The sequence below is a fragment of the Eulemur rufifrons genome, chromosome 20 (assembly GCF_041146395.1).
Source record: "Eulemur rufifrons isolate Redbay chromosome 20, OSU_ERuf_1, whole genome shotgun sequence".
Classification (NCBI taxonomy): domain Eukaryota; kingdom Metazoa; phylum Chordata; class Mammalia; order Primates; family Lemuridae; genus Eulemur; species Eulemur rufifrons.
Window position 1 is genome coordinate 5,009,932 of NC_091002.1, and position 70,649 is coordinate 5,080,580.

The window sequence follows — 70,649 nt, forward strand, 5'->3', positions numbered from 1 at the left end:
GGCCAAAGCCTTTTGGGACACAGCCCTTCTCAAGCCCCTGGCCCCTCCCCTCCCCCGCCGGCCGCCCTCGCTCAGTCCTGGGGGGTCCCCTACCCAGTGGCTCCTTTCAGGCTCCAGACTTCTCCACGAGGGCGGCCGCGGGGGTCACCCCGTTGACCATTTACAGACATTACAAGCTGGACTCCCAAACTCACATTCCACTCCCGCACCCCCGGCCGCACCGCGCTCCACCCGGGCGTCTGACGTACCTAGCATCAAAGGTGCGCCCCAGCGCGCCCCCACTCCGCGCTGCCCTTCCAGCGTGCCCCTGCCGCTTCCCGCACCAGGCCAGTTCCCCTCCTGCTTACATCGCACCCCCGCTGCAGCGCGGACCCCAAAGGGCGCGAAAGCCACGGCCACAGCTCCTAGATCCAGAGTGAGCCCGCGCCACCGCCGGCGCTCACTCTCCCCGCGGGACTGGTTCCTGGAAAGGACGCACGAGCCAGACGGCCCCGAGGACGAGCCAGTCTCGGGGCGGTCCCAGTCGGCCCCCGCACCCCCGACCACGCCCAGGCCGCACGCCGCCTCCCTGCGTCCGCCCGGGCACCCGGGCCGACGTCCACGCTCTGTGCCCCGCGCCCCGCGCGACCCTCTTCTCAGTCCCGCCCCGTCGCTCCCCTGACCACGCCCTCCTGACCCCGCCCTGAAGACTCCGTCCCCCAGCCCTCCCGCCTCGCCGCGTCCGTGGGCCGAGCCCTGCTCGGACGCGCCTGCGCCCTCTGACCACACCCCGCCCCGCCCCGCCCTCCGGGCCCCGCCCCCGGCCCCGGCCGCCGGGTGGGAGCCGAGCCGCACAACGCGCATGCTCCAAGCGCGGCGCCCCCGACTCGGTGCTCGGCTCGGCTCGGGCATTTCCGCCTCTTTGTTTTAAACTCCGGACGGGTTTTTTTCTCCTCCTCTTGGGGGGGACCTGGAGGGAGCGGCGCCCCCTCCCCCTCCCGGCGCGGCCCCCGCGTGCGCCCCGCTCGCCCGCAGCCCGAGACCTCAGGTCAGTGAGTCCGCCCCGCCCGGCCTGGGCCCGCGGCGCCCGCTCCTCAGGCCGCGGCCTCGGCCCGTGTCCGGCCTGAAAGGCTCCGAACCCGGGGCCCGCGTCCCGGGCGTCCCTGTCGGCCTGGCCGGAGGAGCCCGGAACGGCTTGGCAGGCCCCTAGGAGGGCCGGACCCCGGGAGGGCTGGACCCTGGGAAGGGTCACCGAGGAGGGCCAGGTCCCAGACCTGACTGGACTTAGGAGGGGCTGGACCCTGGAAGGGCTGAATCTTGGGAAGGATCACCCAGGAGGACCAGGACCCCAGACCGGGCAGGTCCCTGGGAGGGCTGAACCCCGGGAAGGGTCACCCAGGAGAGCCGGGCCCCTACACCGTGCTGGACCCTGGGAGGGCCAGTCATAAGGAGAGTCAGCCGCTGGGACTGGGCAGGACCCACAGAGTGTCAGGACCCCAAGACAGGTCATCCAGGAGGGTCCAACCCCAGGACAGGTCACCAAGAATTGCTGGGACACCAGGAAGGGTCACCAAGGAGGGTTGGGCCTGGGCACCTGACAGGACCCAGAGAATGCCAGGACTCCAGGTCACCTAGGAGGGTCCAACTTGAGACAGGTTACAGAGGGCCAGGACCCTGGGACCATCACTATGGAGGGCCAGTCCGTGGGAAGATCAGGACTCTAGGACAAGCCCACTGGGGAGGACAAGGACTCTGGGACAGTCCTTTGAGCACTTTTGGGACCCTGAGACATCCCCTCCTGCCCGGGAGGCTGGGACACTATGACTGTACTGCAAGGAGGGCTCCAGGATGAACAGGACCCCAGATAGGTCACTTAGGGTCAGGATACTGGGTCTGGACCCTGAAGGAGGCTAGGCTCTCATGGAGGACCCTGATAAGAGATGAAGCTTCCACACAGGTCCCAGGGAGAGCTGGGACTCCTGAACAAGTCACTGAGAACTGTGTAGACCCCAGGACTAGACTTACGGGGTGCTGGAGCCCTGGGGTGGGATCCAGAGGTGCCCTGAATCTGCTCTCCCCCTCAACTGGACCTACCCTCTGTGAAGGCTCAGGCATCTGGGATCCTGGTCACCTGAGCCCCACGGGTTCAAAACACTCTCTTTCCATGAGGCCTCTGAGCACCTTAATGTCATAAGTTTTTGGGCCAACCCCATAGGCCTTCGTATTTTCAGCAGGTACTGCCCTGGCTGGCACCTGGGGGCTCATCCTTCTGGCTCCGGGGACTCAAGGGTTTTAGGGGGTTCCCGGTGCACACTGGCTCCACGCCTCAGGCTAGCACTATGCCCACTCCCCACCTTTCAGCCCCTCCTCCAGGGCTGCTGTCCTCTCCTTGCCTTGACCCTGTGGCCAGTGTCCAGCACCTTCAACCCCTCCTCTCCCCACTCAAGGTTACATGAGTGCACCCTGCATCGTGAGTGTAGAGGTGTTTTCAGTGTCCAGGAGATCCCAAGGGCTGGCAGGAGAAGGAATCCAAACGGGGAGTGTGGGCGCCTTCAAGTGTTTTGGGGGCAGTTGGCCCAGGGCAGCAAAGTCAGAGCAGGCAATGCTGCACCTTCTCGACTCCAGGAAAAGAAGGTGTTAAAGGATGCTGGGGGTGGGAGGTGTCTTTGTTTCTCTGAAACCTTTGAATCAGCCTTTCATCTGGAACTTGTCGGTGTTTTCATTTGGAAGTGGTCATGAAAAAGCAGGGTGCAGTGTTTATGCTGCATGAGACATTGAGGAGCTGGTGGTATGTGCTGCTCTGTGACTAGGAAGGGCTGCAGAGTGTGCCCAGAGACCTTGTCTGGTGTGTTTCCAGAGCATGTGAGTCCGGCTCCCTAACTGGCCGCCCGGCCGTCAGCGAGCAGTAGGTGTCTGTGGGAAGAATGAGTGACGCATGAACAAGTGGATGGAAGTGGGATATACATGGAGAAGGGTCAGCTTGGGTCAGGCTTGCAAACTCATCCAGAAGTTGGGCAGTAGAAGGAGGGTAAATCTGAAACTCTGAGCTATGTGGACTCCCAAGAGATGCTCAAATTGGTTAGCTCAGTATTTCCTTTTGGGCCACAACTTCACTTCTTGGTTACTTAGGAGAAAACCACTTTAGGTTTTCAGTTTAACATTTCAAAGAATGGAGTATCAATGAAATTGTGTCCCTGAATGGTCTAGCTTAGAAACTTTTATTTGCCAAATACAACCACACTTGGGAGCTTTTTACTCAACACTTACTTTGTTCTTTTGACATATCCTTTACTATTTCTAAAACTTACTTTGCTTTGTGAAATTCTGTAAAAGACTTGCAAAACTGAATATTCAGGTTCAGTTAGGCTGTTTATTTTCCTGTTATTGCATTTTTAAAGTTGTGATAGTGCTGAGTGGTTGTGTTATTTGTATATTGCTGTGTAACAAATTACCCCAAAACTTAGTGCCTTAAAGCAACAATCAGTTATTATCTTATAGTTTCTGTGGCTCAGCTGGGTCCTTTTGCCCAGGTTCTTACAGCTGGGGCTGTGTCTCATCTGGAGGCTCGACCCGGGAGGACCTGCATCCTGGCTGCAGACGGCAGTTCCTTTCTGTGTGGGCCTCTCTGTGGGCAGCCCAGCAAGAGAGTGACAGAGCAAGAGGGACAGGAAGGAAGTCATAGGCTTCACGACCGCATCTTATAAGTGACATTCTGTCACTTTTGCCAAATTCTCTGTCAGAAGTGAGTCACTAGGCCCCATGCACACTTGTGGGAAAGGCATCCCACAGGGTGAGCACACCAGGCAGCAGTGGGTTCACCGGGGCCTTGGTAAAGCTGCCCAGCACTGTAGTATTATGAGTATTTGTAGTATTATGTAGTATTATGAGAGCCTGGCATTTGTCAGGTTTTGGGTAGCGTGGGGCCTGTGCCCGAGAAACATCCGGCAAGTAGACAGCAGTTGTATGTAGAGCAGCATGTGAAACGTGAGGCTGTAACAGTCCAGCTTCTCTGGTTGGTGTAGACCCCTCTGATGTCACTGCAATGATTGAGATTGTCGTGATTCATGGACCCCTACACATGAGGCAGACAAATTACAAATAGGATTCTTAGGAATGACCTTGTAATTTAAAATACTAGGAGCGAACCATGAGGCCCCCCATGTCAGACCACAGGGTGTGTGTCAGTGGTGGCAGATTCTTTGATAGCTTCAAGTGCAAGGATTTTAGCTGTTCCCAGAGTCTCATCGTTTTATTCCTGCCAGAGATTTTGCTCCAGGAATTACAAACCAACCTTTGTAAGTTTTTCTTAACCATTTGAATATGAGAGACAAATATCTTTACCTGTTACTTTGGACCTTGTGCACTTATCTGTGTTTTCTTCAAAATGCTGTGTAAGATGTGAGATCCTAAAACTGGTTGGATATTTGTCCCTCGTGAGGACCTGCTGCTAGCAAGACTCCTACTCCCCAGCCTCCACTGCAGGGGGCCTGGACCCAGACACTCCCTCTGACTCTGGCCTGGGGCTAGCACAGGGCTGTGATGGGTGCCCATCCTGGGCAGGACCACGTTGCTGCTGGGGTAAGGTGGGGCCTTGGCCATTGGCTGGAATTGTCTGTTTGGATTGTTTGATTTGGATTGTAAAGCAAGGTTTGTTTTGGTCTGTACTATCACTTTCTAATTTATTAAATGGCACAATTTGTTATTTCATTTGCAGCCTTATTTGGTTAATGATTAGAATCGAATTTAAAGTTAAAAATGTAATTTATCTTTTATTGTTGAGCTGTGGTGAGGTTTAGGGACAGTTTCCTACTGTTTGTCTATTTTTTTAATATACCCTTATGATATTTGCTGTCAATATTGCAAAAATGCTACACAATTCATTGTGCTTCAAAAATTGTAACTATTATTCCTTTTTCCCTGGTTAGAGACAGGGTCTCATTCTGTCATTCAGGCTGCAGTGCAGTGGCACAACCTCGAACTCCTGGGCTCAAACGATCCTTCTCCCTCAGTCTCTCAAGTAGCAGGGACTACAGACGTGCTAACACATCTGGCTAGTTTTTCTGTTTTTTGTAGAGACGGGGGTCTTGCTATGTTGCTCAGCTAGTCTTGAACTCCTGGCCTCAAGCCATCCTTCTTCTTCAGCCTCCCAAAGTGCTAGGATTGCAGGCATGAACCACTGTGCCTGGCCTATTATTCCTTAATTCCATAAGTTGATAAGTTTATGATTAAATTTTAAAAATGTGAGGCCTTTAAAAATAATAACAAAACTACAGTCAGGTCTACCAAAATTAGAAAACATTAGCTGGATGTGGTGGTGTGCACTTGTAGTCCGAGCTACTCAGGAGGCTGAGGCAGGAGGATTGCTTGAGCCCAGGAGTTTGAGGTCGCTGTGAGCTAGGCTGACACCACTATATTCTACCTGGGGTGACAGCGAGACTCTAATCTCAAAAACAAAAACAAAATAATCATCTTTCCTGATCTTTGACATTGCTCCCTACACAACTGAATTATACAAAAGCCAAAATAACAAAGAACAATAATAAATGTTGCTGAGATGCATTTTTGTAGAATTATCAGCTAACTTAAGCAAAACTCCCATTGATAGTCAATTATACTCACTAGAAAGTATAATCCTATCAACCCATTGTTTGGTTGATTTGCTTTTTTGAAAAAAACCTCTAATATTTAGGTACGTTTAGAGAGTGGAAGTTAATTGGATTTTTTTTGCAAATTCATTGTTATTTGTTGGACTTTGCTACATTAACAGCAAATTCCAGATATTCAGTAAGAAATGCAAACAGTGGAAATCTGTGCACAGACCTCCTTGAAGCCCTCTGCTAACCTATGGGTCTCATAGGCCTGGGCCCTGTGGGTCTCAGGAGGCCTGTGAGTCCCATGTGGGTCTTGGGAGGCTGTTGGTCCTGTATGGATCTTGGGGGGGGCCTGTGGGTCTGGGGGGCCCATGTGTCCTGCATGGGTCTCGGGGGACCCTTGGGTCCTGCATGGGTCTGGGGGCCTGTGGGTCCTATGTGGGTCTTGGGGGGCCCATGGGTCTCAGGAGGGGCTGTAGGTCTTGTGTGGGGGTCTTGGGGGGCTGTGGGTCATGCGTGGTTCTTGGTGAGCCCTGTGCATTTTGTAGAAGCCCGTGGGGGCTGTGGGGGCCTGTGACTCCTCTCTGGGTCTTGCCAAGAGCTCCATCTCCTGGTTCTCGATTAGGGCCTGGCTAGGTGCTCAGCAGACAGTAACTGAAAGCTCGTCTTTGCTGATGCCTTTTGCTGCCCTGTTCTGAAGTGTTGTATATATCAACTTGTTTGATTCTTAAAGCCACCCCAGGATTGCTCTCCCATCACCCCTCTCTGCCTGACAGGGAAATGGAGGAACAGGGCACAGTCACATTTAGAAAGTAAGAGGCAGGGATGGGTTAGCCTTTCTTCTTCTTTTTTTAATTTCGAATTACTTTTACTTTTTTATTCACATTTTTATTAAGAAAAAATCACAATAGAGAAAAACTGAAAGAATTGTACAATGACCATCTGCTATGGTTTGAATGTTTTTGTCCCCCTAGAATTCATACCTTGGAACCCGAACCCCCAAGGTGAAGGTATTGGGAGGTGGCACCTTTGGGAGACCGCCCTGGTGACTGGGATTAGTGCCCTTGTAAAAGAGGCACCAGAGAGCTCCCTCACCCCTTCTGCCCTGTGAGGACACAGTGAGAGGGTGCCATCTATGAGGAAACGGGACCTCTACAGACCCCTAAACTGCCAGCACCTTGATGTTGGACTCCCCGGACTGCAGAACTGAGAAATAAATTATGTAGTTTATAAGTCACCGAGTTAAAGGTATTTCTTTTTTTTTTTTTTTTTTTTTTTTGGTTGAGACAGAGTCTCACTTTGTTGCCCAGGCTAGAGTGAGTGCCGTGGCGTCAGCTTAGCTCACAGCAACCTCAGACTCCTCGGCTTAAGCGATCCTACTGCCTCAGCCTCCTGAGTAGCTGGGACTACAGGCATGCGCCACTATGCCCGGCTAATTTTTTCTATATAGATTTTTAGTTGTCCATATAATGTCTTTCTATTTTTAGTAGAGACGGGGTCTCGCTCAGGCTGGTCTCGAACTCCTGACCTTGAGCAATCCACCCGCCTCGGCCTCCCAGAGTGCTAGGATTACAGGCGTGAGCCACCGCGCCCGGCCTAGGTATTTCTTTTATAGCAGCCCGAACAGACTAGGAAGACACCCTTATGCCCTCTCCCAGATCCACACTTTCTTGTTTTGCCATATTTGCTTCATCTCTCTCTCCCTAAATACATATTTACTGTCACCGAATCATCTGAGAGTAGTTGCAGACTGGGTTATGCCCTTAGGTAATTTAGAGCATGCCCCCTAAGAATAAGGATGGTCCCCCACACAACTGCACTCCCATTGTGACACCCGAGAAAGTGGACACTTACCTCACCTTAGCTAGTTTCCAGGCGGTTTTCAGTTCTCTCGAGAATGTATCCCTGTTTTCCTTGAACTAGAGACAGTGCGGTCCTGCCTTATAAGTCACGTTCTTCCTGACGATACATAGCCAGGTCTTGGCTTCCTATTGGAGATCACGACCCCCAGACCACGTAGGTCCCTATGGCATTACTGAGGAGGTAACACTGAGGAAAGGTTTGATGGGGGTGAGGGAGGGACATTTCTGGACAGAGAGTATAGTAAGTGTAAAGGCGTAGATGCTAGGCCTTAGAATGTTCTAGAGCTAGTAAGGGGTCCAGGTGACAAGAGCAGAGTGAGGGATATAACAAGGTAATGGCGGAGCCTGGTCGCCTGGGAATTTGATGGACATGAGGTTTGGCTTCTGAGACTTCCGTGTCTGCTCAGACTTGTCTTTTCAGGGGCCTCTCTGGGTGCTGTGTCGAGAGGTTAAGTGAGGCCCAGTGGGGCATAGTTGAATGGAGTTGGCACGAGGGTATGGGTGCTGGGTGTCCTTCAAGGTACAGCCGGCCTGATTTCTTAGAGGGACCTGGCCTGAGGGAGGAGCAGGAGACCCTGAGGTGCTTAGGGCCACTGTTCCTGGAGGTAAGGAGGTGGGCAGAGGAGCAGGCTTGGTCAGAAAGTCCAGATGCAAATGCCTGGCTGTCCAACCAACATGCAGGTAGTTGGATGTCTAAATTTGGAGTTCAAGGGAGTGTTGAGCTGGGGGTATGTGGAGGGGAAAATGTGGAGTGGGAGGCCAGATGGGATTGCCCAGGGGACAAGGGACTTGGGACAAGATTGTCGAAGTTCCCACTGGTCACCCTGGTGTCCCTTGGTCACCAGAGCACCTACAGGTGTGCAGGGTTTGGATGTGGTGGGCGTTTCTGGTGGAGACGCTTTGAGGCTGGTTGTCACACTTACCCAGGGTCTCACCTTAGTGACTATATCTCAGGTCACCAAGTTATACCCAAATATTTGTATAAACACTTAATTTAAGAAATGAAAGTTGGGGTCAGACACAGTGACTCACGCCTATAATCCTAGCATTATGGGAGGCCGAGGTGGGAGGATTGCTTGAGCTCAGGAGTTCGAGATCAGCCTGAAAGAGCAAGACCCCATCTCTACTAAAAATAGAAAAATTAGCCAGGCATTGTGGTGTGCACCTGTAGTCCCAGCTACTTGGGAGGCTGAGGCAGGAGGATCACTTGAGCCCAGGAGTTTGAGGTTGCTGTGAGCTAGGCGGATGCCATGGCACTACTCAGGGCAACAGAGTGAGACTCTGTATCAAAAAAAAGAAGAAAAATGAAAGTTGAGCAGAAGCTCATCAGTACAGCGTGTCTGATCTTGTCCTCTTCAGTGTGAATTGCCACCTGTTTGTTCCTTTGGCTTGTGTCTGTTGGCTCCTTCATTGCCAGGTGCTAGGGCAGGGCTGGCTCTGGCTGGTGGCAGGAGGCCTGCTGAGCAGTGAGTCTGAGCAGAGGTGGAAGGTAGGGGCAGCCAGAGGGAGTCCTCAGAGCCATCTGAGAGCTCGGCAGTGGGACACTGCTGACATGGGGGATGTGAGGGATGGCTTTGCTGGTGGGAGTCGGGGAAGAGGCTGCAGTGGGGATTCTTACTGTCTTTGGACCATGATCCCTTTTGAGAATTAAATTCAAAGCGCTGTTATGTTGTTATTTCATTGTTTTTCATTTTCCTAAAAATTTCATGGTGACATATCCACATAGAAAACTATTTAAAGTTTCTTTTTCCTTCTAACTTGACTTATTTTTAGTGTCCCGGCTGGGAAAAGCAGGGGCATTCATGACGTGGTTCTGTATCTGCACAAGGTTGGTGAGGGTCCTCAGTGCCTGGGCCACCATCCTGCCAGGCCTGGCTGTCGGGCCATGAGTGGGTCTGCACGTGTCCCTCCCTGACTGCCGTGTGCAGGCCTTAGCATGTCGTGTGTCATCAGCGCAACAGGCGGTGCTGCAGCTGTTGGGGAATCTGTTGAGCAGCCGCTATGGCCGGTGCTGGGTTCCATCGGCGGACAGACAAGCAAGGAGTTTACGTTGTGGGGAAGGCGGTGCCCATGAGAGTTTAGTGGGTGCTCGGTGCTGAGGCAGAGCTTCGAGGGGCAGGAGGGCAGAGGTGGTCCAGGCAGGGGGTCTTAGGGTCAGGGGTGGCCATGTGGAAAGGCAACAGGGCCAGGCAGAGAGAAAGAGATCAAGCAAGATGCAAAGTCGCCTGCTTAGGCTTTGTCCCTATACTGTCACCATGATGGGTACCACCCATAGGGAAAGGACCCCAGCCCGGCTCCTCCGGCCGGCAGAGGCGGTGTGGGGGTTGTTACATGGAGGAGAGGTGATTGGAACGTGGATGTTGTCCTCGATTGTAGCTGAGGTATCACAGACTATGTCTGTGACAAGAGGGCGTCAGTGGGGACATGGAGCTAATTTCAGGAGTTTGGTAATTTTTGTGTGAAAATGAGTAAGACTAGGTTTTGCAGAGTACTTGAATAAAGGTGGAAATTATCTCTGGTTCGTTGGTTGGACAGTACGCAGTTTCTGAGCAGCGGCTCTGGCGTGATGTCCAGCGGTGAGGACGCGGACTCGGCCCTGCTGCCAGAGCATGCTGGCAGTGAGGGAGGTACACTGGATGCACCACACACACACGCACATGTGTGACACAGGGTGGAGAAGTTTCTGGAACATGCCCTTGGGGAATAGGAGGATGACAGTGTCTGGAGTGAGGGATGGGCTTCACACCCCCAGGGAAGGAGGAACCGAGGGTCTTTGAAAGTGCGACTGTGTGAGTGTAGTTTTGTGGGCATGGCCGGGAAAGACAGTGCGTCTAGACAGTGTTGGGGCCACGTACAGGGGAGTCAGGCCTCGGTCACTTCTCCCGGGTCATGTTGCAGGAAAGGGTCCTGAGATGGGCGTTTCAGTGCCGATTCCATAGACTCTCTGCAGGGGCTGCTGGCAGGGGAACGTGGTGGGCCCATGGCCAGACCAGGAGTAGCCGAGACCCAGGTGGGCAGGGCTGGGGCAGCACAGGGGTCCAATGTGCATGGAGAAGAGGGGCCTTGGTCTGGGGGCTGGGGGCATGACATCCCAGGTGTGGTGCATTTCTGGTTTGTGACGTGTTGGGGTCCCCCGAAACCCCAGGGTGAGTGATTTGCCAAAAGGACTCGCAGTCACAGCCACAGTTTGTTCCAGGAAAAGGACACAGCACAGGCAGCAGAGGGAAGAGGCAGTGCAGGGGAGCCAGGTGCAGCTTCAGGGTCCTCCTGAGGGGGTCCCCCAGACACATGTTGTTTCCCAGCAGCGAGCTGTGAGGTCCGTGGGGGTGCCGTCTGCAGGGAACTCCGGGGCCCTCGAGCAGGGCCCATAGGCAGCTCTGCCAGCACGCAGTGGACTCCAGACCCCAAGAGGAAACAGTGTCAGTTTGTGAGGCACCGAGGTGCAGCGAGCTGCTGTTATCAGAGAATATTCCGGTCCGTTAGGAAACTTCCACCAGCCAAGGGCCAACCTGCAGGCCCTCGAGGATGGGCAGTTGTCAACCACAGGAGGCATGGAGCCGTGGGGGGGTGAAGGTCATCATAGCTGGAATCTGTGATGCTCCCAGACTCCAGGCAGCGAGTACAGAGGCGGGATTGGCTGCAGGAGACGGGCGTGACGGCTCTCCAGCATGGTTAGCATTCAGCTCCGCAGCCACACGGGCCCGCGCCGAGGGCTCAGTCAGCTTGTGCCCACCACGATGGACAGCACAGACGGAGCACTGTGGGGGACAGCACTGGTGTGCACGGCCTTGCAGAAGGCAGAGCCCCCGTGGCTCTGGGTTGGGGTGGGGGCAGTGGCTGCCACACCAGGTGTGTTGCTGTTTATGTACTTTGTAAAATGTTCCATTATTTTTTGGTTTTATGTTTTTGTTAGATATTATTGTTTTAGTGTTGATAAAGTTAAAATTTATATCTGTACATTTACATAATTATGTACAGTGAAAAATTTCTCTGGGCTGCTTGGGAGCCAGAGTGCGCTCAGACAGGTGTTTAGCCCTGCGGACCAGCTTAGGAATCCGGCTGGTGATACTCCAGCTCTGACACAGGTGGTCATTTTCTCTGATGTTTAGACTACAAGAGAGGGTGCTTCGATGATGTATTTTAATGAGGACAGCATCTTGTCAAATATGGTTTTCAATTACTATCTTTCAGCCTCTGAGGCTGCGTTAGACATGGTTTGTTGTTATAGATACATGAGACAAGACAAACATATTGTTGGAAATTTAATTTCCCAGTTTTAAAATTTTTATTTAAATTTCTGCATATTTAGTCCTTCAGTGCAAATGAGCTAACAAAAAATAAGTAAATCAAATAAATTTCTGTATATTAGGAAACTATGATAAATTAAGACTCAATGAAAAGGTGTCGGCTCAACTGGGGGGGTGGAACCTCTCAGGCAGAGGCTGCAGGAAGGGGGCAGCGACCAACCCTCTGGCCACTCAGGAGTCTCAGGGCCCCTGTGACCAACCAGCCGACCACTGGGTCATGGTGGGAGCCCATGTGCTTGTGCGTGATGAGGGAGCAGGAGATGAACTCTGCTCTCCCTAACCCACCGGAAACCAGAGCGTCCTCCTGTCCAGCCACGCATGCCAGGGCGTGTGCATCTCCAAGGACACACCACACGGCGCTAATCCTACAGCAGGTGAGGACAGCCAATTACTGGGTGATCCAGCCTCAGAATCCCGCCAGCCTCTCCCAGAGCCCCCTCAGGCCATGTAGCTCTCTGCTGGTGCGTCTTTGGACTCCAGTCTGTGGCCATTCGCCGTTTGCTCTGTGGCTCAGAGTTAACCTCCACGTCGCCTACCTGGTCCTGAGCCGTCGTCATGGTTGGCTGTGGCCATGATGCATCCTCAGGACACAGGCACCAGGACATGCAGTGAGGCAGACAGGTCAAGCATGCCATCCGCAGGAGGTGTCTGAGGGAGCCCAGGGTTGCTGTGCAACTCGGGGGGCCAGAGCCTCTAAGAAGGGGCGTGGGGCAGGGGCTGGCATGTGTGAGCAGTCACAAGGCACCACCAGGGTGGAGCCACCAGTGGTGCTGAAGTGCCGCCACCTCACTGATGCTTGTGTTGCTGGGCTCAATGCTTGTTAGCGTAGTGGGTCAGTAACTGTCTCATCAGGTTTTTTTTTTAATTTTTATGTATTTATTATTTCAGAATATTATGGGGATATAAACATTTTGGTTAAATGATCTTCCAGTTTTTAATTTGCATTTCCCAGTTTACTTATAATGTTGAGCATTTTAAAACGCTTATTTGGAATTTCTCTTTCGTGAAGCTCTTTTTATTGGCTAGAGCAGGAGTTGGCAAACTTTTTCTGAGAAAGACCCCGTAGTAAGTATCTTATTCCATGCCCAAACTGCCCTACCCTAAAGCGATCGTAGGCAGCACACGGTGCTGTTCACGGAGCCAGGCAGCACCAGCTTGGCCCTGGGCCTGCTTGGCCAAACCCTCGTCTAGGTGTCCTTTCAGAAGTGTTTTCTTCCAGTCTGTGGTTTTTGTCACTCTGGTGTTTTGTTTTTTTGAGACAGTCTCACTCTGTCACCCTGGCTAGAGTACAGTGGTGTCATCAGAGCTCACTGCAACCTCAAACTGCTGGGCTCAAGCAGTGCTCCTGCCTCAGCCTCCCAGAGTGCTAGGATTACAGGCGTGAGCCACCGCGCCTGGCCTCTCTCTGGTGTTTTTTGATAAATCATCTTGTTTTTAATTAAGTTGATTTTATTAGTCATTTCCTTCATGGTTAGTACTTTTGATTTTCTGTTTCATAAATCTTTTCCCTACCCAAGATCATGAAGATGTTCCCCCTGGTATCCTCTGAGGTGTAACCTGTGCCACTCATGTCCAGTCTCTGTCCCACCCCCAGCCCCCAGGTGCTGGTAACGGGGTGGGGATGGGGCCTGTTACAAGATAGGAGTTTGGGTTTTTTTCCAATTTCACCACTAGGGGTGGTGGTTGTTGTCTTTTTTTATTTATTTTTTTATTTTTATTTTTTTTTGTTGTTGTTGTCTTTTTTTAAACTGTAAGCTACACTTTTTATTAAGGTTAGTTTGCTTTACACATGCTGAGTTTCACCGGTTTTATTGTGCATTTGACAACTTTGGCCCCCATCCTGTCTCTTACCACAACCCTGCGACCAGTCCCTGACCTGCCTGGACTGTGACCTCCTTCCTCCCACTAGCTTTGCCTTTTCTAGAACTATGTATCCCGAGGGAACACGTGCCTGCGTCCTTTCATGTCTGAGTCCCCTCCTGAGGGATCGATCACACGCCTGCATCCTTCTGTCTGCCTGCCCTCTCATGCAGCGCTCCTGTGCCGCTGGGCGGCCGCCCTTGTTCGTGTCAGCTCCTGAGATGCGTCTGCTGTGGGGATGGGCTCCCTGTTACCTGTCCGTTTACCTGGTGGTGGCATTGCGGTTGTTTCCAGTTTGGGGCTGTTACAAACAAAGCTGCTTTGAACGTTCACATATGACCATACGTGTGTTAGTGTCTCTTTTAAATCGAGAACTTTTATTTGGTTAAAGATATTTCCTTCTCAGCATACTAAGAGTTTTTTTTTTAAATCATGAATGGGTAATGATTTTATCAAATGATTTTTATACATCTGTTGGGAAGATCATATGGTTTTTCTCTTATCTTTTGTCTTGGATTACATTTCCCCCGGCGTTAGGCCTACCTGGTGTTCTAGGGATAAACCTAATTTGATCAGAGTGATGATCCTCCTTACACTGGCTGAGGGCGATTGAGATTTCGCTGTCTGTAATCTCCCTCCTGGTTCTGACCTTGTCAGGGTTGGCTGTGTACCTCAAGTTAGTTTCATAAAATGGGTTGGAAAATACTGCTTTTTAAAATTCTCTGGGAGGGTTTGTTTGTGATTGGATTGTCTGTTCCTTGAGCATTTGGTAAAACCACCCTTGAACCCCTCCAGGCCTGTAGTTGTCTTTGAAGGAAATTTTTTGACTACTTATTCAGCTTCCTTGATAGTTTCCTTGCTTTTCAGTTTTCTCTACTTGCCTCAATTCTGCCGGATTGTTTTTCTAGGAATTTGTCAGTTTCATATGAACTTTGAGTTTTATTGGCATGAAGTTGTTCATAATATTCTAGCAGTGCTCAAATGCCACTCCTCAGGTTGACCGCCTTGTTCAGCGCCACAGCCTCCTGATAGCGCCCTGCCCTGGGCTGCAGTTGGAAGGACCGTGGACATTCGTCTGAAGTAATCTAGAGATGATTTGAAGTGTGCAGCGACATGTGCAGGTCACATGCAAATGTCATACCATTTTTTATCAGGGACTTGAACATCCGCAGATTTTGATATCAGAGGCGGGTCCTGGAACTGATCCCCCAGGATACCAAGGGATGGCTGTGTTTGTCACCTTTTATTATACACACTAAGTGGTTTACTTGCTCCTTGTTTATTGTCTGTCTCCCTCCACTAGAACGTGGGCTCTGGGGATCTGTGTCTTTTCACCGATGTCTAAGAACTCAAGAGTCTGGAGACTCACAGTCACCTGGGAACCCCTGGCCACAGTCTAATTAAAATGAAATACAATTAAAAATCCGGTTCCTCAGTCCCACGAGCTGCAGTTCAAGTGTCCCACAGCCACGTGTGGTCAGTGGCTGCCCATTCAGCAGCAGAGACGTGGAAGCCTCTAGCATTGCAGAACTTTCTGGAAGCCTGGCCTGCATCTGGCTTTATTCTCTTCGTCCTGTTTCTCTTCTTATGCCCCGGACATGCCTGCTAATCTTCATTTATACTTGCCTTGGAAGCTTCTTTTCTTTCCTTCCTTCCTCCCTTTTTTTGTAAAAGTTAACTGAGCTTCAAGGATGAGTTAATAAAAATGAAGTTACAATGAACTTGACGAGTAAAAATGATGTAAGTTGGGTCTAAGATGGACATGGTGTGAGTATCCTTTAGCCAGCTGTTTCCGGGTTGTATTGGTCGCTGTCTGAGAGGCCCTGACACCCGTGTCTACCTCCAGCAGCGTTTCCAAGCCTTCTCTGGAGATGGCAGCCCCTGCGCGGGAGCGTGGGGGAGGCCTGCCGGAGTGCCCGGCACCCTCCTGGCTCTGGCTCACCCCGCCGCCTATTCCTTGGGTGGGGCCGATGTGCCCCCGGCCTGCTTGCTGCCTCTCTGCGGCCCCTCCCTGGCTTCAGTGTGAACATTGCCGTCCTCTCCCACAGAACAGGCCTGTGCTCTTCCCTGCCAAGGGCTCCTGCCCAGGGCTGGGATGGGGGCTTCGGGGCTGCAGAAGCCCTGCTGGTGTGTGAGCTGAGCAGGGAGTGTGCTACTTACTGTCCTTCCCCAGGCCCTGCCATTCACCCCACCTCCCCCAAAATTCATCCCCTCCTGGGCCTTTCCACAGACCGTATCCTATCTTCCTGGGCCCAAAGCAGCCTGGTGGAGCCCCCACCTGCCCCCTGCACCCCCAGGAGCTGCTGTACCCAAGCCCCTGCTCCTGTTGTCTCCAAGGCCTCGGCTGGGCCACGTGACCTGTGTCCCTGTGGCAAAGCCCATTCTGCACCATCATTGGTTCCTATTTTTCTTTTGGTTATTTGAAGCAAGTAAATGAGCAGACCTATTGAAGAGCCAGGCTCAGAGCTGCTGGTGGGGCCGGGGGCCCAGCGCATGGGGGGCATGCCCGGCCGTGCATGTGTGTGTGATGCCCCGTTTTGTGCTTCTCCGCAGGCTTCACCATGTAGCAGTACTCCAGGCTGTCATTCTCAGGTAAATGCAATTTTAGCTGATTTTTTTCTTTCTTTCCATGCCTATGAATTGATGAACTTTACCTTGAATTACACTTAGTGAGTATATTGTAGCCATAGAAAAAGTCAATTCCTTATAGCTCCTTTCAAATGTAATCTTTGATGACTGACTCTGGAGTTATTTCTATATCTTCACACTTTTCTCCTGACTAATGTTTCCACTGTTTGCCATGTGGGACTTGCTAAGGATTCTAGTAAGAACTTCACGACAGGATTGTAGCAGTCACACATAATAACACAACGTGAAATAACAGGTCCCGTTTCTGTACTAGAAAATGGAAAGAGAACAGGGGCCAGGAGGAAGGTGCAGAAGTGAGCCCGAGCGCGGAGCGAGGCAGGAGCATCGCGTCGGAGTGGTGGCCTGAAGCCCCCATGCCCCGGCAGAGGGACGGACAGGCAGACGTCTAGAGGAGGTGAGCCCGCCCTCCAGCCGGGGGCCACCGTCCCACTGGTCTGTACTCTCGGGCGGGGGCAGCGATTCTGAGGCCCTTTGTGCAGAGCCAGGTTTGGGACTTGTGTTTCTCTGCTGAATTTTCCTGGCAGTCCTGACGTGGGTCCTCCTTCCTTTGAGAATCGGAGGCAGATTGGGCTGTGGGGACCTCAGCCCTTGATGGCAGCCACCCTGTGCGGAGGACTGGGTCTTCTTCTGCTCCCTGGCTCGGTTGGGCTCCCCGCTCCTATGTTGGGGGACACTGCCATGCAGGGGCTGCCGAGCACAGGGCCTTTGCGGCAGTGAGAGCATGGCTGGTTGTGGGGATCAGGAGTGGCCTCATACACCAACTCTCACCTCAGGGCCCCCGAGGGTGAGCCCAGCTGGGGCCGTCATGTTGAGATGGTGAAGCCCACGTGCGTGGCAGTTGGTGTGTCTGGAGCTCAGCAGAGAGGTGGTAATGATTGTGTGACAAGTGACATTGTGAATACAGTAGTGTGCATCACCAATTTTCTGTGCCCATTGAGGGAAAAGTCTACCTGCCTTACTTCCCACAGATGATATGGGGAATGAAGATGGTGCATTCCACCAGGACAAAGCAGGCCCTAGGGCTTAGTGGTTGCAGTGACATCAGGAGTGTGGCCTGCCTGCTGTGGCCCTTGTGTTTTCCTGCCAGCCAGCAGGCCCTAGTGGTCAAGGGAACGGCCCACAGCAGTTCCCCAAGGCAGGGCTCATCCTCCGCTGGCTGGTGTGGCCCAGGGCTGGGCCTGGTCTTGTGTCCACCCTGAGAGGTTGGATCAGGTCCCCACACCCACGTCCTGTGGACGGACAGAGTGAGAGCAGAAGCTCTGGGAGGAAACATGGCTGATGGACGGTGTGGTGGGGGGCCCACGAGGCTTCAGCACATGCACACTTGGACTCCAGATGGGTGTGCGGGGTCTCTGGTGCTGTGTGTGCTGGGCTGGGACATCCTTGAGTCGCTGGGAGGATGTGTGAGAAGGCACAGCAGAGGGCCTGGGTGCCCACGGCCTGCCTGGCCTCGTACCCACCCTCCCCTCCTTCCTGGCCTGCGGCACAGTCTGCTTCTCCCTCTCCCCTGACCTTTGTGGAAGACAGACACCCCCTCAGTAGCCGCCTTCGGTGGGTCGCTGGGGGAGGCATCCCCTCACCAGAGCTTGAGGCAGGAGGAGAGAAGGGTGTTGAGGGGCGGGGGAAGAAGAAGCCAGTGCCCCAGGGCAATGAGGCACCTTGTGTAGGACCACGTCCTGCAGGTGGGGGAGCATGCTGGCCACGACTGAGCCTTCAGGGCATCTCAGATATTGACTGACTCGTGTGCTTTTCTCTGCAGGAGCCAAAGATGCTGACCAGGAAGGTCAGGCTGTGGGACATCAACGCCCACATCACCTGCCGCCTGTGCAGCGGGTATCTCATCGACGCGACCACGGTGACCGAGTGTCTGCACACGTGTACGTGCGGCTGCGCCAGGTCTTGGGGGTCGGGCAGCTCCCACCGTATGCTCTGCACCTAGAGCCCTCAGCCCAAGCACAGAGCGCAGCAGGACCGGGAGCAGGAGCACAGAGCTTGAGGATGAGTCAGAAAAGTCATTTCGAGTTAAAAATACAGTGGGGGTTTCAGTGGAGATGAGGGGTCACTTGGGAAAGCTGTGTTGTTCCTGTGCAATAGCGAGGTCGGTGACTGCATGTAACAGAAAGAATGTTCGCTTCTAACAGGGAGAGATGCTTATTTTTCACATCTCCAAATGAATTCCTTAAACTTTTCAAGCAGAGCTGGTTTGTTCCCCACCCCCAGTGAGCCTGTGTTTGCGCTGTCAGAGGACTCAGCTCGTGCAGAACCTGGGCTCCCGGGAGGCTCGGTTCCGAATAGGGCGGCTGGAAACGCCAGTGGAAGCACATCTGTTGGTTGCTGAGGAGCATTTTGCTTAAACAGGATCTTTAAAATAAACTGGATACTAGTAACACAGATGATTTTTGATTGTGTATTTTTCACTTTAGAAAATAAAATATTTGCCAATTTTTATAGAATTTTTATTTTAAAGTTGTATTTTTAGATACTGGTGGGCATAATTTTATATGTTAGGTTATTTTCATTGAATTTTATGTAGTTTTATTGTACAAAGAAAATATCCTGGTCTTCTAGGCAACTTAAACAAAAATGTTAAACATCGTCCTGTGTTCTGATGCCCCGGCTCTCACCTGTGATGATCATCTCCTTGCTTTAAGTCTTTTTCCCCGTTTGATTCCTAAGCCTTAAACCTATTGAGTATGGCAGTTGCCTGGGTGTCAAAACCCTCCCCTTGTTTAGTGAGACCGTCCAGAAGCTGGAACTGCAAGGGGATGTTGGCGTGCCTGCCTGTGTTCGTGTTCAGCAAGCACAGGGTGTGAAGTGGCATCTCAAGTCTGGATCTTAATTTCCTAACGCACGTGCTTTTGATAACAGTCTGTAGGAGTTGCCTGGTAAAGTATTTAGAAGAGAACAACACCTGCCCGACGTGTCGGATCGTGATCCATCAGAGCCACCCGCTGCAGTACATCGGGTAAGTGCCGGCAGGCGCCCTTGGTGTCTGTGTCCTATGAGCGTGGGCGGATCACAAGTCAGTCTGGCAGCGCCATTCTGTGTGGGCAGCAGCCTGTCCTGGCTGAGGCACCCCCGTGCCCACACTGTGGCACCTGCACCCACTGCTCACCAGGCCAGGATCGCCCAGGCAGAGCCTGTAAATTTCCAGCAAATGATCTGAGAAAGCTCAAGGCCAAATGGAGTTTACATGTTTTACAGTGAATTGGCTGAAGTTAACTCTGGAGTGGAAGGGAGCCCTCGTACCTACCTTTCTGACATGGAGCAGGTGGGCCCTGGGGCGCGGGGGCCCTGCCTGCCCTGTGCTGCCTCCCTGGGTCTCAGGAGGCCAGACCCACCCCCATGCCAGCCGCCATTCCTGAGGGAGGGTGAGGGGCTGACTCGGCCCTGACCTGGGCCAGCCAACGGAGTGTGTGGTCCTCCCACAGAGTGTGAAACGGCTTTCAGGTTTAGAGAGGTGGCCCTAAAGGAAATGAATTGCTCCCTGTACCATATGAGGGCAGCAGAGGTAATTCTAGAGACAAATCTTGAAGGAAGAAAGGCATATGTTTGTTTTTCACTTTTAAAGTTATGAAATTTATGATGCACACAGTTTAGAAGCACCTGAACAGCTCAGAGCAGCACAAAGGAGAAGCAGCTTCAAGGTTAACAAGTAAAAACTGCCAGTGCTCAGAGCCTCCCTCGAAGCTTCCCACCGCAGGGGCAGCCCAGACAGCACAGCTCGGCTTCGCAGTTCCTCCAACTTTCTAGACATGGGACCAGCATGTGTTTTCTGCATGTCCTGCTCCTTTGATGGATCCTTGCAATGTGTGTCACCCAAGCTCAGCGTCCCTGGGAGAGGGCCCCATGGCTGTGTGTCCAGCTGGGCTCTCAGTACACGGCACCGCTCTGGGCATTCCTGCTGTACCCACCTGCCCCACCTCCACTGTTGGCCCCTGGGTGCGCGGTGTCCTGTCTTCCTGCTACATCCTGGCCAGTACTTGGCTTGGAGGTGTTTAGTTTTGATAACACAAGGGCTATGGGGGGCATCTCATCCCACCGCCCTGATCATGTGTGAGCTCGGACATCTTCCCAAATATTGACCAGCCACTCAGGCTTCTCTTCTGGGGGTGGCTGTTCACGTCACATGCCACCTTTTCTGCCAGCTCTGCTTGTTCTGCTTTGGAGAGATCCTGGGTGCCAATTATTGGCAGGCAGTGTGCACGTGCTTTCTGTCTTGGGGGTGCAGTTTTGCAGAGCTCAGGGGGGCTTCCCCACATGAATTGCTGAGGCAGGATGTAGTGCGGGGCTTCGTGCTGGTCAGGGTCAGGTGGCCTGGGAAGACTCTGCTCCCCTCATCCAGAGCACAAAGCTCTGACAGCCCCCCACCGTGCTCTGAGAGGCTAAGATGGGGGGCTATCTTAGGGACCAGGTGCTCTTTTAGTCATCTGAGACCCTCTCATCACAGGTATAGACTGTCATTATAAGACAGAGGATGCAGTAGAGGTATCAGGCAGAGCTGGCCAAGGGCAGGTCTAGGTGCAGGGGGCAGAGGTGGGACAGGGCAAGTGTAAGGGCCTTAGGGTCTGTGGCTTGGGTCAGCAGGGGCCTGGCTCCACCTCTTGTCTCAGGTCTTTCTGGGAGCTCTCTCTGTGCTGTGCCTACATGGTGGCCGGTGAGCAGGGCCATGGCAGGCAGAGGTGGCAGGGCTAGGTGCAGATGTGTGTCCTGCTGTGGCCTGTGGCTTCCATGGTGGCTCCTTGTCTGCTTCTCATTGGCTGTGTCCCAAGATCTACCTGGACTGCAGCCTTCACACTCCTGACAGTGGCCTTTGTTCCCGATATGGCTTTGCCCACACCGGCGTTCCTCCTGATCCTGCCCCTCCCAGAGCTGGGCGAGGTGGCCATTGTGGCCTGGTTGTGTCACAGAGGCCGAGGGTGGTCAGTCTTGCTTGGCTTCGGCGTTTACATTTCAGGACATGGGCTGGGACAGTGCAGACCAGGGCTGGGGTCATGGTGGGAGAGTTGCCTCATGTAGGCGCTCGGCCCTGGGCCCACAGGGTCTGGTGGAGACCACAGAGCCAGTGGGGGTGAGGTGGGTGCAGCATTTGGTCTGGAGTATAAACCTGTTAGCCATGAAGACACGGTCATTCTGCATCGTCCCTAAGGAAGGGCCCTCACCTGCCTTCCCCCACTTCCCAGCCCCCAACACTGGGTCCCGGCCAGTGGGTAAAGCCTGGCCACGGTCACTTGGGGCCCAGATGCCCAGTGTCCTTTCTTTGTGGGTTGGACAAGCTTTAGAAAGAGCCAGCGCATGGGACAGCAGGAAACATCGAGGGCATTGTGTGCCTGGAAGGCCACTGATTCCCCATGCCTGGGCAGGTGTTACCCACACGGGCACCTGGATGCGAGCGTGCTGGTCGTGGTGTGACACGTGCATCCTGTGTGGAATGCCGCACCTGCTGGCCGTCCCACCGCTGGGTGCTGCCAAGACTTTGAGAGCCTGGTAGCCACAAGCCCCCAGAGTCCTTCCTGGAAGTGGAGGAGACAGTCTCTCAGGACCCAGGTCACCTACAGTGGTTATGGGCCCACGGGTGGCCACTGTGCCTGGCCCTGGGTAGCTGAATTTCTGTAAATTTTGTGAAACCTAATCATTTGTAAGTTATTTAGACATTACTAATTTGGGCATACAAGGGTTTTCTTTTTAAAGAATTGATGTTTGGAAATTAAAATTCATTTGAAAGTTAGGAAATTCTCTAGCACTTTTTACTCCAAAATGAAAACAGTTAAAGTAGCAAACCCAAGTAGGAACTAAATTTGAAGTACTGTGCTTATGTAGTCTTTTCAGAAAAAACTTACAGCTAGTTGGTAAAGACCACGAGAAGGGCCTGGTCTTAAGGCCGTTTCTCTATGTTGTTTGGAAACGTTGCAGAAAGGCTTTCTGCTCCGTGGGAATCCCAGAGACCAGGAGCCCCAGGACACACTCAGGGGAGGGGTGGGGCTGTGTCCCAAGCACTGGGTGTCTGGCCATGGTCACTAGGGGTGGACAGTCACAGTGGCTGCTGTCAGCTCACGTCTAGCAGGCAGTGGCCCTGGTTCCCTGAATGACCTTCTTATCTGTGCTGTCATCATTTGAATGTAAGCAGCCATGACCTAAATTTGATGACACATTAATCAAATCATACATATCTTTGATAGCACAAACATATTTTCCTGTGTCAACTGGAGGTAAAATTCTGCCAAAACTCCGAATTTGTGATTCTGGACTTCGATGTTGTTAACTGGAAAATGAATGAAAATTATAGAATTGACATTTCCGGCTAACTCCACCCATTCTTTTCTTTTGCCAGTCATGACAGAACCATGCAAGATATTGTTTACAAATTGGTACCAGGCCTCCAAGAAGGTAAGTCTTAGAATGTCTCCTAAGTCTAAGCCTGTTCTGGAAGCCTTGGATACTGGCTAGAGGCATAGACTTTTTCCTTTCATTCTGTTTATTCATTCAGCAGGTATTGATGGCACCGCTAGTGCATGGGAGCCCTTGTTTGGGCAGTAGGACTCTTGCCCACTGCGAGGTCCTGCCCCCACCCAGAGGTCCTGCCCCCCTCCCAGAGGTCCTGCCCCCACCCAGAGGTCCTGCCCCCCTCCCAGAGGTCCTGCACCCCTCCCAGAGGTCCTATCCCTCTCCCAGAGGTCCTATCCTTCTCCCAGAGATCCTGTCCCCTCAGACGTTCTACCCACTACCCTAATGTTCTGCCCCCCTCCCAGACATCCTGCCTCCTCCCTGTCCCGCAGCAACAGCCTCGCCAAGACCAGATGAGCAGCAACAGCTCAGCTGACACATGTTGTCAGAACTGATAGCTGGAGTTCCAAGAAAAGTTTCACTATAAAGTCAAATTTCATTTAGAATTGAGAATAAATGTTAGGCAGTACAAATATCCTGAGAGTGGAAATAAATTATTTAGGAATTATTCCATTTAAAATATTTCCCTAGTTGTGAATGCTGAAATGGGAGCTGCCCTTGTTGTCGTGTGTGGGACAGAGGTGAAGGAGAGTGGCCTCCCGATTCTCGCCCAGGGTCTGGGTGGCGGGCACTGCCTGCTGAAGGCCCAGGTACACTTTCCTTCAAAGATAGACGTGTTAATAATTCATTTGGAGGCCAGGTGCGGTGGCTCACGCCTGTAATCCTAGCCCTCTGGGAGGCCGAGTTAGGATGATCACTTCAGCTCAGGAGTTCGAGACCAGCCTCAGTACAAGTGAGACCCCATCTCTGCTAAAAATAGAAAAATTAGCTGGGCATGATGGTGTGCACCTGTAGTCCCAGCTACTCGGGAGGCTGAGGCAGGAGGATCTCCTGAGCCCAGGAGTTCAAGGTTGCTGATGCCATGGTACTCTAGCCCGGGTGACAGAGTAAGACTCTGTCTCAAAATAAAAAGAAAAGCATTCATTTGGGCTATTTCTCATTGTTGTATTTCAGAAAAGGGTTATAATTTAAAATGCAGCTTAGTGTGTTAGATCAGAAGTTGTATCTGACCTTTAGTCCGTGACTTGGGGAAATGATGCTGTTAGAGGCTTTGGTCACTGTTCACAAGATTCATTCACACAAGAAGAATTTAGATTTCCTAAATAAATGTAGATAGAAACAGTCTTGATGTCTGAAAGCTTTTTAATTCTGGGAAAAGGCAAAGAATTCTTCAAAATAAAATGCTGAGACTGTAAGAACTGTTTGCAGTGGCGTGTTTTAAACATATAAAGGTTGAACTCCACGAGAACTCCGTGTTTCTCACCTGCACCAGCGGTTTCCTGCCGTGGGCAGTCTTTTGTCTGCTCCCCTCACGTAAAATAACACCTCACGTTATTTTATCTGTAACGTTGTGGTATGTATCCCTACAGAATAAGGATGTTTTAAAAAATACATAACCACAATACCTTTATAATAGTTAAGAAATAGCAGTGATTCCTTAATATCAAATATCCACTCAGTGTTGGCATTTCTATTAATAGTTGTCTGATAAATGCTGTGTTTGGGGGTTTTGTTTGTTTTCCTTTATTTCAATCAGGATTTAAGTAAGTTCCACGCCTGGCACTGACCCCTAGGCCTCCTTCAGGTCCCCTTCTGTCGCCTTCTTCCCTTTGTCCTGGGGTGTCCCCTGGGGACTTGCAGAGGGCTCTTTGGGAGGCCCCGTGGGAGTGGGATCGGGATCGGGTTCCAGCTCGTGTTCTTGGCAAGCCTGCATCTGAGTTGTTTCCCATCTGGAGCAGGTGTCATCCAACCAGCTGAGGACGACTGGACTCAGATCCTTCAGTTGTCACAGGCAGTAAAGCAGCACCTTTTCAGTTCTGTGGTTCCTTCTTCCTGTGTTAGCTGGAATACTTCCGTAAAGACCCACTTAGCTGTTTGGTCCAGTCTGCAGAACAGTGCATGGCCTCTCTTTCATTTGTGTTCAAAACTGGCCTCTCCATTCGCCATCAGTCTGGTGGATTTAAACCTATCAGGTGTTCTCAATTCATTGCATTTATGCCTTTGTTGAAGCTCTAATCCTGTCTCCTCTGTGGCCAGCAAGCAAGCACCGCTTCACATTGGCTCCAGGGTCCCCTTAACACATGCCCAGTGGGCTTGGGTGCTTCTGGTGTAGGCAGGTATTGGGGCTGCCCTGTCTCCTCCCTGCCCCACTGTGTCTGGGGCCCAGGCTCCTTTAGTGGGCAGTGGTGTCTCCAGGCCAGCAACCTGGGTGCTTGGGGCCCTCTGACACCCTTTGTAGTGGAGCTTTTGGTCACAAAGAAGACATACAGGGGGCCGGGTGCGGTGGCTCACGCCTGTAATCCTAGCACTCTGGGAGGCCGAGGTGGGCGGATCGTTTGAGCTCAGGAGTTCAAGACCAGCCTGAGCAAGAGCGAGACCCCATCTCTACTAAAAATAGAAAGAAATTATATGGACAGCTAAAAATATATATAGAAAAAATTAGCCGGGCATGGTGGCGCATGCCTGTAGTCCCAGCTACTCGGGAGGCTGAGGCAGGAGGATTGCTCGAGCCCAGGAGTTTGAGGTTGCTGTGAGCTAGGCTGACGCCACGGCACTCACTCTAGCCTGGGCAACAAAGCAAGACTCTGTCTCAAAAAATAAAAAAGAAGTCATACAGTGTGAAGACCACCTGGCTTTGAGCCAGTCATTGGTCTCCACACACCTCGGCTTTCCTGGCACTGTCACTACCCCTCGCTCTTTTCCAGTGTGGCTCTCCAGTGCACCGAGGCCCTGGCCCTTCCACATGCAACGCTCCCTGGCAGACCTTCTCTCAGACCCGTGTATTTTCTGTCTATATTCATTTGTTTCTCAATGAGACAAATATTCATTTATTTTTCAAGCTTTCAGTCATTTGTTGCTCTTTAGAAAGATTTTTCCAACTCAAAACCCTTAACAGCATGACTGTGTTCTTGAGGAAGGCTGCCTGCAGTTTCTTTGGTTTTCTTTGTTGTGCCAACAGTCATAAGCCTACTGTCTCAGACCAGAGGCCTCTTCCCAGAGCACGGGTTAACCGTGGTTGTGCGGCAGTCAGACAGAGCACCTACCCTCCAGACTCCGGCGTTGCTTCTTGGAGGAGAACACTGGCACTGTCCCCACCTCTTACTGTCTGGGCCCTGCCCAGGCCCCTCCTAAGCTCTGGGCCTTCCTCCCTGCTCTTGCCGTGACAAAGGCCTCACCCTCGCAGTGGTTCCCTCGTAGATGAGAGGTGGGGATTAGGTTTTTACTTGTTTGTTGTTTCTTCTTGTTTTTATAATTTTTAAAAACCTGTCTTCCCAGAGGTACATCTTTATCTGTAAAATTTATTGAATTACCCATCTTTACTCTACAACGCCACTGCCCTGCTCTTCTTCACGCTGCTCACAGCTTGCTTTACAAACGATGTGCACGGTATCTGGTGCGTCAGGCTCTGCTGTGTCCTTGCTCATGGTCTGGAGGATTCCTTCTGTTGGCTCTACCTACAGATACTTAACATGCTTCTCAGTTTTTGACTTAAAAACAAGGCACAGTGAAGGTCCTTTTCTGTGCTTTTGTGGGGTGACTCTAGCTGTTGGTTTTATTCTGGAAGTAGAACTGCTGGACCAAAAGGAATCCGCACTTTTATTTCTTGGTTATTGCGCTGGCTGGAACTGGAGTCAGCACGTGACGGCCCCCAGGGCCCCCATCCCCGCCTGTCTCATGTGACCTGTAAGCTAAGAATTGCTTTTATATTTTTAAATAGTTGAAAAAATCCAAAGAATATATTTTGTGACATGAAAATTATAAGAATTGAAATTTCATTGTACATGAATAGCTTTATTGGAACATAGCCACACTCATCCATTCCATGTGGTCAGAGCTGAGTATTTGCCACAGACCGTGCGTGTGCTTGGCACACCACGTGCTCAACATGGCAGTTGTAGCTTGAACGCCTCTTCAGTGCCCTGTGCTGTCACTGTTTCAAGACATTTTTATCACCAGTGCATACACAGCGTGTCAAGGCAAGGACAGAGAAATACACTTCAGATTTACCTTTTGAAGCCCACTTTTCATTATCGATTATTTCATTATTGAATTGTCATAGTGACTTAGCACAGCATTGTGTTTATCATGCAGTAACACTGTAACTACAGGAAAAGAATACGACAAGCATTGGCATCACCAGACTGAACACCCATTGCAATATTCCCAACTCACAGGAAAGGGATATTTAGAAAAACTTAAGAATTTAAAATGGAATATTGCATCACAGCAGAATTTCTTCCCAAAAAATAAATAATTCTTCCCAAAAATAAAAAATGAGGATGAGGCAGCAACCGTAAGCTTCTGATTGGCTCATTTGTTAGCCAACCAAGGAAAGCCATTGACTAATGGTGAGTTAATTAAATCATGTTTGATTGCAGTAACTGAAGAAAAATGTCCTGAGAAAAGAAGCTTGTTTGAGAACCAACAGCCTCCGAGTAAGAATAGGTGCTCAGGGAATTGAGGACACTGCAGCTGACGTCAGTGGCCAGTTAGCAAACAAGGCGCATGATTTTGAGTGGTTTTCCTAGGCTCTCGGTGTCCCCAGGACTGCTCAGGAGTTGTTTATTTGCAAGTCAGTGCTGAGTTTGAAGTGCCTGGAGGGTCAGCCTTGGTGCTGGTCTCCCTGTTACCACCTAGAGTGGAATCTGCTAACCTGCGTTACAGCCAGTGCTACTGGAAATATGTGTGGGTCAGAAAAACACTTGGATGTGGGAACTAGAAGTGAGTTTGAGAAAAAAATTTTTTTTAATTTAAAAAGAAAAAGACTTGTACAAACTAACAAAGCTTGTGAAAAAGTAAACTGTTTGAAGTTCATTGTCTTATTCACTGGCAGGTACTTTGCAGAGGATATTTCGATCTTTCATGTTATTAAACCAGTGCTGTCCATGGTAGATTTCATGTGCCCTTGTGGATATAACCATCATCACTTCTATGAATTTTTGTCAAAATTAGAGTCTGAATTTCCTAATTTTCCCTACCACACAGCATTTTAATGACTTAGCAGTGGTAAAGTGTGTGTGTGTGTGTGTGTGTGTGTGTGTGTTGGTTGGGGGTTTTTTGGTTTTGTTTTTTCTTTTTGCTTCCTTCTTTCCTTTTCTTTCCGTTTCATTTCTTTTCTCTTCTCTTTTCTTTCTTTCTTTCTTTTTTTTTTTTTTGAGCTAAGAGCAGAGATTGTGATTTTTCTGAATGAGAAGCAGCACCTTTAACCACTATTGTCAAACACTGAACAGCTTTGGAAATTAGCTTTTGCTAAAGACTTGATAATATACTTTAATGAATTCAGTCTAGTATTACAAGGCAAAAACAACAGTCATATGTAAAACTTACAGTGCAGTAAAGTCATCTTAGCGACCACTGATGTCACCTGAATCACAAGTGCTGCCATGCTGCTTTACAGACATCCCGTGCTTGCAGAAGTGAGGAGGAGAAGCATCATCTTCGGTCCTGCACAGATTTGTGGCAGGTGCATTTCCAAGTTCTGGCAGGGTTTTTGGACCTCAATGGAAATGCAAAGGAAATTTCTACATTTCAAAACCTATTTAACTGCAGTTGAGGAGCTTCCAACTAACCTTCAATCAGAAGTGATTAATGTATAATAAGGGCATGATAAAAGGCAGATACCAAGAGAAGAATTTAATAAAATTCCACAAATGCATTCTAAGTGATGACTCTCAAAATTATATTCCTCTGGACTATATCAGTATTTCTGTGGGTAAAAACTCTTTCAAAAATGAAATATGTAAAATCTCATTGCAGATGAATATTAGCAAGTGAACATGTACAATCAATGGTGATAACCGGAGCACAACTTTTAACTCCAGCTGAACAAATGTTATCCCTTTGGAAAGGATTCCATTCTTCTCATTCATAGGCCTGTGTCACAAAAAAATTATGCTTTATCATTACCATAGTCTGAATTTCATCAATAAAAAAATTTGTGGAAATTTTTTTTCTCTCCTGTTGTGGAAGTACCCGTATAATATCTCAGTTTTACACCTTAGCTCATAAAGCTTCAGATATTCACTTTGTGTTCCTTTACAGAAAGAGTTTGCTGGTCCCTGGGCTAGAGCATCCAGTACGATGTTGAATAGAAGTTGGTGAGAATGGACATCCTTGTCTTTTTTCTGACCTCACCGATAAACTGAGTAGGATGTTTACTGTCGGTTTCTCATCAAGCTGAGGAAGTCCCCTCTTACTAGTTTGCTGGGAGGTTATCAGGAATGGGTGTTGTCTGATGCTTTTTCTGTCTCTATGGAGATAGTCAACGTGGTTTTTCTTTCTCTCTCTTTTTTGTTTTGCCCCTCAAAATTCAACTCGATCTCTTTTTCAGTTTGTTAATATAGTGAGTTACACTGATAGATTCTAAGCCAGTTCAGTGTTACTTTTTAATTTTTGTAAAAAGTGAGATCATATGATGTCTGTCTTGCATAATCTGCCTTTTTCCATAACAGCATATTGTGGTGCTTGTTTTGTGGCAGTAAATATGATCTGTGTCATCGTTTGTGGGGGCTGCACTAGCATCCCACTGAGCAGTATTCCACTGAACCCCGCTCGCATCCCAGGGAGCTCAGATGTCGGGTTTATCTTCTGTTAACTCTGTCAACTCCGCACTGTGGTGCTGAGGAGGGTTCTTAGGTGCTCTCGGCCCCAGCGAGGAATGTCTGCCGTGGCAGAGGAGGCTGGCACGAGCGTGCCAGGGCTGTTCTCATTAGTCCAACACCTGTTGTTGGCCACGTAGAATTTAAGTTTTTTCTGATTTTTCAGAATTGCAGAGAGGCTTCAATGAACATATGATTCATATCTCCTTACGTACTTACCTGGGTACTTCCTTAGGATGAATTGTTAGCAGTAGAATTTGGGGGTCAGTGATTAAGTTTTTAAAATATTTTTTTATATATAATGCCAAGTCACTTTCCTGAAAAATTATCCCAATTAACATTTCTATGCCTGTATATACCTGACATTGGGTATTATTATTTTCAATCTTTTTTCATTCTGACAGGTGAAAAATTTTTAAATGGGAATTATTAATAAAACAAGGTATCTGGAGCTGGGTTCTCCACCTGTGTAGGTGGGTTCCCTCTTTTGCACTGGAGACCCAGATAGGAACGGCCTCCTGCTGTCAAGCGCTGTATTCCAAGCCTTCATTCCAGAGCTGCCTTTTATGTAATTACTGAGGGAAACGTTTCTTCTCAAGATGATCGCAGATCGTGCAGCCTGATCTTGTAGCCTGGTGTGCCATGTTCAGTGCCAACGCTAAACACTCTTGCTCCTCTCCCTTGAGGCCAGTCCGCTCGCATCTCTTTGACTCTAGAGTAGAGGCGTCCTTGTTTTTCTGCCCGAGCTCATTGCCTTGTGCATCCATTCATTCCTACGCAGTCAGGTGTCTGCATCGCATCTGTGTAGACTGGGACATGCCCAGGGCACGTTCTTGCTCTCACAGAGCTCACGGTTTGCAGGGGAAGACAAACATGCAGATAAAAAGTTTAATGGAGTGTTACTTGGTCAGCTACACATAAGTTAATTTTCAGAGTGATTTTTAGATTATTGGTTCTAACTTTTCTTTGCTACCCACTGTGTGGTCTGAGCAAGGGTGTGAGTGAGCCTTAAAGTCACATAGACGGAGCATTTGCAGAAAGTCAGTTAACAGCTGTCTTAGTCCCACAGAATCAGTCTTTCCTTGGAACATGCAAGATGCTGGCCTGGTCCTGCTGTCTGTCCCTGGCAGGGTCAGGCTGACACCTGTGCTTGCAGAGCCTCTGGTCTAGCTGGCAGGGCTGCGTGCTGGCCTCCTCGGGGCGGGGGTGGCTGAGCTGCAGTACTGGCCAGTGATCGGGACAACAGGCTGGCTGAGGGGAAGCCCTAGAGCCGTTGCAGTGACTCACTGCCTGTCTTCAGTAGGAAACTCACTCTGTGGGGCCTCCTTAGGATCCGCGCGGCTCGACTGTAGGTCACAGACACCAGGCGGCACTCCTGACCCACCACTGCGCAGACATGGGCCCAGGGTCCACAGCTGTGACTGTTCACCCTGTAGGCTGGGAGGTTGGCGTGAACTCGGGCACACAGATGGCAGGCCCGCTGGGACACGTGGCCTTGGGCTATCCTTGTCCCCTTCGAACCATCACCCACCTGCTGCCAGTGAACACTCTTCTGGGGCCCCTCATCCGGGGCCTCGGGTGTCTCTCGGCTGGTGGGGTGTGTCATAGCCACAGGGACATTGAGAGAACTAGGCGTCACGTTCATTGCTGAGCTGCCAGTGTGGGGAAGAGTCCACTGGCTGAACTACCTGTGGTCAGCCGTGATATCTGACGTGGCACCAGCACTGCCTTAATGCGTATCACAATGGACCTAGGCGGGAGGCGTCTGCAGGCGCTGCGGCCAGTGCACATCCTGCTGTGCCGAGTGGGGCAGCCTCGGAGGAATCACAATCTGAATTTGTTGTTTTTGTGATCCAGATCTGTAATTTTCTTCATGTGATGTTTGTGTATAGAATTTTAATGTAATTCATTGCCTACTTAAGACTAAAAGATTATGTATTGGTCTTTAACAGCGGAAATGAGAAAACAGAGGGAATTCTATCACAAACTGGGCATGGAGGTGCCTGGAGACGTCAAGGGGGAGGCTTGTTCTGCGAAGCAGCACGTGGACCCCCACCGGAACGGTGAGTGCCAGCACGCTGCTGAGAAGTGCAGGCGGCCGCGCTCCCTGGGCCAGGTCGTCTGCATTAGAAAGTAGCAAGACTGGGGTGGCAGGTGGTACGAGCCTCTGCCCTAAGGTGTCCCCTTCACTCCTGGGTTGGGGGGCGGGCTGGGAGCGTCCCAGAAAGTACCTGGACTCGGGCGAAGTCGGGGGCCGATGGCCTGTGGAAAATAGTGGAAGGTAAACTTCCTGAGGCTTTTAACTTGGCTTGTCTTTCTGTAAAATGGCACAATAACAGTTTGGTTTCAGTGTAATGTTAGTGGTATGTTAAAGTCTATGCATGTCACAACAAATTACTCAAATCTGTGAGGCTGTGGCACTTTCCTGGTGGACCACATGCATCCCTAAGGAGTTTGTAGACCACTCTGTACTCCTGACAATCTCAGAGTCCCGGCTGTTGCCACTGGGAAAGCGGCCAGCTCTAGTGGCCTTGAAGGTCCTAGGTGAGCACGGCCATGAGAAGCAGTTAAAAAGTGTATCTGGGGGCTGGGCACAGTGGCTCACGCCTGTAATCTAAGTACTCTGGGAGGCCGAGTCTCGAGGATCACTTGAGCTCAGGAGCTTGAGACCAGCCTGAGCAAGAGCAAGACCCCATCTCTACAAAAAAATAGAAAAATTAGCCAGGTGTGGTGGCATGTGTCTGTAGTACCAGCTGCATGGGAGGCTGAGGCAGGAGGATTGCTTGAGCCCAGGAGTTGGAGGTTGCAGTGTGCTATGATGACGCTACTGCACTCCAGCCAGGGGACAGAGTGAGGCTCTGTCTCGGGGGGAAAAAAAATGTGTCTGGGAATTAAGGACCCTCGTTCTGTCTTACCCAAGGTGAAGTTTTAATTTGAAAGTAGTGCCAGGATAGTAAAAGTTTAGGAGTCGGGCTCTGTTGAAGGAGCTAGACGGACACGGTCAGCACTGAACAGCTGTGGGTTGCTCTGGCCATCGCTGGGCAGTGGAGCTCATGTGTCCCTTCCACCCATCCCTCTTGTGTGTCCTGCAAACCACCCAGCCTGGCTCCTGCTGCTGCAGGGACCCGCTAACGCAGGGCAGCGCTGGGTCGCGGCAGACGTCGTGAGATGCTACTCTTTGGTCCAAAGCCTCTTGGTAGAGTGAGTTTTTGATGGTGTTCTGAGCATACCGTAGAGTTTTAAAAAATGGTTTAACTCTTTGGATTTCATGATACAGTATTTTCTGTTTGTGCTAAAAGGTGAAACCAAAGCAGATGACAGTTCAAACAAAGAGGCCGCAGAGGAGAAGCCAGAAGAGGACCACGACTACCACAGGAGTGACGAGCAGGTGGGCAGTGTCCGCGTCTGCAGGGCTCTGAGCTGTCTGTCTCGGTGTTGGTGTTCCCGCGTTCTCGAAACCACGACAGACGAGAAGTCCGGAGGCCAAGGGGAGAGCTGCCGGGCATTGCTTGGTGTACTCCCTCCCAACACCTTACTTCGTTTTTCTTTCTTCCTTTTAATTACCAAGATAATACACACCCAGCTTTGAAAGAGCATAGATCCCCTCAACTTGGGCCTCTTTGGTCCTATTCCCAGGTCTTCACGTTCATTGTTTGGTGCCTTTTCTGCTGGGTGCAGCTCTGTGTCTATGTGTGACATAAAAGAAAGAGAAGCCCAGTACATAAAAAGGAAAGTGAGACTGTAATCCTAGCACTCTGGGAGGCTGAAGTGGGAGGATTGCTTGAGGTCAGGAGTTTGAGACCACCCTGAGCAAGAGTGAGACCCTGTCTCTACCAAAAATAGAAAAATTAGCGGGGCGTGGTGGTGCACACCTGTTGTCCTAGCCACCTGGGACGCTGGGGCAGGAGAATTGTTTGAGCCCAGGAGTTTGAGGTTGCCGTGAGCTGTGATGATGCCACTGCACTCTAGCCTAGGTGACAAAGCTAGATTCTATCTCAAAAAAAAGGTGAGAGTGTAACATTGAGGAACCTATTCATGTGTCATTTTCTGTATTATCAGATAAAAAAATAAAAATTAAACAATCACAGAGATGCTGTTAAAGAGTTTGATAAAATTCCATGTCTACAGAACTTTTTAATATAGTATCCCAATTTAAAAACTGTAAGTCATTATAATACTTTATGATGAAATAGAAGCATTGTCTCATTAAGATCAGAAACAAGAAAATGCCCATTATCAGCTGTTCTTCACCATGGTTTTGAAGGGTCTGGCCCATGCTGTGGGGAAACAAATGAGATACGTATGTGAGAAACAAACATGCCATATTCTCAGACAATACCATTGCCTTACATACAATCAACTGGAAACTGTTAGAATTTATTGCTGCTCGTTAGGTGATTAGATCAGTGTTTAAGCATCAGAAGGCATGGAGGGGAGATCTTTATTCACATCACTAAGAAACTGCACGCCAGGTGTGGCAGCTGGCACCTGTAGTCCCAGCTACCTGGGAGGCTGAGGCCAGAGGACTGCTTGAGCCCAGGAGTTGGAGGCTGCAGTGAGCTGTGATCGTACCACTGCACTCCAGCCTGGGTGAGAGAGTGAAACCCCATCTCTAAAAAACAAACAAACAAAAACTTTAAAATGTCCTGTCTTCCTGGATGGAAAGATTGGTGTTAAGATGTCAGTTCTCCCCAAATTAACCTCAGTGGTTGTAATCCCAACAGCTGCTCAGAAGCTCATCTGGTAGATGAACGTTTGACAATAGACATGAGACCTTTCAACAAAAAGGAAGGTCTAGTGGGGATTGGCCATGTTGGAAGACATAATAACTGAAATAGTGCAGTTTTGGTGTAAGAGTAGAATGATAGAATCTTAATCTTTTGGCCGGGCGCGGTGGCTCACGCCTGTAATCCTAGCACTCTGGGAGGCCGAGGCGGGTGGATCGCTCGAGGTCAGGAGTTCGAGACCAGCCTGAGCAAGAGCGAGACCCCGTCTCTACTAAAAATAGAAAGAAATTATATGGACAACTAAAAATCTATATAGAAAAAATTAGCCGGGCATAGTGGCGCATGCCTGTAGTCCCAGCTACTCGGGAGGCTGAGGCAGTAGGATCGCTTAAGCCCAGGAGTCTGAGGTTGCTGTGAGCTAAGCTGACGCCACGGCACTCACTCTAGCCTGGGCAACAAAGTGAGACTCTGTCTCAACAACAACAAAAAAAAAGAATCTTAATCTTTTTAGTTTATGTACCCTGTACTATTAAAAAAAAATGCAGTGAGCATTACAGAAATAGACAGGGGTCTGTGTGGAAACGTGGGATGTCATAAAGCTATATTCCAGGTTGGCGGAGAAGAGAGGGTTGCTGAGTGAAGGGCTCCCTTTGGGGCTGGAAGAGCAGAAATTTTCTTTTTGAATGGCTCCTGGTTTCATCCTGGATTAGGGTTTGGGTAGGGGTTTAGGGTAGGATTGGGGTTAGGGTGAGGGTTGGAGTAGGGGTTAGGATTAGAGTAGGGGTAGGGTTGGAGTTAGGGTTGGGGTTGGGGTTAGGTGGCAGAGGCATTGTCTGTTGATGGCTTGGAAGCCCCTCCCAGGATCATTTAATTCTCTTCTGCGGCATTGATCTCTGGGTCTGTACATGCTCTGCCTGTCTGGGTCAGCCTTTGTTACATGGACTTAGTCCTCCAGGGTTGAGGGACTCCCTGGGATCTTTTGAAAACGCAAAATGGGGTCTGCCTGTGGGCTGGCCTGGCCAGTGAGGGCTGTGGACTCTGCCTGGGGCATCTTGCCACAGGCCTGGTACCTCTGGTGCTGTTTTCACAGATTGATGTAAACCTAATATTAATATATATTAAGTTTAATTTGTTTTGCAGTTTAAAATTTTTCCAGTAGTGTTACTAATTTTTGCGTTTTCTCTTTTATCCCAAACATGTCAAAGATTTGTCTATTTTATTAGTTGGTTTTCTTTTTTTAGAGATGGGGTCTCACTCTGTCACCCAGGCTAGAGTGCAGTATGTGACAAGCCACCAGACCTTTACCCAAACTCAAGTGATCTGTTGAGTAAATGGATGCCGTGCTGATGTTGTTTAAGCTTTGTCTTGCGTAGCCTTAGGCCTGTTAATGAGTTATAGAGGACATCTTCAAGAAGGGAGGGGCATGACCAGGTGTGCCGACATCCCTTCTCATGGCCGGCAACTCAACTTTAGGGTTTTATGGGATCCCCTTGGCCAAGGGGGGGTCAAATCAGTCAGCTGTGGGCTTAAGATTTTATTTTATTTATTTATTTATTCTTTTTTGTCACCCAGGCTAGAGTGCATAGCTCACTGCAACCTCAAATTCCTGGGCTCAAATGATCATCCTGCCTCAGGCTCCCGAGTAGTTGGGACTGACGTGCGCCACCACACCCAGCTAATTTTTCTCTTTTTTGTAGAGACAGGGTCTCTTGTTCATGCAAGACTCCTGGCCTCAAGCAATCCTCCTGCCTCAACCTCCCAAAGTGCTAAGATATTAGCTGCTTTCAAAAGAGCCACTTTTTGTTTTCGGTTGATTATTTAATTTTCTTAAGGCATCTAGTTTGTTTGTTTGTTTGTATGTTTCCTGGCTTCTTGAGTTAAAACCTTTCTTTATGTGTTTGGTCTTTTTTAAAAACCCATTTAAGGCTGTATATTTTCCTGTGGGTTCCTGGCTGCATCCCCCAGACTTTGATAAATAATATTCTCACGGGCATTCATTTCTAAGGAGGGTATAATTTCATCATATTTCCTTTGTAATCGAGAAGTGTGTTCTCAAATATCCAAGTGAAGCAGATTGTTTTGGCTCCAATTCGCCCTCATTTTTTCGTCTTCTTCCATTAGTGGTCAGTGGGTGCTGTCTACACTGACCTCTGCCTTATGGGATTGAGGTCTTCTGTGGTCCACTTGAATGCAGATTTTCCAGGGGTGTGGGGGCCTGTTTATCCTTTGGCTGGGTTTGGCGGTGAGTGTGGTGGTGACACAGGTGAGAGGGACTCTCCCACTAACCTCAGGGACTGTCATCGCAGGTGGCTCAACCCTGCACCTCGGTTTCTGCCAAGCGGAGGCAGTAATAGCAACTGCCTCTGAGTTTTTGTGAGGGTCAGATGGTCTGTTTGTAGTGAGGTGAGTGCGTGGTAAACCATCCTCATTCTCTTTATTCTTCTGGTGGCTGTACTGACATTTTCACACATTTGGACTTAGATTTTGTGTCAGTTTGTAGGATCATCCACGTCTGTAACTCCTTGGAACAGGACCAGACTCTGACTTTTTTCTGAAAGCTGCTCTCACCATCTTCCCAGACTTGTAAGGTCATCTGACATTTTGTTCAGGTCCTTGTAGGGAATTTTTAATTCTATTTCACACTATTTTTATTCTAGGAATTACCTCTTACTTTTACTTAGTGTTGATACAATATTAACAATTGTTTAGATTACATAGGTTTCTATGGGCTTTTTTGGTGTCTTTCTCACTTGACCTGATGGAATTATTCTCTGTCGTCCTTTCTCCTGGGCCGTCTGGCATCCTCGCGCCCCTCCGGTGGTGTGGTAGTGATCCGAGTTCTGTATGGTTCCCTCACATCCGAATGATAATTTGGGTAGACGTGGAATTCTAAATTCAAAATAACTTTGTTTCATAACTTGCAAGACAAGCCCTTCCTAAGTCACTCAGATGAATTGATTGAATTATGCACTTTTAACACTAAGCATGAAAGAAAGAAAACAAGAACAGGTAGGGCAGTGCACGCTGCCCAGCCCCGAGGGCCTGCTCCCATGCCTGCCCCCGGCCCAATGCCACTGGACGTCCTCCTGTGGGGGTGGCCGCTGGCACTGCCTGCGTGGGAGGGTCTGGCCACTTGTGAGCCATGCTGGGCTCCAGCACGACTGTGTCATCCAACAGGGGACTCGGTGTTGAGGCTCAGGGTGACATCTGAGTAAGCAGGTTGCCTTTCCTCCAGACCTCTGTCCCCATCTGCTGAGTGCAGCCCCGCCCTGCTCCCCAGCTGCCGGCAGGGGTCTTAGGCCTGGGCAGAGGGAACAGACCCCCAGGTGCCAGTGGCCCAGCCAAGTCTTCCTGCTGAGGGAGACACGTGGTAAACCGCTGAGCAGCACAAAAGCGTGTCAGATCTGTGTACTCAGAACAATGTCTAATAACCCAAAAATGTTCAAGGTACTAATCATGATACTTGTTTCAGTGGAAATTCCCTCTGCGGACTGATCCCTGTTCTTTACAGGTAAACTGTTCCCCCGCTTTGGGACTTTGTGGATTTCTCTTTATCTTGGGGTAGAGACAGTCATGGGAATCTGTCTCCTGCGATGTTTTTGCTTGTTCTGTCCTGAAGCCCATGTGTTCATCTCTCCCCTGCAGGGACACTTTCGTCTCCTCCTCCTCCCACCCGCTAGGTGACCGGAAGACTCTGGGCTTACCCTTCAGATCCCTAACTTGCTTTACGGCTGTTTTCCTGCTCTTCTTTTTTAAAGATGCAAACCATCGGAATATTTAATTCTAGAAGTCTCCCTCCTGCAGCCTGACTTCTCCCCGGGTGGTGGCATGTGGCTCCTGTTCCAGATTTTTCCTCCCTGAGCTGTTTCTTCTGGAGACAGGCTTTGGACGGGCATCCTGCTCTGTCTGTTCTCAGGCCTCCAGGGAGGCTGGGGCTGGAGGATGAGGGGCAAGGCCAGGGGCCTGCTGTAGAGGGCAGGTCGCTGCCTTCTGTGGGGTCCCGAGTGTCCTGGGCCTTGAGGGTGGGGCTGTCATGGTTGGGGGTCCTAAACTGGCTCTGACCCCTGTGCAGCCTCTTTCTTCAGGTGCAGGGCCTGAGGGTCATTCGCACTGGGTTAAAGCTGGGGTGGAGGCAGGAGGGGCCGGGCCCTGCCAAGTCAGAGCCTGCGTGTGGCTGAGACTCCCGCCAGGGTGACCCCAGAGCCTCACCATGCTGTTGCCTTCACCTCCTCTCAGGCCCCTGCAGGGCCTCCAGACCCTCGGTCTCCTGCCATCAACTTTTCCAGCCTCAGGGTTTCTGGTTACCTGGTACCCATCTATCCAAGGCCATTCTGAATCTATTCCTAGTGTACCTTTATACTGTCATTTTGGTAGGCTTCATCCTCAGTGGAACCAAAAGGGGTTTGTGTTTGTGTCTTAGCTCAGACAGATGGCACTGACAGCGCTCATTGAGGACGGCCCTGCTGTCGTCACCAGCCAGGCTGGCAGGTGGGCCGGGGCAGTGCCACCCCCTTTGCTGGAAGGCCCCTTCCTGGCTCCAACAGCTTCCAACCCTGAGCTGCTGGCTGGGCCTGGGGCAAATGGCAGCTTTTCCCCCAGTGCTGACAAGTCACTGAAGCAAACAGTAAGGATATTAGAGTAGAACTTCACTTTTTTTTTGAGACAGAGTCTCACTCTGTTGCCCAGGCTAGAGTGCTGTGGCGTCAGCCTAGCTTACAGCAACCTCGAACTCCTGGGCTCAAGCGATCCTCCTGCCTTGGCCTCCCAGAGTGCTAGGATTACAGGCGTGAGCCACCGCGCCCGGCCAGAACTTCACTTTTGAGAAGACTCTGATGCTCTCACAAGGCCCATGTTTAGCCTACTTCTGAGCCAATGGACTTCCCGATGGATTTCCTAAGGATTCTTGCCTCTGTGTCTGGTGGTCCCAGCACCAACAGAATTTGTTTTGTTTTGTTTTTGATTCAGGGTCTCTCTGTCTCCCGGGCTAGAGTGCAGTGGCTCCATCATAGCTTACTGCAGCCTTGAACTCCTGGCCTTAAGCCATCCTCCTGTCTCAACCTCTGAAAGTGCTGGGATTACAGGCTTGAGTCACCACGCCTGGGTGGGTGTTGGATTTTATCAGATGTGTTGCGCTTGAGGCACAGTGGCTGTGGTGCCTGGCACCAGAAACTAGGGGGAAATGACCCATGCCTGGAGCAGGCTGGTGTCTGCGGGGGGCCTGGTGTGGGAGCCCACAGCAGGTCAGCTCCTCCTTAGGCCATGCCTGGGCCTTTCCTGCTCTCCCGGCTCCAGCTTGTCCCTCCTCAGGGCTTCGCCTGGGCTGCTCTCGCCACATGCATTTGAGAATGTATTCTCACTCCTCAGAATCGTGCAGTGGTCCATCTGCCCCAGAGGCCTCCCACACCAGCCCCACTCCTTCCTGTGCTCATGTGCCGGTGCTGACACTTGTGACATTTGTGTGGCCTGCTCCCCCGGGCCCAGTGCGGTGACAGTCAGGTGCTCCTGGGGAGGTACGTCCTGCTTTGAGGACCTGGCAGCCAGGGGGAATGGAGCCACTCGGGACAGGAAAGGCAGCAGGTGGCAGGGCAGCCTCTCAGGCTGCAGAAGCTGGGGGTGGGGACCAACGGAAGGCCCTTTGACAGGCTGTGGCAGCAATCGGGAGCAGAGTGAGTAGGCCGAGATCTGGGGGTGAGGGCAGGGACCTCAGGGGCGCCATGGTGAGAACTTTAACCTGTAGGGGGAGATCGAGGACTGGGGATGTGATATTGAGGCGCTGGTGGGTGCAGCCTGGTGTGGCTTCACTCTGGAAGGGTCAGCGGTCAGCACAGCTGCTCTGCAGTGAGTGGTCCGTGGAGCCTGGGTGGCCGTGGGGAAACCAGACGAGTGAAGCATTGGGTCTGGGCACATGTGTAAGCGAGTCCCCAGGCCTTGCTGGTGAAGTGGATGCAGCCCCCAGGGCGTGGGCTCTTGTTCACCCCCGGGTGAGTGTGGACCCAAGGACTAAACAGAGCTTGCCATTCTCACGTGGGCTTGTGTCGAGTTTGTGGCTCTAAGCAAGAGAAAGCAGCACAGGTCTTGCTGCAACTCACTTTTTCCAATCAAAATTACATTTTTGAGATTTTTTGAGATGTGTGATGTAACTACTTGATGTTAACCGCTGTGCACTGTGCAGTGCTGTGCAGTACACGTGGCCTTCGCTGCGTTCTGTGCCGAGTGGATGCTACAGTGGATACTATTGCACTGTGTGATTCTTACTTAATGTTCTATCTGTTCTAATATTGGAGACGTAGATGCCGACTGGCACGGCACTCTTAACAGCACACCTTTCTCCTTATGCACATACATGCAATGATATTTGTTATTCTTTTTGTTCAGGCTTTAGTTCTTGTCAGTCAGCTGAGTATAAAATGATATCTGGTTATTTTTTAATTCCAGTTTCCTGCGTACAGGTGGTGTCAAACATCTTTTCAAGTGTTTCTTGGTTCTCTTGGTTCCTCCACTTATAAATTGCTTTTTACCTATTTTCATATTGGATATTGTAATTTTTTCTTATTTATTTATTTATGAATGAATGAATGAGACAAGGTCTCGCTCCGTTGCCCAGGCCGAAGCTCGGGGTATCGTCATGGCTCACTGCAGCCTGGAACTCCTGGGCTCAAGCCATCCTCCGGTCGTAGCCTCCTGGGTAGCTGGGACTAGGGGCGCTGGGCTGGCTTTTCCTACTCACACTGCAGCAGTGACTCATCATTTGTGGCTGTGGATGGTACAGAGATCGTCCTTCATTTGGTGACTGTCGGCTTTGTTTGTGGGCCCATCATTATTCACAGTTTTTAAATTCGACATAATTAAATTTATCAGTATATTCTTTTGTATGTTGAGAAATTTTTCCTCATCCTGAGGTCATAAATACATTCTCCTGTATTATCCTGAAAATATTTAAAGTCTTGCTCTTAACAATTAAGTTGTTGGCCGCTGCTGTTGACACTGTGCAGAGGGCAAGGTGGAGGTCAAGGGTCGGCCAGTTGACTCGGGCCTGCTCCTGCGGCCCCCAGGCCCACGAACCTCACCCTGCGCCAAAGGTAATTCACTGATTTGCCATGATTCAGTTATGTTACCATTATTATGTGGTTTCTGCTTCAGAATTGTCTGAAGTAACGATGGGCCTTTTTTCTTCCAAGTAAAAATTAGAAATCAGCTTGCCAAGTTCCCTGAACAATCCAGATGAACTTTTATTAGAAAGACACTGAATAAATTCATGGATTTGTTTGGGAAGAAGTAAAGTCTTGACAATTTGAGTCTTCCCGTCCTTAAGCAGCGTATCTTACCGTCTGTTAGGTCTTTTTCCTGTGGCTCAGTAACCTCACAATTGTCCTCACAGCGGTCTCATACATCCTGGTGCCTGGCGTTCCGGCCCCCCGAGTTCCCATTGCACAGTGTCGTTGGAAGTCGCGTTTTCTCATTGCTGCTGAGCCCCAGGAATTCAGTGCATTTTTTCATAAGGATTTTCTGTTCTGAAGGTGAACTCTCACTACTCTTGTCAGTCCTTGTGGATCTTCCAAGTGTGTGTAGATGGGTCAGCTGTGGGCCTGGGCTTTGCTCTAGTGTGGTGACTGGCATTCCTTCTGCCAGCACTGTGTCCCTGCAGGCGTGGCTAGGCACCGGTGCCATAAAAGTGACCCAGACTAGGAAACTGCTTCTGGGCTGGGAGCCCTTAGATAGGACACACAAAGCCAAGGCCCCAGGCAGGGGCACTGGGAGCCATGGCTTTCCTGTGCGTATCCTGTACTGAGCATGCATGGACAGCTGTGACAGAAATGGCTCCTGTCCAGCGTAAGACTGGGGTCAGGGGCTTCTGGCCCCCATGTGGGCTCAGCCTCCTTCCCCACATGCACCGTGGGGATCTGGGCGGAAGGCCCTGGGTGGAGAAAGGACTCATACCTATGACCGCCTGATGCCACCACCTTGGTGGGCCTCGCCCCCTCCTCTGTCTTGCAGAGCTGAGCACAAGAGGCCCAGGCTCTAGCCCGATGGTCAGCTCCCAAGCCAGAGCTCTGGCGAAGCAGAGTAGGCAGGCAGCACAATCCCAGCCTCCAGCAGAGCCAGTGCTGAGCTTCATCCTCGGGAAACCTCTCAGCGATTTTGTCTTGCTTATTTGGGCTGGGGTAGTGTGGTGCATCCTCCCTGTTCCGCACACTGGAGGAGAGATTTGTAACACTTCACCTTAGAGTCTGAGGTTTCCCTCCCATTCCTAGTTTGCTGAGTTTTTACTGAGAACGGGTGTTGGATTTTCTTTGGCGTCATCATAGCTCACTGTAACCCCATACTCCTTGGCTCAAGCAACCCTCCTGCCTCAGCCTCCCAAGTAGCTGGGACTACAGACACGTGCCACCATACTCCGCTAGTTTTTTAGATTTTTTTTTTTAATTTTCATTTTTTTTTAAATGGGTTCTCACTACCTTACCCAGGCTGGTCTCAAACTCCTGGACTAAAGTAATTGTCCCGCTTTGGCCTCCCAAAATGCTGGGATTACAGGTGTGAGCCACTGTACCTGGCTGGATTGGATTGGATTTTATCACGTTTTTTTCAGCATCTATTGATGGGGTCACTTGATTACCTTCCTTTAAAATGCTAATATAGTAAATTGCATAAATATATTTTTCAATTGTTAAACCATCCTTTCATTCCTGAATTTGATCATAATTTTAAAAATATATTTTTAAACTTGCTAATATTTCTTTAGGATTATGTATATATGTTCAAACTGAGATTAGATCATACTTTTATTTTCTTTTTTCTTTTTTCTTTTGGAGACAGAGTCTCACTCTGTCACTGTGTCCACCCAGGTAGAGTGCAGTGGTGTCATTATAGCTCACAGCAACCTCAAACTCCTGGGCTCAAGCAATCCCACCTCAGCCTCCTGAGTAGCTGGGACTGCAGGCATGCACCACCATGCCCAGCTGATTTTTGTATTTTTAGTGGAGATGGGATCTCACTCTAGCTCAGGCTGGTCTTGAACTCCTGAGCTCAAGTGATCCCTCTGCCTCAGCCTCCCAGAGTGCTAGGATTACAGGCATGCGCCACCATGCCTGGCCCATACTTTTTATTTTTTCGTGTGTATTTGTATAATTTTGGAATCAAGGGTACGTAAATCTCATAGCTGGGGATAGTCCCTCTTTTCCCATTTTCCCATTCTCTGGAAAAGTTTATATAAGATTCGGATTATCAGTGTATTGAATGTTTAGTAAACTACCTATAAAACCAACAGATCTTGGCTAGTTTGGGGGGAGTGGGTAGATAGATTTTTAACTACAAAATTAAATTTCTTTAACAATTTTAATTGCACTCAAATCTTCTATTTCTTTTTTAGTTCATTTTGGTCAGTTATATTTTTCTAGGAGATTTTCTACTTGGACTTAAATTGTCAACTTTTTTGGCAGAAAAGCAGTTCTTGGAATTCTCTTGTTTTTTCTCCGTCATGACCACATCTGTGTCTCTGTCGTCTCATGCTGTCTGCAAGACGGCAACTCGGTCCCTTCTTCCCTTGCCTCTGCTCTATTTAGGTCACTCTTTTGTTTGTTTCCTAAACTCTTGAGTTGAGCGTTCGGATGGTTTCCAGAGATACAGTTTGGTCCTAAATAATTGTGAATTTTCATTATGATTTCTTTTTTGACCTATGGGTTATTTTTTTTCCAATTTTCTAAATCAGGTTAAAATACACATAAAATTTTCCATTTTAACCATTTTCAAGTGTGCTGTTCAGGGGCATTAAGTGCATTCCCAGTGTTGTACAACTGCCTCTCTCTAGTTCCAGAACATTTCGTCTCCTCAGAAGGAGACCCCGTCCCACTGCGGCCCCTCCCCAGCCCCGCCCCACCGGCCTGGCCTCTGTCTGTGGGTGTGCCTGTTCTGGACGTTTCAGCAAACAGAATCACACAAGATGTGGCCTTTGGTGTCTGGCTCTTTCGCTGAGCGTCATGTTTTTGAGATTCATCCACGTCGCAGCCTGTGTCCGAGCTTCGTTCCTTTCTAAGGCTGAGTGACGCCCCTCGTGTGAGGGGACCACAGTGTGTGTGTCCGCTCCTCTGCCGGCGGGCACCTGGGCTGCCTCCACGTTAGCTATTGTGGATAATGTTGCTGTACCTGGGCATACAAATATCTCTTTAAGACTCTATTTTCCATTCTTTTGTGTGTGTACTCAGAAGTGGAATTGCTGGGTCATATGGTAATTCTGTTTGTAACTTTCTGAAGAACCTCTACACTGTTTTCCGCAGAGGCTGCACCATTTTATCATGTATTCCACCAACAGCACACAAGGGTTCCAGTTTCTCCACATCCTTATCAACACTTTTTCTGGGCTCTTTGGTAGTAGCCATCCTAGTGGGTGTGAGGCGATATCTCACTGTGGTGTTGATTTACATTTCCCTAATAACTGGTGATGCTGAGCAGCTTCATGTGCTTATTGGCCATTTGTATATTTTTCTTAGTGAAATATCTAAAGTCTTTTGCCTTTTTTTTTTTTTTTTTTTTGGAGACTGTGTCTCACTCTGTTTCTTAGGCTAGAGTGCAGTGGTGTCATCATAGCTCACTGCAACCTCAAACTACTGGGCTCAAGCAATCCTCCCACCTCAGCCTCCCAAGTAGCTGGGACTACAGGTGCATACCACCTTGGCCAGCTAATTTTTATTTTTTATAGAGATGGGGTCTCGCTGTTGCCCAGGCTGCTTTTGCCCCTTTTTGAATTCGATTGTTCTTGTTGAGTTACCCATGGGTTATTTTTAAAAGTACATATTGAAAATTCTAAACATCAAAACATACTATATGGCTACAGTGATGAAGACATCATGTTACAGGCATGAAGACAGACTCATAAATCAATGGAACAAGTTCTAAAGTCTAGCAATAAACCTTTAGATCTGTGGTCACTTGTTTTTCAGCAAAGGTGCCAAGGCTCATTCACTGGGGAAAGAGTGGTGTTTTCAACACATGATGCTGGGTCAGTTAGTTATCTACATGCAAAAAGATGACTCTAGGACCTTGGGTCCGGCCTAAAATTCTCATATTCAACACCAAGAGCACAATCCATGAAAGAAAAATAATGAATTGACTTCATCGAACTAAGAACTGCTGCTCTTCAAAAGACACTATGAAGAAAATGAAAAGATAATCTGCAGACTGGGAGAAAATATTTGCAAGTCATATCTCTGATAAAGGATTCGTATCCAGAGTATATCACTCTTATCACCCAGTAAGAAGGTGAACAGCCCCAGCAGCTAAGTAAGAAATGCAAGTCGACACCTCCCCAGAGAGGATGTACAGACGGTTCGGCTCGCAGGCTGGGCATGGGCTCGTGCTCCTGATCCCAGCACTTCCGGAGGCTGGGGTGCTTGGCCCAACCTGGCTGCTAGTTGGGGTTTGGTTAATAATCACATGAAAAGATGCTCAGCATCACTAGGCATCAGGAAATGCAAGTTAAAACCACAAAGACAAAGGCAGAACAGTGATTGTCAGGGGCAGGAAGCAGTGAGGTCGAAGGCAGAGAGCCAGGAGGGTTGTTTCTGAGGTGATGGAAATGACAGCTCTATAAATTTGCTGAAAGTTATTGAATTGGATACTTAAAAGAAGTGTGTGTAAATTATACCTCAATAAAGCTGTTAAAAAAATCACAAGCATGTTTGTAATTTAGTGTATTTAAGTAGGCAATACATTTCCATAGTCCAAAGATTAATATCATATAAAAGGTTTAAATTCCATTCTCATCCCTGTCACTGGCCCCAGCCCCATGTGCAGAACCACCTCGTGCTACTTCCTGAATTTATGCAAATCTGAGCAAAAATAAATGCTTGCTTCCTTCCACCTTTCGTTACACACAAAGAGAACTCTACTCTTCTCTCCCGTGTGTAGCAGAGCCTGCAGTTTCCACGCTGGCGCTCTCAGGCCCCCACACCTTCCTGGGGCGTTGGCTTCTCTCCCAGCTTCACGTGCAGAGCTTTACGCACGGTACAGACTGGGGCTGCTTGCTGGCTGGCTGCACTGCAGTCCACGTGGCACCTGTGACCCCATCACTTGGGGTCCAGCCGACCCCACTTCTGCGAGCCTGAGAGGGTGTCTGCCTACAGAGGGTGGGACCCGCCCTCCCTTGCTGGGAAAGAGAAGCCCCTTCAGTGGCTGTGCGTTCCTATCGAGTCAGTGTGAGTGTCACTAGGTGCATTCAGGTCTAGAAATGTCCCTCATCCTTAGGGGATTTTTTTTTTCTCAATAAGCTTTATTTCTTAAAGTCTGCTTTAATAGTAATCTAGCTTCTTTTGGTTAATATTATCAGGTATTTCCGTTTTTAAAATGCCTTCCTTAAATGTGACACTTTTTACAGCGTAGAGGTAGATTTTTTTAAAAAACCAAATTAGAAAATTTTTAACCGGCAAGTAGTTTTACATTTGCACGATTCCCTGGAGTTGGCTCGGCCTCTGCTTTCGCGCCTCCTCTTTCCCAGCTTCTGTTGAGTTAGTGAGTTTTCTTTAATGTCTTCTTCTACTGGTAAGTTGTTAAGTTCTACTTCTCTTATTTTGTGGTTACAAGATGTTTAAATGAGTATTTACATTTTTTAAAAGTCCAAAGTTAACCTTGAGTCTGTGCCCAGCCCCACCCAGGGCCCCACCATGCTCCCCAAGGACTCACGCCCTAGGGTCCCCTCTGCTTCTGGGTCTCTCCTGCACCCAGGGCTTGTCCTCCTGGGCTGCTTGCTGGTCTCTTCACAGTTGGCTCCAAACGGCTCTGTTAGCTGTTTGTCCCGTCCGCACCGTGGGGGCTCTTTGTTTTCTGGGTCAGTTGCAGTTGCTCCTGGGGGGCCTTTGATGGCATTTGCAAGTGTCTGGGTCTGTATCTTTTATTTCTTTCGTTTTGGATTGTTTTGCTTCCTGAATCTGAAGATTTAAGTCTTTCATTGTTTCTTAAAGTTTGCCTTTCCGCGTGTTGTTTGTCATTTCCCCCTGGTGCCCCCACTCTTCACTCTTCCTTTCTCTTTCTGTTGTGCGGTTGCGGTAATTGCTGTCTTTGTCTCTTTACTTCTTATGGGTAATTTCTTCAAATGAATTTTTAGAAAGTGAATCTGTCTGTAGCTGAGACTAATCTGCGGCTCAGCCATCCACTGAGTTTTTCATCTCGGTGAATGTTTTGATTTTTAGAAGTTACATCTCATTATCTTCAATACCTGTCTGTTCTTTCCTCATGATGTCTCACGTTTTTAACCTTTCTTTTATATCTTCTGGAATTTTAGACAGATTTCAGTCAATACCTTTGTTAGCCATTTTATCTGGATTTTTAAGGGGCCTGATTGTGCCATTTGTCGTGGCCACTACTGATGAATGTTTGCTGGGGACGTTTACTTCCTCACCTGGGGTCCCCCGGGGCCTGGGGTAGGGGTTGTCCCCCTTAGCAGATTCCCCTTTGTGTCTGCTGGCACCGCGCCATTGTGATTCTGCGGTCACTTTCCACTGTGTGTCTCCTGGGCACCTGGGCTCACCTGTGCTTTCACCCCACGGCTGCTGCATCTGGACAGCAGCCGTGAACTTTCGGACCTGTGGCTCTTCCTCTGCCAAGAATGCTCTTTTCTTCTCTGGTGCATCTGCTGTCCTCTTCAAGGCCAAGCACAGCACTCCTTCCCTTATAAAACCTTCCTGGATGCACCGGGTGGAATCAGTGTTGCTGCCACTGTTTGCCCTGCGTCTCTGCACATCGTGCCGGGAGACGTGGGGGTGACTGCTCTGCACCGCACTGGGTAGAAGCTCTCAGGACAGGTTTAACTCAGACCAAGAACTCAGGCCTGCGATGGAGAAATGACTCTTGGATTTACTTTAAAGTATTATGTTAAAAAGATAGAATTAACAGGGTTAGATTGTATTTCCCAAAATGGCAAGCAAAGTATAAACGTTTTAAGATAATGTGTGTAAAATGATTGAAATAAAATTATTTTTTGCAGTATTGAGGTCAAAGCAGATTTCTGATTTCAAAAAGGTCAGCGGTCTTAGATTTAGGAATTAGTGGGTTTCCAAGAGAACCTCCTGAGACCAGTCCAGTCCGATCCGTCCTGACGCGCCTGTGTCCCTCTCGAAGGTGAGCATCTGTCTGGAGTGCAACAGCAGCAAACTGCGCGGGCTGAAACGGAAATGGATCCGCTGCTCCGCCCAGGCCACCGTCTTGCACCTGAAGAAATTCATCGCCAAGAAACTTAACCTTTCATCTTTCAACGAGGTAATAGTTGATCCATAAATAGGAACTATAACAAGTCGTGTCTTCTCTGTAAAAGTGATACTTCTAGAATTCTTTGGGTTTGTTTTTTATTAACAACTTTGGAGATTTTAATCAGAAAGAAACTCAATTGGTTTTGCCTACCCTGCCAGATAGCGTGGTAGGAAATGGTGGGGGTTGTTAGAGGCTCAGGACCAGGCGCCTGCAGCCCCTGCTGGTAGAGAGTGGGGGTGACTGTGTCACGCAGGTTCTTTCCTCCTGAGGAGGGATTCTTCTCTTCGGCATGTCTGCAGATGGGTGGGTGGTGGGTGGGCTGAGGGAGGGACAGGTGAATAGATGGATGGACAAGAGGGCACTTCCAAGTTGTGATAAATATTGAGCGTACAGTGAAACCCGGCGGCCTGCTGGTGCGAGGCGGGGCCGAGGGCTGCAGCATGCGAGCACATGGGAACGCCCCCGGGGTGGTGACACAGGTTGGAGGATACAGACCATCACAGGATCAGCTCTGCACAGGTTAGAGAGATGCGGGGCGTAAGAGGGCACGGGTTGGAGGTGGAGCTGCACGAGACCCTTCGGGCTGTGTGGAATGGGCTGTGGGGTGCAGGCGTGGAAGCAGGAGAGACTGGCCGTGGCAGAGGCAGTCAAGGGGGAGAAGTGGACGGACTTGGGATGTGTTCTGGAGCAAGCAGTGGGTGCAGTGGTGGCCCCAAAAAGATGAGCTCACATCCTGACCATGGAGCCTGCAAATGGGATCTTACCTGGAAAAAAGATCTTTACAGGTGGAATTAAGTTAAGAATCGTGAGCTGAAATGATCCTGGATTATCTGGGAGGACCCTAAATCCAATGACAAGTTCTTACAAGTGTGAGGCAGAGGGAGACTTGCGGCAACCGAGACACACAGTCAGAGGCTGGAGGGACGTGGCCGGGAGAAGGAGCCCCCAGGCCCCCTGGAGCTAGAGAGACAGGAAGGATCCTCCAAAATTCATGTGCTAGAACCTCGATCCCTAGTGCAGCTGCCGTGGAAGGTGTGTGGGTCGTGAGGGCTCCACCCCGTGAGTGGATTCGTGCTGCTGGGAAGGGCGCTGTGGGAGTGGGTTCTCTCTGCCGCGTTTCCCTGCCATGAGGACGCAGCACCACAGGCCAGCGCCTCGTCTTGGACTTCCCAGCCTCCGGAACTGTGAGGAAATCGATTTCTGTTCTCTATAGATTACCCAGCCTGTGTGTTTTGTCATAGCAGCACTGAACAGAGTGTGACACTCCCCTAGAGCTTCTGCAGAGAGAGCGTGGCCCTGGCGACAACTGGATTTCATGCTCCTGGGCTCCACGCAATGAATTTCTGTTGATTACAGCCCCCCAGTGCTGGCAGCTTCCACGACAGCCCCAGGACACGACGACAGAGAAAGCCAGAAGTTGCTGGTGGACTTGGTGGGGCTGCAGAGGGCAGGAAGGGGTCAGGAATGACTGCGGGGGCCTGAGCACGGGGTGGCATCTTTGGGGACAGGCTGGTGCACGTATCGGAGAGGTGAGCTCAGGACCAGAGAGCCAGGGTGTCCACGAGGGCTGCCCAGAGCCCTCAGAGAAACCGAGTCGGGACGTGAGGAGACGGAGAGAAGTAAACAGAAAAAGGCTTTCTACTAAGTTTAGAGGACAGTGTCCGGGGGCGGAGGGGTGAGAGGTACTTGGGTTTTCCTATGAGGGCACAGGTGCTCAAGCTCATTTGGAAATGGGGGCTTGAGATACACCTGGGGGTGGCCCGAGGAGAGGTTGGCGGTCCCGGATGAGGCCCTTTCCTCCCCAGGAACCACCAGAAGAAAGGATGTGAGATTTTCCCGTATCCGGTGGCCATCAGCCCCTGGGGCCCCTGCTGGCATCACGGTGGCAGAGTGGCACAGCCACTTTGGGAGATGGCTTGGTGGTTTCTTAGAAAACGAAACAGTCTTACCACACAAGCCAGCAGTCACGCTCCTTGGTATTTACCAAAGGAACTGAAAACTTAGGTCCACACAAAAACCTGCACATAGATATTTATAGCTGATTTATTCATAATCGCCAAAACCTGGAAGCAGCAAGATGTCCTTCGGTAGGCGATGGATGAACAAACTCTGGCACATCAGATGATGCCGTGTTATCAACACTAGGAAGAAATGAGCCATGAAGCGATGCAAAGACATGAAGGAAGCTTCATTGCATATTGCTGAGTGAAAGAAGCCAGTCTGAAAAGGCTGCAGACTGTGTGATTCCAACTGTGTGACATTCTGGAAAAGGCAAAACCATGGAGACAGTAAAAGATCAGTGGTTGCCAGAGGTTGGGGGAGGGCGGGATAAACAGTGACGCTGCTCTTTTTGACACTGTAACCATAGAGACATGTCATCAGACATTCGTCCAGCCCCAAGACTGTGGCCTGTGTCAGCTCTGGAGTCCGGGTGATGGTGGCCTGGCCCATGTGTGTTCGTCGATGGCGACCAAAGACCACTCTTGGGGGGATGTTGAGAGTGGGGAGGCTCACGTGTGTGTGGGCAGAGGTGCTGGGGCACTCGGACCTCCCTTTCAATTTTGCTGTGAAGCTAAAACTGCTCTAAAAAAATAAAAGTCTATTTAATTAAAAAAAAAAACCAGGAGCCAGTTCCTTTTCCCGCTGTTGTGAGAGGGATGGCTTGGCCCAGAGGTGGGGCCTGGCAGGGACAGGTGCTCCCTGGGTGAACAGTCTGGGGATGGCGTGGTGGAGTTAGCTGGACCTGGCATGGGCTGGGCCCCCCAATGTGGGGTGGGTGATGTGTCTGTCCTGTGGCCTCCTGGTGCCCCTGTGCGGGCACTGTCCTACTGACAAGGGTACCAAGAAGGGTTCACGAGCTGCCTGAACCCTTAACAATCCTGGAGGCCCTTGGGGCTGGCGACTCCTGTGCCAACCGCCTCTCCCTGTTTCTTAGTGCATCAATGTGGTGGATGGGGCCAGGACAGTGGCAAGGGGGTAGCCAGTTTGGAAGTGCAGGGGGCCTCGGGGGAGGGAGGGAGAGGCCACCCTGGCCTCCTGGGTGTCTCAGAGAAGCAGGGAGCGTGGGCTTGGACAAAGCCATATGCAGCCTCATTCCCTACCACGTGTGAACAGCCGGGCCAGTGTCTCTGGGGCCACCTGGTGCTCTGAGCCCGAGGGACCTGCTGTGCCCCTAGGAGGAGCACCTGGTCTGAACAGGAGCGTTGCTGGCACTTGTCACTGATGTGTTGCACCAGATTTCCTCTTTGGTACGAGGCAGGGATAAATGAATAAATGAGCCAAGCTTCAGCTCTGTACACGTTTGTTCATACACGGTGGCGGGGCCACGTTTCAAAGAGGCGCAGAGGCTTTATCCTTTCGCCTAGGCGTGTCCTGCACGTAGGCCGAGGCTGTGTGTGCGGCGCACCCTCCGTCCGCTAATCGAAGCTTCTTCTCCCGCCAGCTGGACATTTTATGCAACGAGGAGATCCTGGGCAAGGACCACACACTCAAATTTGTGGTTGTCACAAGGTGGAGATTCAAGGTGAGACTTGCAGTTTATAATAGTTTTATTTAATTTTCAGAATCTGCTACAAATGGCAGTTACTCTTCTGTGCTTACCTTTTCTCTTGAGAACTTAGATGATTTAGCTACAGATTGCTGTGAAATGCAGTTTCAGTCTTTCTGAAATTATCGACCCCAGAGTGAGGCGCAGAGCCTTCTGGGCCCAGGTGGTCTCGCTCACCTGCCCCTGCTCAGGGAGGTTGGCTGCTGCAGGCAGAGGGGGCCCTGGAGCCTCTGGGCACCTCTTTCTGAAGGAGGAAGCAGATGGTGGAGGCCTGTCCTAGGGCTGCTGGGCTGACCTGGGGCTCGGCTGGAGATTGGAGGGAGATGGGGAGGGGTGTGGGGGCTGGGCAGGGCCAGGCCCAGCTGGGCCTCGTTCCTCCAGCCTCATTCTGGCCCCACTCCACGTCACTCAGCACCAGAGCCTGCTCGTGGGGCTGTGTCCAAGCACATTTCTTCAGCCCTTACCTCCCCTGCTGAGCTGGTCTTGTCTGTCCCTGCTGAGAAGTGCCCTGTGCTCTTGTGTCTTCCAGAAGGCGCCTCTCCTGCTGCACTACAGACCCAAGATGGACTTGCTGTGAGCAGCGCCCGCAGACTTGGCCCTCGCACCCCTGGGCGTCCTGTGCGGGTGTCCTCGTGGCCACACGCTTCAGAATGTTGCCTCTGGGTGTCGTGTGGACCAGACTTCTGAATAGAGAATATTTATAACTTTTGTATGAGAGAATTCACACTCAACAAGACACTACCAGCACCACGTTTACAGAGGATGAAAACACTTCACAGTTTCGTGTAGCTGAATGATGCTCTTCTCTTTGCTTCAGATTCACAGACCAGAGTCATAAATGTAGTGTGACATGGTTTGAAAGTCACCTTCCTGACACAGATCACCTTTGCTTGTTTCCAGGTCTCGAAAATCTGAGTTCATTTCAGTTTAGTTTATGAATTAGGTTTATGATAAGCCTCAGAAATACTTGTACTTTTATAGAATCCTTCCTAAGTTATTGAAAAAATACCTTTTCATGGTGAATGATGATATTTATGTTGCCTTTAGCTTCCTAAAGACTTGGAAGATATATAAAAGTTTAATTGAAAAGCATACCAAAAGACGTTTCCATTAATATTATGATTTAACCACGGTATTTAATTTCCCACCTTATGAAACACAACAAAGACCGTAGCCCCTGACTCATTGGCCTTTGTGTCATGTGACGTAGGCTGGTCAGCGCGAGGACTCTCTTGGGACACACGCTCAGCACAGGCCAGGCGAGGGGGTTCCTGCGCCTGCTACTGCCCAGTCACGGGCACAGGTCGCGATTTCTGACACACAGCAGGGTAGACCAGAGGCAGTTTAACCAGGTCAGTGCTGGTTTGCAAAACAATTCTTGTTTTTAAAAAGTTCTTTATTAAAAAGGGCACAAATTGTTCAGTGCCATCACTTTATTTCCTGCTTACTCTTTCCCGTTTTCATTTTGCTGAAGAGAGAGACGTGGCGTGTGCAGTGGGCTCCTTCCCTGCCAGGCCCCTCCGACGTGGCACAGAGCGCCTGGCGCCACGGGGAACGTTTGCTGGAAACAGCGTCAGGGTCATACAAGAAGCGCCCATATGCAGTGGTGGCTGGGCCATTTCTGCAGTTGTCCCCTCCCCCCTGTTGGTGGCAACTGCTCCTGTACTGTGGCAGCTGCCAGTGGAGGGTGGCTTTGCGAGCGTCGTGGAGGACGGGACGGGCAGGGAAACTGCTCCTGCCCCAGGGAGCTGCCTTTCGGTCACCGGCAGTGCACACTGCCAGCCCCCTCCTCCCGCACGTTAGTATTTTTGTCAAATCACAGAATGACCTCTTTGCCAGCACATCAACATTTTTTCCTTTAAAACTGTAACTTGGGATGTATAAAGGCAAGAATGAGGAGAAAGGAACCATTTTGTGGAGCAGTTGACGTGTTGTCCTGCAGCCTTCATTGTAATCTCCACCTGGATGTTCCTGTTTGTTTCTTGTTGAACCTAGAACCCCTCCCCGGCTCCTCCTCCCCCGAGACGTAGATGAGCAGGTCGTCCCGTCTCCCGCTGGCCACCAGCCGGGTTTTCCGTGCAGTATTTCACCTTAGAGGCGAGAATTGTGTCTTGACTTTGCTTTGAAAGTTGTGGTGGTCTCGTGGACACTCAGCTTTGCTCGTTCTCTTCTGCCTCCTGTTAGACGGATGTGGGACGTGGGACGTGGGACGGACGTGGGACGTGGGACGGACGTGGGACGGTGGGACGGACGTGGGACGTGGGACGGTGGGACGGACGTGGGACGTGGGACCGACGTGGGACGTGGGACGGACGTGGGACGTGGGACGGACGTGGGACGTGGGACGGACGTGGGACGGACGTGGGACGTGGGACGGACGTGGGAAGGTGGGACGGACGTGGGACGTGGGACGGACGTGGGACGTGGGACGTGGGACGTGGGACGGACGTGGGAAGGTGGGACGGACGTGGGACGTGGGACGGACGTGGGACGTGGGACGTGGGACGGACGTGGGACGTGGGACGGCAGGAGCAGCTGCGGGTGATCCAGCGTGGGGACGAGGGCATGTTCCGATTAGTTCCATCCAAGCGATTTGCATTCCAAGGCCTTCTTACAACGTAAAAGCAGATTCTTTGTTAGGAGTTGGTCAAAATTCACCTCTATTTAATTAAACCCATTAACTTCTGGGACTGTTGGAATTATTCAGTTACCTAAGCTTGCTGTTCATCCAAATCATGGTTTAGAGTTACTACAGGGGTTTGTGAGTAGATGTGTCTGAGTAAATATTACCTGTCTACCTCAAAATATACATACTGCTGAAGCATTCTGTAAAACCATATATTATCACGATGCAGTTTTCGGTGTAACGTTAGAATTTAGGTATTTTCCTGTGTGGTGAAACTAAGGAAGGATTAAACGGTTATGAGCCTCCAAATTCAAATAAAATTAATTCACAGTTCAGATTAAACTTAGTATCACTGTAATAATCTCATAATATATATTTGTAACTTTGTAGCTATCTTTGAAATCACTTGACTTTGCTATGGTGCTAAGTTGATATATTTCCTACACAGAGAGGTGGGGATGAGTCGAAGCCAGTGTTAACGTCTCCAGCTGGTGTGACCCTGCTTTTGTAATTGTGTTAACCTGACAAAACCTCAGCAGCAAAAGTACCTATTTTTCTAAGATTTCATCATGCAGACTGTCTCACTACAGGACAATTGCCCTGGTGACCTTCTGCCTCTTTGGTCTGACTTCGTAGCCTTATGTGGTTTAGAGACTGGAGCATGATGAACCTCCGGCAGACGGAAGCTTCCGGGCGGTCTCCTTTCGTTTCTGTCAAGCTCTCATTTAACATCAAAAGACTGAATTTTATTTTTCCCAGCATGAAAGCCAGGATCAGTTGATGACTGGATCCTATTAAGTTTTTAACAGATGGCGTTACTGTGAAGTGGTTTTCACAACCGTCTATGCTGGTAACACAAGCGCTGTTAAATTACCTTAGGCATCATCTTCAACAGTGGGGCTGCTTACCCAGAACATGGTCTCACTTGATACAGTTTTCATGAAAATAGAAAATGCAGATAGAATATATAATATTGAATTTAAGATTTGGGGGGTTAAAAAAGAAAACGTAACTTTATAAAATTATTTATTCTATTTTAAGCCTTCTATCATATTTTCCCATCCAATTGTTTGGTTTCAGTGGTCCAGCTTTATTTACAGGCATATAAAATGAAATTGTGAGATATTTTGCAAGCTTCTTTTTACTTTGAGTAGCTTTTAATTTGTATGTTTTTGTTTTATATGGATGAAGAGCATCTTTTATGCTTTTGTGCAATAGGTTCCAACATGCATTTATTAGACATCTGTTTAAATTGTAATGTAGCATTTATTCTGCTAAATTGAAAGGGAATATAGTGGAATTTCAAAATATGTACATTCAGCTGTTTGGTTTCTCCTTTTCCATTGTTATTATGGTAAGAATGCTGTTATTGGGAGAGTGTGTGTGAGTGTGTGAGAGAGAGAGCCTGCAGCAGTATTTACAGCATGCTCTGGCCAGGCAGGAAGTGGGCTGGGTGGGCTGACCTGTGGGTCTTGCTTGGGCCCTGGGGGTGGGGCCCAGGACAGAGGGTGCCACCCTTCACAGGCCTGAGCCCTCCGTTGAGTCGGCCTCTGAGCCTGCGCACAGCATTCCCAGTCGTTGGAGATTCACTTGGTTTTTTCCCTCAAAGCAAACAGGAAGGCATTTTACAGTGGTTTGGAATGTGGCATTGGATCGAATGTTCTAGGAATGAGCCAGCTGATTTCTATATTGTACGTGAATATTTAATGTGCTCTCAAACATTGAAAATAAATTTAGTGCAGATAGCTAAATCACAAACAATCTGATTCCTCTGTTTTCCTCAGGAAATCATCTGAGCTCCACCACATCACACGTGACCTTAACATGATAAACAAATGTATTTCTCTGCCTTGATATTTAATAAACTGAGTAAATAAACTGAGACAAGTAGATTAGAAGATCATTCAGATTCTGCCGTAATCTTTACAAATGCCTGGCGGGGAACAGCCTTGAGGCTCCGAGTGGGGACCGGTTCCCCTCCCGTGGGAGCAGCTGGCTGGTAGCCAGGGGCGACCCGTCTGGAGGAGGAGCTGAGCCTGAGCTCCCTGAGGCGTGCACAGCTCCGGCGTAAGGGGCTGTCCGGGGCGCAACTGGATGTCAGAAACACGGTTCCCCAAATGACAGCAATGTTGGGTTAAGGGACACTAAGCCTTTATCATCAGTGTGTGGCAAACAGATGAAAGCTGCCACGGTTTGTGGAAATGGTAATGCAGATACATATTTTTGACTGTTTAATTTGAAAGTTTACATTTTTTATGCTTTGTGTTGGTGTGTAATTTTTGTACTATTGGTGGCTAGTTTTTGTCTAAAATCTTTTTTGGAATATTGCTTAAATGTTTTGATTTTATGATAGTGAAGCTTGTATTCAGTGTTTTGCCAATTAATATTATATGCTTGTAATAAAAGCAAAAGAAAAACAAAAATCTTTCAGGCTGGAAATTTATTACATAAAATATTTGTGCAAGCGTGAGACAGATGATTTCTTAGGGTGATGCCACGTAATGAGAACATGCCCTGGTGGTGCAGACGGCTTGGCAGCCTCGCCTCGCTGAGGAGCACACACTCGCCACACATGTACATTCACACATGTGTGCGCACGTCCACACACAAAGCACACTCGAGAGCACGCTGCTCCCCCCGGGGTAACCACCTTCTTGACTTGTTCCATGCACATTTGTAAGTTGTCACCAGGTGCAAAACTTCATTTGAACTGGTCCAGTGTCTGGTACCAGTTTTGGCAGAAACTCCGTATAAAGTTCATGCTGTTGGTCAGTTTGCAGAAAGAGGATTTGCTCTGGTTTGGAGCTGGGTGTGCCAGTGAAAATACCGCTAAAAGAGAACCTGCCGATTTCTGTAGGCGGCTTGACTGACAAGCAAATGTCCTCTCTCCCTGTGTTAGACAGTTTGCCCACAAAAGAAAAAGGCACTGTGGCCAAAACTTTCATTTTTAAAGGTTAAGCAATATACAACAATTTTGAAAACCTGAGAAAAGTGGAATTGGAAGGAAAGAATACAGTGACCAAAATTATATTCTCATGGCCCTAAGATCAGTAAACTTTAAAAATAAGTTTAGTCTTAAGAAACCAACATAAACTTTACTTTTACTTATTTTCAGAAAGTCAGTTACTCACCTTAACAAATGTCAAGATACTGGCTGACCCCACCCACAAACTGCTGTGACCCTAGACGGCATAAACTGCAGAAGTGGCGGGGTCCGAAGTCCTCATAGTTGGGTCCACCCGAGTGGCAGATCGGAGGCCCTGGGGAAGCTTTGGCACCTGCAGCTCCAGGCAGCCTCCTGCCCCAGAAAAGAGTGGTTCTGTGGGCAAGAGTCGGCCCAGCCAATTCTGTGTCCCCTGCCCCCCAGCCGGTCTGCAGCAGCTCTGAGGGTCTCCCAGGGGGTGGCCCCCTCACTCTGGCAGGTGGTTTCGTTTCTCCAGTACAATTCTGTGTGCACAAGGTGACGGTCCCGTTCTAATCCTGTGTGTTGTCACAGACAGCTGTGGTCACTTGGAGACCAAACGGTGTCGGGGGATAGGAAAGAAGTGGGTGTTCCTTGTGACTAGACCAGCATCTTGTATATTTCAGAAGTGCCGGGCGTCCTGCAGCTAGAGGCCCCTTGACACCTACTGTTACAAATCCAGCTGGGGATAAATGTCTGTGTTGGGTTTCTAGGGACAAAACCCTCCAGGTACACTAAGGCCCCCCTGAGGGGCCGCAGAGCGAGACCCACCTTGGGGCGGGGAGGCCTGTGTGCTGGCATCGAAACATGCCCTCACTAGAAAGATAAAATGACACCGCCCAATTGTGCTTACATAAATGCAACTGTGCTCACGTCAGCGATGGTCCTGTGACCACCAGTCACTGCTCCATCAGAGAAGGAAGGCGAACGCAGCACACTGGTTGCAATTTTGCTGCCCTCGGCGCCAGTTGCGTGCGGATGAGAGGCTCGGGATACACCGTGCAGCTCCAGAGCAACGTCTGCCCAAACCCCCCACAGCTTGGGGGGGGCGCCTGCCCCTGCGGGTGACAGTCTTGTCCAACTTTTGTCTGTTAACGGTTGCACATAAAAGAAATTATTTGATCATTACCTTTATTTCTGTGGTTTTTCAAATATATTGGTGTACCACCACAAGAAGTTTGCTTCCTTGAGGACATTTTTAGTTAAATCTTTTGCAACATAAAAGGATCTGCTCTTTATAACACACAGGCCATGTATGAAAAACGCTCACATTACGAATTTGCTTTGGTGGGTGGAAAATCGCTGCTTTCACTAAGATCTTGGGAAGTACATGACATGAATTCTAAGTAGGAGGGGCTTCTGGAGACGGCCCTGCTTAGCACTCCGGAGGGGGGACCGTCTGCAGGACAGACAGGGCTCCTGAGGGGGTACCGTGCCCAGACTGTCCTGGCTCCTGGGGAGAGGAGTTGGGAGTCCCCTGGTGCACACTTACTTCTCACTGTCTGGCACGGTGCCCTGGCTGTGGAAGTGTCCTGGGTTCTCCTTTCCCTCTGTCAGCTCTGCCCGTACTGCAGAGGTTGGGTGGGGCTGCAGTTCAGCGGGGCTGCAGCACTCCCGGCAACTGCTGCCTTCTGGGATGGTGGCCAGTGGGACAGAGATGTGGCCTCTGTCTGCAGAGCGTTGCCCCGACTGTCGCTGGTTTCCAGAATTTTCGTGCTTAACCACACTTTGCGCATCGTCCACAGCATGGAGCCCAGACCCAGCTGCCGTGGGTCCTGTAGAGCCACTTGGGGTTGTCAGAATTGTAGAGTTCTTTTCTAATCCCATACAGAAAGCTCCTCTTGTATTCTTTTTCTTTTATTTTAATGTTGGTTTTTGTTTTTCTGTTAGTTCAGCTCCAGAAGCAGCTTTTCAAGTGTCATTAAAAAAAAACCCACTGGAATCTAACTGAGACTGCAATGAATATGCAAGGACTTTGTGGGAAACTGACATCTTCAAGTTTCTTTCACCCCCATGTGGCGCACTTGTATACTCACATTCTCTTTTAGGTTTTCCAAAAGAGTTTCCACATTTTCTTCATGCAGCTCTTACACATTTCTCATCTGTTTACTGCATGTGTTGTTTTCTTGCGGGGAATGGTGGTGGCTCATGCACTCAGTGTCATCGTGAGAAGGGAGAAGCCAGTTCCATGCTGTATCGAGCGTGGGCTGAACTCCCCTCTTGGTCTCAGGCTCTTCACAGATTTTCTTGGATTTCCACAAAGATGATCATACCATCAACAAACATCAACACACACAAATGCCTGTCTTCAATATGTATCCTCTTTTCTCTTTTGCGGTTCTCTCACGTGGGACATCTGGAAGAACGTAGGCAGTGGGAGCACACAGGCCTGTGCTTTTTAGACTTTACTGTGAATATTTTTAATATCTTGATTTAAGCATGATTATTGTGGGGTTTTGATAAATACCATTTACCAAGTCCAGATATTTCCTTCTGTTACAGCTTACTAAAAAAAAAAAAATTTTTTTTTTTGAGACAGTTTTGCTGTCGCCCAGGCTGGGGTGCAGTGGCCTCATCACAGCTCATTGTAACCTCAAACTCCTGGCTCAGGCGATCCTCCTGTTGCCCCATAGAGATGTTGCTCCATAGATTAATATCGCTAGATAGAGACAGAAATGATCTCTGGAGTTTTGCAGGGCTTTGCCCTAAAGGAGTATGTGCACGCGTTAGTTCACGTATCAAAAGCTGCCTGGCCTCAGGAGGGCGTCTCACAGGTCAGTGGCAGCTGCTTTCCAAGCTGCATCTCAAACCTGTGGCTTTCGCCTGTTTTGTATGACAAAGCAGGTTTGCATGGAGCCACGGGACGGGAGCTGATCAAAGAGTGCCCGGCAGACAGACACCTGCAGCTAAACCTAAACGCAATTAGCCTAAGGGACAGTTCCTGCTTCATTCCTGACTACCTGTCTCAATCCACAAAAACTAGCTAAAGAAATATGGAGCCACTATATTTCTGTTTAACTTTTCTGCTAAGTAATAGCTTTATCTTAGATCTTAGAAGTTTGTCTTAGAAAGATTTTGTAACCGTTTGCTCACGTAGATAGAGTTGATTAAGGGATCTCTAGAAGTTTTTTGGGAGATTTTTAACCTAAAACGAACCACCTGTTGTTATGTAAATCTGTTACCCCTGGCAACTGATCACTGTACCTATACATACCCATGTGAAACTTTACTCGGGGCCTCACAGCTCACAGGAATGCTGTGGGGTCTCCCGAGCCCCCATCTTTCATACCTCTATACTCTGTAAAACTGTACTTTCGTCTCTGTGTATTCTTTTACTTCTATATTCTATTATTTTCTATTTTCTATTATTTCCTTATCCTTTGTGATGACCCCAGCCTAAGGGACCCAATATTTTGCTGGGACTATAGCTAACTCCCTGCATCCTCCCACCTCAGTCCCCTAAGTAGCCCGAACTACAGGCTCTCACCACCACGCCCAGCTAATTTTTGTGCTTTTCATAGAGATGGGGTCTTAAACTCCTGAGCTCAAGCAATCCTCCTGCCTCCGCCTCCCAGAGTGCTAGGATTACAGGCGTGAGCCACTGCGCCTGGCCTTAAAAATTTTAATCAGGAATATATGTCATTTAAAAAATTATATATCTTAAAATTTTTAGATTAACCTTTTTGTTTTGGTTTGGTTTTGAAGTTTTGTATATACATTCATGTAACCACTACCACAGTGAAGATGCAGATGGTCACCCCAAATTCCACAGTGCTAAGGCGTTATCAGCACATCCTGCCCCACCCATAACCCTGGCAGCCACTGAGTCCCAGCATTATAGTTTTGTCTTTTCAAGAATGTTAAATAAATAGAATTGTACATACGGAACCTTTTGAAACTGACTCCTACACTCAGCAGGATGCCTTTGAGGCCCATCCAAGTTTTGAATTGTTCAATTTGCCCCTTTTACTGAGTCATATTTCATTGCATGGACAACCCGCAAAGTCACCCAATGGAAGGAATTTGCATTTCAGTTTTTGATGATTATGAATAGAGCCGCCATAAACATTTCTGCACAGTTCTATGTGGATGTAAGTTTTTGTTTCTCTAGAGTTAATACCCAAGAGTGGAATTGCTAAGTCACATGGTCATGTACGTTTATAAGAAGCTGCCACACTGTTTTCCAGAGTGGCCGCACTGCTTTGCATTTCAAGCAGCACGGGGTGAGAGTTCCTCTTGCACGTCCTGGTCAGCATCGCCAAATGACCAGTTGCCAAAGTTCTCTTTCATTTGAGCCGTTCTTTGTAGGTGTACAGTGGTGCTGCACTGCGGTTTGAATTTGCCTTTCCCTAGTGGTGAATGATGTTGAACATCTTTCCACGTGCTCATTTGTCATCTTTATATCATCTTTGGTACAGTGCCTGTTCAAGTCTTTTCCATATCTTCATGGAGTTATTTGTTTTCTTACTGTTGAGTTTTAAGAGATCTCCACTGGCCGGGCACAGTAGCTCATGCCTGTAATCCCAGCACTTTGGGAGGCCAAGGCAGGAGGATCACTTGAGGCCAGGAGTTCAAAACCAGCCTGGGCAACCTAGCAAGGCCCCATCTCTACAAAAAATAAAAAATTAGCTGGGTGTGGTGGCACACACCTGTAGTCCCAGTTAATGGGGACGATGAGGTGGGAGGATCACTTGAGCCTGGGAGTTGGAGGTTGTAGTGAGCCATGATTGCACCACTGTACTCCAGCCTGGGCAACAGAGTGAGACCGTCTCCAAAAAAAAAAAGAAAGAAAGAAAGAGTTTTCTATATACGCTGAATACAAATCCTTAGCTGGATAGGTGATTTGTGAATAGTTTCTCCTCATCTTCAGCTTGTCTTTTCATTGTTTTGACAATTTCTTTGGCAGATCAAAAGTTTTTAATTTTGATAAGTCAAATGTATCAACTTTTTCTTTTATGGGTTATGCCTCTGTTGTGTCTAAGGACTGTTTGCCAAATGCCAGGTCACAAGATATTTTTCCATTTTATTCCAAACATTTTATAGTTTTATGTTTTATATTTATATATGATCTACTTTGAGTTAATGGTATAAGGGGTGAGGTTTAGGTCAAGGTTCAGCTTTTTGCTACAAATGACCAATTGTTCTGTCATGAGTTGCTGAAAGGACTGTCCTTTCTTCGCTGACCAACTGTCCCGTCACCACTGATTGCAGCGACTACCCTTCGCCCTGACTGCTTTTGCACTGTTGTTAAAGCTCGCAGGGCCACACGTGTGCAGGTCTATTTCTGGCCTCTCTGTTCTCATCACCGATCTGTCTGTCCCTCTGCCAGCACCACGCTGTCTTGATTTGTTGTTGCTTTAAAATAAATGTTAAAATTGAGTGATGTGATTCATCCAGCTTTGTTCTTTTTTAAAAGATTGTTTTAGCTATTCTTATTGTTTTAGCTAGCTCCTTTACCCTTCGTATACATTTTACAATCTTCTTATCTATATCTGAAAAAGTCCTTCCGGGATTCTTTTGGAATTGTGTTACTTCAACATGTCACTTTGGGGGAGACTGGCACCTTGGCTCTGTGGAGGCTTCCAGTCCATGGGTGTGTTATGACCCGCCATGCATGTAGGTGTTTTCTGATGTTTTTCATCAGCACTTTGTAGTTTTTAGCACACAGATCCTATACACATTTTGTTAGATTTATAGCTAAGTCTGCCCATCTGACTCTCTCTCTCTCTCTCTATCTCTGTCTCCCCTTCCGTCTTTTAAGGGGGATATTGTGTTTTTAATTTCAGTTTCCACTTTTTTTTATTGCTTGTATATAGTAATAAAACTGATTGCTGCATGTTATCCTGTGAGCATGCTAAACTCACTTAGCTCTTAGGAGGGTTTTTGCTGTGGCTGCTGTTGTTTGAGATTTGTCTGGTATTTTCTACATAGCCAGTCATGCAGTCTGTGAATAGGAAAGTTTTATGTCTCCCTTTTCAACCTAAATTATTTTTATTTCCTTTTCTTGCTCTATTGCACTGGTTAGGACTTCCAGGACCGCGTTGGATAGGAGTAGTGAGAGGTGACAGCTTTGCCCTGTTCCTGAACTTAGGGGGAAAAGTGCTCAGTATTTCATCATTAATCTTTACACAGTTCTGCATGTGTTAAAATTCATTGACTATACATAACTAAAAGAAAAAATCAATTTTGGTGTATAATTTTAATAAGAAATTTAAAATATAATATTTGCATTTTTTCAAGCTACTAAAAAATTAAAATTAAATACAACAACAACCAGCAATGAACAATTGGAATTTGAAATTAAAAACACAATACCATTTACATTAGCACAAAAAAGAAATGAAATACATAGGTATAAGTCTAACAAAATATGTACAAGATCTATATGAGGAACGATATAAAACTCTGATGGAAGAAATCAAAGAAGAACCAAGTAAATGCCACAAATATTACATATTCATCGATAGGAAGACTCAGTATTGTCAAGATGTCAAGATTCTTCCCAACTTGTGCTATAGCTTCCATAGGATCTCAATTAAAAATCACAGCAAGTTAGTTTATGGCTGTCAACAAGCTGGTTCTGAGGTTTATACAAAGGCAAAAGACCCGAATGGCCAGCACAACCTTGAAGGGGAAGAACCAAGCTGGAGGGCTGACGCCACCTGACTTCAGGACTCACTACAGTGTTCTGGACATAATGACCAGATATAGACCCACAGGTACAGCCAACTGATCGCTGACAAAACAGCAAAGGCCATTCAGTGGAGAAGAGATAGTCTTTTAAACAAACTGTGCTGGAGTAACAGGACAGCCACATGCAAAAAAAAAAAAAATTTTTTTTTTTTAAACTAGACACGGATCTTACAAATTTAGTCAAAATGATCATATTCCTAAATGTAAAACACAAACAATAAAATTCGTAAAAGATAACACAGGAGGAAATCTAGGTGGCCGTGGGTCTGGCAATGACTTCTTAGATACAACACCAAAAGCATGATCCATGAAAGAAAAAACTGATAAATTGGACTTCATTAAAACTAAAAGTGTTTGCTTTGTAAAAGACACTGTTAAGAGAATGAAAAGGCAAGCCACAGGCTGGGAGAAAATGTTTTCAAATCATATATATGATAAAGTCCTGGTATCCAAAATATACAGAAATTCTTAAAACTGAACAGTAAGAAAACAACCGAATGAAAAAATGGGCAAAATTTCTGCACCGACAGCTCTCCAAAGAAATATAGATAGCAAATGAGCAGATGAAAAGATGCTCAGAATCATGTCATTAGGGATTTGCAAATTGAAATTTCAACAAGAAACAACTACACGCCTATTAGAATGGCTAAAACCCAGAACACTGGCACCCCCAGATGCTGGAGAGGATGTACAGCAACAGGAGCCCTTGTCCCTGCTGGTGGGAACGCAAAATGGGTCACTTTGGAAGACAGTTGGAAAGTATCTTACAAAAGTAGACATCCTCTAACCACACAATCCAACAATCACACTCCTTGGTATATACTCAGAAGGGATGAAAACTTATGATTCACACAAAACATTTATAAAAAACTATAAGTAGCAGCTTTATAGTTGTTATTTACAGTTATCAAAACCTGGAAGCAGCTAAGATGTCCTTCCACAGGTGAATGGATAAACAAATGGTGGCACATCCAGACAATGGACTATTACGCAGCAACAGAAAGAAATGAGCCACCAAGCCATGAAAAGACATGGCAGAACCTTAAATGCCTTTTTCTAAAGGCTATAAACGGTGTGATTCCAATTACATGACATTTTGGAAAAGGCAAAACTATGGAGACAGTAAAACATTAAAGGTTGCCATGGGTTGCTGGGAGGACAGTGACACTGCTCTGTTGACACTGTAAGGGTAGACACATGTCATTAGACATTTATCTAAACTGGCAGCATGTACAGCACCAAGCGTGAACCCTGACGCAAACTACGGACGTTAGTTGACGATAGCGCATCAAATGGGCTCAGTTGTAACGAACGCGCGACACTAATGCAAGATGTGATAACACAGAAAACTAACTGGCGATGAGCGTACCTATACGGGAATGCTGCACTTTCCGCTCAATTTTTCTGTAAATGTAAAACTGCTTAAAAAACAAAGTCTATTATAATTTTCAAAAAAAGACAACAGCCCAAATTTTAAATTGGACAAGAGAGTTGAGCAGATGAAGACATACGATGGCCCACAGCATATGAAAAAGTGCCCGACATCATTAGTCATCAGGAAAATGCAAATTAAACCCACAATGAGATACCAGTACAAACTCACCAGGATGACCAAAATGTTAAAGACTGACACCGCTTGGTGAGAACGTGTTGCATATTCTGTCATATATTGCTGGTACAACCACTTTGGAAAACAGTTTCTTATAAAGCTCGGCACACACCTACTTGTGACCCAGGAATCCACAGCGAGGTGTCATGCACCTGAGAGAAATGGAACGAAGGTCCATGGAAGACTTCGTCCCGGAAACAGCCCAGGGCCCACGACAAGGGGCTGGCTCACACACATCCGCGCGTTCACACGGCGGCGCTGGGCGGGAGATCGCAGGAACGCGCCGAGTGAAGTCTGCATCGGACGACACACTGCACAGCCCTTTGACACGAAGTCGAGGAGCAGGAACTAACTGGTGACAGGAATCAGAACAGCAGTGGCTCCTGAAGGGGGAGCTGGGACTTTCTGGGGTGATGGGAATGTTCTATGTCTTGACAGAAGTCTGGGTAACACGTGTTTTGGCAAAACTCACCAAACTATACACTTAAACTCTGTGCATATTTCTGTACATAAATTCTTCTTCAATTTTTAAAAAGCATCAAGTCAATTAAACCACCACAACATGATGTTCCAATGTATGGCAAGACCCTGAATCTCTGTGTGACATTCTCCCACCCTCCGGCACACGTCTCACCAAGATGTCCAGAGTGCCCCCTCCCCTTGTCCTGGGTCTGTCTGATGTGATGTCCTCCCCGCGGTGGCCCGGAGCGATGTTCTGCAGCATGTCAGCTAAGCCAGGCCTGCCCCAGGCCTCACTGCAGCAGAGAAGAGAGTTCCCACTCACCAGCACACGATCCGGGTACAGCTGGGCCGCGAGCTGCTCCACGTGGCACAAACTGCCTCTGGTCCACCTTCCTGACAGGTGTCGAAGAGAAAGCATTCACCAGATGGACAGCTGTACCCAGTGCCAGCAGCCATGCTGATCTGTGCTGGCGAAGAGGCCACATCCAGCACAGAAGGGTCACCTGCTCTGTGAGGATCTGGTGAAGAGCCCAAGTCCGGGGGGTCCTGCCCCCCACCCCACAGGTTTCCTGCACTCTCCCATCATCTCCACCGACTCCACAGGGCCACGTTCCACCGCAGCATCTTCTGCCGTGGACTCTGGCCACCCATGGGCATCTCCAGGATGTTGACACGCTCATCCCCCGTCCCCATCGTGCACCAAAGGCTGTGTCCTCCGGCTCTGCTGAGGGCCACGGGCGGGGCGGGTTCTTCAGTTTGACGTTGTAACCCAGTCCAGCATTCTCGCCTCTCCCAGCCCCGTGAGCCGGTTCGCACTATTCTGGGGAGGCAGTTCCAGTGTCTCTGTCTTGTCTATAGCAGTACCTTAATTTTTTTCACACAAAATTCCAGGTGTCGGTCCACACTGCAGGACTGGCGCCAGGAGTCCTTGCCAGCACTGAAATCTTGCAGCCTTGGAAGAGTGCCTGCATCAACAGGCTCCCTCGTCTCCACGTGCGCCCCGCCCCCCTCCTGCGCCCTCAGGACCCCTCCCAGGCCCTCCTGGTTCCTGCTGATGCACATTCAGTGGGTCCTGCAGCCCTGTCACACCCTACTTACTGGACTAGCAGCCATGAGAACAGGGGACAGCCATGGCAGGAGCAAGGGCCACCTTGTGCAGCATCCGCCCTGTGGCTCCAGGCAGAGGAAGACCCTGTTCTCTGGCAGGGGGAGGGGCTGCTTCTTCCTGTCTTCTGCAGGGGCGTCAAGGGAATCTGGCCACGTGTTCCATCCAGACACTTCCATCTGGGTCTCAAGGTGAGATTCTCCCAGACCAGGACCTGGGAGGGGCCTGCTGGGCTGCTCCCACAGCCCAGGGTGGTGACATCGGGCCTGGGCTCCAGCTACAGAAGGGGAGAGGCTGCCTGAGGCCTCCTGGCTATGAGAGTCCCACCTTTGTCTCCCTTCAAGGTGCTGGTGGCACCAACAGCTATCAGCTGACCATGTGTCCTCACCATTGCACACTGCATGAGCTGGTGTCCCTCCCGACTGGCCACAGGTGACAGAGGTACTCAGTCACTGGGTACCATCACATGCCAGGGGTCACTTTCCCACTCACCACTGGTCCTGGGTCCCTGCCGCCACCTGGCTAGTGAGCAATTGATTTCAGGTCCCGTCCCAAGGGCCTGCTTCCCTAGACCACTTTCGGTGTAAACTGTCTTCACCTGTGATGCCCCAGAAGTCTCCCGGAAGACAAAGGCTGGTGCCCACATCCTTTACCTGGAGGTGCAGGGACCGGCTGGTAAAGGATGGGAGGCAGGATGTGACTCGGGGCAGGAGGGCAGTGAGGGAGAGAGACCAGCAGCCCTGCCTTCTGGGAGCTGGCTGGCACCCGGCTAGTGCTGGTGGTCCTCTGTACAGTTGCCCAGAACCCCATGGCCAGGCAGAGCGCTCTGTGGTCCTCACAGAACAAGATGGAAACAAGAGGCCAGGAGCGGTGGCTCACACCTGTAATCCCAGCACTCTGGGAAGTCGAGGCAGGTGGATCATTTGAGCTCAGGAGTTCGAGACCAGCCTGAGCAAGAGCGAGACCCCGTCTCTACTAAAAATACAAAGAAATTAGCTGGACAACTAAAAATATATAGAAAAAATTAGCCGGGCATGGTGGCGCATGCCTGTAGTCCCAGCTACTTGGGAGGCTGAGGCAGGAGGATCGCTTGAGCCCAGGAGTTTGAGGTTGCTGTGAGCTAGGCTGACGCCACAGCACTCTAGCCCAGGCAACAGAGTGAGACTCTGTCTCAAAAAAAAAAAAAAAAAAAAAAGATGGAAAGAAGAGCACATTGTGACCACGTCTGAACACAGCCAAAGTGCGAACGTCATCTGAGCCACAAAAATGAACAGCCGTCCCCTGATCTGGTTAACCAGAGTGGTGGGAGCAGCCCTAGCTTGACTCCAGGCTCCTCCCCTCTGGAAAAGACACAGTGCGAGGTCCAATTGCTGAGTGAACTGGCCTTCTGGAGGCTTCAGGTGCAGACAACACTTGTCCTCCAGCCTCCCCAAAGCTTCCCACAGAGCCCGAACCCCGTATGAGGTCCGTTCTCCTGACACATCGGCAGTTCCCAGGAGCCTGCTCTTTCTCCCAATGAGTGATCAACCCAGCTTGTTCGGCTGCAGGGTGTTCCTGATGGTCTGTGGCTGGAGGACATGGACACAGAAGGGGTGTCTTGAGCCGGCCTCTCAGGTGGCCGTGGGGAAGCTCTGTGTCAGGCAAATGCATGCCTTGGGAGTGGCCACTCTTTTCTATTCCAGGGTCAAAGTTAACCACCAGTCTGGTCAGTCACAGGCCGAGGACCAGTTCTGAGGGCCCCTGGGATCTCTGCTGCTCGCATGAGCAGAGCAGCCTTCTGGGCAGAGGCCTCAGGAGGAGAGGCAGGTGCCGGCACCAGGAAGGGACAGGCGACCGAAGCCATGAGCCCCGGGCACAGGGGGCACCAGCTGTGCCTGCTGTGATCACAGATGGCATTGGACGTACAGAAACTTCATTTCACCACCTTCTTTGAACTTTCTGCTTCCCTTTTCCCCTCATTTCAATGCCCTATAGATTAATCATGTTTCCCCCCCTCCTCTATTCCTCTGCCAGTTTGTGAGTTGTGCATACACACTTATATTCCATTCTTCCAGTAATCACCCTTCGTTTTTCAACCAATTTATAATGACTTATACTAAACAGACTGTAACCGCACCAGCCCAGTCCGGCTCAACTTTTATGTAACAAAGTCATGAGTCGATTTTCAGTTGACGTGGACCCCCAGGTTGAGGTCCCCAGCCTGACCGTGCCCAGAACCAAGCATGCAAACATGGGCGGAACCTAAGTGCTGGGACCGAGGAGCAGGGACTGAATCAAGAGGTGGACTTCGCACGGCAGGATCCAGGATCCAATCAGATTGAGCCCTGATGTCATCCCATGGCCAGATCCAATCAGAACACACCTCATTACCCACGCTTATACACCCAACCAACCCAGTCCCCAGCTCTGGGGACAGCTCTGAGCGTGGCCTCCTGTGTCCTTGCCATTGACTTGCAGTAAAGCTTTTCTTTTCTCCAAGGCCAGTGCCATGGCATTGGCCTCTATGTGCATCGGGAAGCAACCTCATTGCCAGCCTGGTAACAATACAGCAGTCCGTGTTGATTTCTTCTCTGTCCCACAGATAATTTAGAAGTTTAATTTCCAAACATATGAGGGTTTTCTGATTACCTCTGCTGTTGGTCCTCAGACTAGCTACCCTGGAGCTAGACAGCACAACCTGTCTCATCCTGATCCCACGGAGTTTGGCGGGACTGGTTTATGGTCCAGTCAGCAGCTTTTCTGGTAAATATTCATAGGAACTTGAAACGGTTGTCTACAAATTTACTTTTTCTTCTGCTTTGGGTAGGAGGGCCTGGACTTTGGGGGAGTCCCGCACTTCTCTGTGGCCTGGGCGTTTGTCAGGGGCTGGGAAATGCTCAGCTGGACCCGCATGGGCTCTCCCTGCGCTTGGCTGAGATGGTCAGGCAGCCTGGCCCAGCCATGCCACCAAGCCTCGTGGTGGTGAGCAGTTGCTCTGCGTCACTCCTGGGTGCCCTCCATCCCCTAGGGCGTCAGCCTGCTGTTCCCTGTCCCCACCTACCACTAGTCAGAAGGGGTGGGATCTAGAAGCCCAGCCTGTCCATCCCCCAGGGGAGCTTTGGGCTCCACTGGCACTGGTGGGGGCTGCTTAGGGGGCTGTCTTCCTCTCTCATGTGTCTTTCATTAGCTGCTGATTTTCATATTAATTAAATTGGACCATCCTTTTCCAGGTGGTGAATTTTTTAAAGAAACATTTAATTTTTAGAACAGTTTTAGATTTGCAGAAAAATTGCCAAGACAGTACAGAGTCCCTACGTACCTGCAGTTTCCCCTATTGCTAACATCTTACTTTA

General features: G+C 49.3%; 1 protein-coding gene across 2 annotated transcripts; it reads left to right on the forward strand.

Moving 5' to 3' along the window:
* The first annotated feature begins 835 nt into the window (after positions 1 to 835).
* PCGF3 (polycomb group ring finger 3) lies at positions 836 to 56,762 on the forward strand. Of its 2 annotated transcripts, XM_069495685.1 has the most exons (11): positions 836 to 1,027; positions 16,153 to 16,191; positions 16,502 to 16,642; positions 18,008 to 18,125; positions 19,117 to 19,213; positions 22,580 to 22,635; positions 31,304 to 31,414; positions 32,651 to 32,739; positions 48,185 to 48,322; positions 51,756 to 51,836; positions 52,390 to 56,762. In XM_069495685.1, the coding sequence occupies exons 4-11, from the start codon at positions 18,017 to 18,019 to the stop codon at positions 52,435 to 52,437; spliced, it is 729 nt and encodes a 242-aa protein (XP_069351786.1). In that variant the 5' UTR covers positions 836 to 1,027; positions 16,153 to 16,191; positions 16,502 to 16,642; positions 18,008 to 18,016; the 3' UTR covers positions 52,438 to 56,762. The 2 variants fall into 2 exon arrangements, with proteins under 2 accessions (XP_069351786.1, XP_069351787.1); XM_069495686.1 differs by lacking the exons at positions 836 to 1,027; positions 16,153 to 16,191 and having other exon boundaries at positions 16,452 to 16,642.
* The last annotated feature ends 13,887 nt before the right edge of the window (positions 56,763 to 70,649 follow it).

Excerpts from the sequence above, each read along its gene's own strand:
- PCGF3 (XM_069495685.1), top strand. The coding sequence starts at position 18,017 with ATGCTGACCAGGAAGGTCAGGCTGTGGGACATCAACGCCCACATCACC. Across the intron at positions 31,415-32,650 it reads CGTGGACCCCCACCGGAACG|GTGAAACCAAAGCAGATGAC; the intron begins GTGAGTGCCAGC and ends TTGTGCTAAAAG. Across the intron at positions 51,837-52,389 it reads TCACAAGGTGGAGATTCAAG|AAGGCGCCTCTCCTGCTGCA; the intron begins GTGAGACTTGCA and ends TGTGTCTTCCAG.